Here is a 60,948-nt window from a genome sequence, read left to right as displayed (position 1 = left end):
TGTGTTGCTGTCATCATTTTCCTTGGCTGGGCTTCCCTTATTTCCATCGTACAGTGTTTCCAGGCTTATGGAGGCCATTTAGAGGGATAGTCTGGTTAGAGGAATGTAACTGACCCTCCAGGGCTTACTTCTCCAAGGTTTCTTGCTTTCGGTGAAATAAATCATATTTCAGGTGGCCTTTAATGCGCTTGGCTAGAGAATGAAATTTACAAGCTAAATTAGAGCAGGAACTGACGATTTTTGTGTATTTTTTTACTTTTGTTCATTCTTTCTAAGCTTCCTGCAGTGGGGGGACAGTCATTTTTCCAGTCTGACATACAGATGTTGGCAATGTTGAAACATGTGTTTCTTTTTGTTTGCCCTAAGCATTGTTGCACTCTGACTCATAGTCCACACCACTCTGGAGGATATTCAAGCTCAGGGAGGTGTTATAGTGCTCAGATTATACCATAGTCCAACACATGTAATCTTACATAACGCTGGCTGAAGTTAGAACAAGGATGATGAACAGTACAGAAAACCAGCTCATTTTTTGATGTTGTCTTGGCAATCCTAGGATGATCTGCAAAGTGCCTGTGGCCATTCCTCATCACATGTTCCTGTTTCGTCTTCTGGTTCCTGCCTTTCATGTGTTGACAATTCTAGTACAGAGAGGGTACCCTGCATTACACTGACGTTGGAAGAGATCGGAGACATGGTTTTGCACCATTCCCCAAATTTAAGAATAATGTATATTATTTCCCAATTAACTAATTCACTCTCCTTTTCCCTCTTCATTATAGAGTTTGGCTGAGGCACTGTCTGGGGAGGTGAAATAAATAAAACACGGTAAGTCACAGTAAAGTCACAATACTTTGATAATTTCCATCCACTTGGCCTATAGGAGGCAGTAGAGCACTGAGCTAAAAAATGACAGAGCCCCCCCCCCCTGCAAGATGAAAAATAGTGGACTGATGGTGTCTGCCTCTGTATTTTGCAGCTCCTGCAAGGTCTCCAAACAACCTTTACTTAAAAATGTTTAGGTAAGTATGAGAGGATGAGTTGTTTCTCTTCCAAAAATCAACAATATCTGCTGAATAAATTGTTTAATCAATGCCTTTAACACCACAACAGTGTTGGAAGAGCAGGTGCTGTAGGAAGATGTTAAATCATTAAGTAGTCAAGGTACTACATTTTTGCTTCATGTTTTACTGCTTTTCTTCCCAAGCCTTTCTGCAGGAGAATTGATTTATGGTCAGTGCTGTCTACCTATTAGTGGATTCAGCCAGGAGACTTCTCCTGAACACTCACTGCATCCAACCGGAGGCTGAGACCACTGTGTTTCTTGTGCCTGAGATGCTGTGTGGATTTTCTGTACCAAGAGGTCCAGGAGTTAATGGTGAAAATGTTCACTTCAGAGGAAGTGTAAATTTTTAGTTACTGTAGCTTTAATTAAGAGCTAACCAGGCAAGGGAGAAACACCTTCACAGCCCTTTCTATTCGTATTTGGACATTTGTACAATATGGCACATTGAATGTCAAATCTTGCCTCACCTCCTAGATGATCAATAGACAAGATAAGTACCAGGTGTGGCCAATAGCAGTACACACTGATAGAAGTCACTGACCTACCACCAGAAACCAGATAAAACTACTGACTCTGACTTGGGGGAGTTTGCTAAGCTAAATAGTGGTTTTCAACTGAGTGACTTTGAGTGAATTCAATGCACAAGTAACTTAAACCACCCCTCTCCAGCCCAGAGGTCAAAGGAATAAACATAATTGTCTGATTTTGAAAAGAAAGAAGGGGCTTACACATAACTTGATCCACAGTGTCACATACATAGGGTCAAAAATGTGAATGAGTATGTATGTTTGATCATACCACATAGGCTACAGAACCTGGCAGACCCAGATGAGAGCTTTGAAACACACACACGCACATATTTTCAGAACCACTCGTCCCATACAGGGTTGCAGGGAACTGGAGCCTACCCAGCAACACAGGGCAGAAGGCCAAAATGGACACACCCAGGATGGGATACCAGTCTGCCACAAGGCACCCCAAGCAGGACTCGAACCCCAGACCCACTACAGAGCAGGACCCGGTCCAACCCACTGTACCACCACACCTCCTAGCTTTGAAACACATGCCAGTAATAGATGATGTCTATTCATGTTTTCATTCGCTTCTTCGTTGCTCTGTCTTAACTGACCCATCTAGTAGTATTATTTTTACTGATGTGTCTTCTCTAGCATTTAAATACATAATTACATTATTCAAGAGGAAATTCTTGCAGTGTGAAACAATGTCAGAATAATACAAAAATTCAGTCTTTAAGACCGGAAGGAAAATCCTTTTTTCATATGGCATAGAAAGACTGGCATACATATATTGAAAGGCGTTGGATGCATTGTGGGCTCATACTTTATGTAATAACGATAACGGTGCCAGTGGTGGCACTTGGGGGTGGGGTGCTCAGAGAATGCAAGCTTTCAGTGTCATAAAGAAGAGGCTGGAGACTGAAGGTAAGGTGATAGACCCAAGTGCGGGTCGGCTTTATTTCAGGACGGGTTCTCTAGACCAAACGAAAACAGTGGTCAGGGACAGGCAAGGGTCGTTCAAGGCTCAGATGTCATTATACAGGCAAAGCAAGACTCAGAGTATTCAGGTGAACAGGTGAGGGTCAGAAGCCAGGAGATCAGAACACAAAGCTCATCTGTGGTGTAACTGTTCATGGATCGTAACTCCAGAAGCATCCCCAGGTACAACCTTTATTTAGCCATTACTCTGATATTGTCCTGCTCATTTGTGTATCTTAAAATATTTAAGAAAAAAAATAAATTTAAAAAAAAATTGTTGTGGGTATCGGGATTTGTCTATCCTGTGTCTTATGCACCTACTTGAACGATGAACCTCGATGCAGCAAGTGGTAGGGAACGAATTAGATTTGCTTGAGACTTTCATGTCTGCACCTATGTCTCCTTCTCTCAATGTAATGCATAAATTGTACTTTTGCTGAGATGTACGTCGCTTTGGACAAAAGCGTCTGCTAAATTAATAAATGTAAATGTAAATGTAAAGCATGCACAAGGCAAGGAGCAACGCTGATTCTGCACAATCCATACAAGGAGGCGTTTGCAAGAATCTGTGGTGTTGTGGGGTCACAGAGCTCCCTTTACACCAGGTTTCATCAATCAGCAGGTGTTGCCGCTCTGCTTGTTCCTGGGGGTGTGACAGTACCCCCCCAAAAGCCCCCCCACCTATGGGCGCCTTCTGCCACCTGCTGAGGCTGGGCTAGACGCTCCTGGGGTCAGGGCCCCGGACGATTCGGGTGGTCTCTGTGAAAAGAAGAGATTAGATCCTGATCCAGGATGTCCTTTGCTGGTACCCAGCTACACTCCTTTGGGCCATACCCCTCCCAGTCCACCAAATACTGCAAGCGACCGCAATGCCTTCGGGAGTCCAGGCACTCTTTAGCCTGGTATGCCAGAGTTCCATCAACCTGTATTAATGGACGTGGCGCTGCAGATCTTGGGGCCTGGAGGTGAGACACTGTATATAGTTTGAGGAGGGAGACATGGAAGAAAGGATGGACTTGGAGGGATGAAGGCAAATGCAGGTGATATGTGATGGGAGTGACCTAGCGGATGATCCAATAGGGACCTATGTACCGGGGACTGAGTTTCCGGGACGGGAGACACAGCTTCAGGTCCTTGATTGACAACCAGACCCACTGGCCGGGACAGAAGGTAATGGGGTGCCAATGGCGGTCGGCCTGTTGCTTGTACCAGCATTTGCTATGGCGGAGCTGTGCGGCCACTGACCTCCATGTTTCCTCACTGTCCCGGTACCAGGTGTCGATAGCAGGGACTTCAGGGCCGCCTGCAGCTCTTGCTGGAACTGCCATCTTACCAGAGCCCTCTCTGGTTCCTGGCCATGTACTCGGAACAGGGCATCTGCTTTGATGTTATTATTATTATTATTATTTTTTATACAGCGCTCTTCTCACACAATGACACAGAGCGCTTTAACACAGGGATACAGCAAGAAAAAATTGATACAAACAAAGAAGACAGTCAACTAATGGCTACCATAATGAAGAACTTATTATAGAGCTATAAGTATACCTACTGGCCACCAGGGAAAGGAACAAAAACTCCCAACTGAAGGTTGAAGGAGAAAAAACCTCTGGGGGTCCACGGGCCAGTGGTTGCCCACCCCTCCTGGGCATTCTAGAAAGTAACAATTTGTAAGCCAGTGTTTAACAAGTAATTATAATGTTGGTAAATGGCATCTTGGATCCCCAGCTTGGCATGGAATGTCTCGATCGTCATGGCAGATGGACATCATGGACCTCTTTCAGCACGGGATTTGTCTGTCACCACTGGCTGGCCTCCTCAGGTCTTATGTAGCGAGGTAGTGCTCAATGAGAAGATAGGATAGTTAGTAATTTGTTACTTAAATACATTGCTATAAATTTAAAATGCATTTTTGTAAAGGTGATAAAATAAACAACCAAGGCAGGTCGAATTACATTTCGAGGTGGAATGCCTGAGTGAACATGTAAGTCTTTAGTCAGGATTTGAAAACAGAAACAGACGGGACATTTCTGACAGTAACTGGTAGAGTATTCCACAGTTTAGGTGCTCTATAACTAAAGGCGAGACCTCCTACTGAGGTCTTATTGATCACAGGTACTTTAAGGTAACCTGCATCTAATGAACGGAGATATCGTCCTGGGATATAAAAATTAATCATCTCACAAAGATAAACCGGAGCAATGCCATGTATTGCCTTATAGGTCAAAAGTAGGATTTTATAATCAACTCTATAAGAGACTGGGAGCCAATGCAAGGATTTAAGTACTGGTGTTATATGGTCGTACTTCCTAGTTCTAGTAACAATTCTCGCAGCAGCATTTTGCACCAACTGTAGCCTGGATACAGTCTGGTAGGGACAAACCAACAATAAAGCATTACAGTAATCCAGCCTGCTGGAAACAAAAGCATGAACCAGTTTCTCAGAATCCTGTCTACAAAGGAATCTCCGCATTTTAGCTATGCTTCTTAATTGAAGGAAGCATGACTTAGTCAAAGCATTTACATGCGATACAAATGACAGCTTTTCATCCAGCAGGACACCCAAATCCTTGACACAATCCGGGCGCTTGAAGGTAATGTTCTTGGATCCCAGCCTGTAAGTCACTGTGAACCAAAATCAGGTAAAAAACAAGGCTCAGCGTGCCTGCCGGGGGTTCAGCCGCCATGCCTTTTGCAGGTACTTAAGATTCCTGTGGTCTGTCAGCACAAGGAACGGGTGTGCAGCGCCCTCCAGCTAATGTCGCCATTCCTCCAGTGCTAATTTAATAACAGTTCCCGGTCCCCAATGTCGTAGTTGTGCTCGGCTAAAGTCAGCTTCCTCGAAAAGTATGCACGGGGTTGAGTTTTGGGGGATTACCCTGTTGCTGTGAGAGGATAGCACCGACCCCTACCTCCGAGGCATCCACCTCCACCACGAATGGGAGAGATGGATCTGGGTGTTGCAGGATCAGTGCCATAGTGAACCTCTCCTTGAGGGTCTGGAATGCTGTCTGGGCCTTCTTGGTCCATGCCAGCTTCATTCCCTTTCTCCGCAGCAGTGCTGTCAGCGGAGCTGCCACCGAGCTGAAGCTCTTGATGAACCTACGGTAAAAGTTTGCGAAACCCAAGAAGCTTTGCAAGGCCTTTTACTGTCGTAGGTCAGGGCCAGTCCAGCACTGCCTGGACCTTGTTTGGGTCCATGGCCACGCCATCGGCCTTCAGCACAAACCCGAGGAAGGAGCCCTGTTTCTGATGGAACACACACTTCTCTCCCTTGACATACAACCGGTTGTCTAACAACCTCCGTAAAACCTGCCTCACTAGGTGGACATGCTGGTCCATCATCTGGGAGTAGATGAGGATGTCATCCAGGTACATAAGAACTCCCTTCTTTACTAGGTCCCCCAAAACATGATTAACAAAAGCCTGGAACATGGATGGCGCATTGGCTAGGCCGAACAGCATGACCAGGTATTCATAATGCCCTAAGGAGGTGCTAAACACAGTCTTATGAGGTTGTAGGCGCTGCGCAGATCTAGCTTGGTAAACAATCAAGCCCCGTGGACCTGTCCTGATGCAGCAGTGATGAGTGGCAAGAGGTGAGAGTATTTCACTGTGACCGCGTTCAGCCCTCGATAGTCAATACATGGCCACAGCCCTCTGTCCTTTTTTGTAATAAAAAAGAATCCGGCGGCTGCTGGGGAGGTGGACGGTCTAATGATTCCGGAGGCCAAGGTCTCTTTCACATACTCCTGAATGGCCTGTTGCTCAGGTAACAACAGAGTGTAGCTCCTGCTCCTAGGGGGAGTCGCGCCCGGCAGCAGATCAATTGCACAATCCCAGGGCTTGTGCAGGGGTAAGATAGCCGCCTTACTCTTACTGAACACCTCAGCTAAGTCCTGGTACTCTCTTGGCACGACAAAAGTCTAGGATGCTTCTGGGCTCTCCACTGAGGTGGCCCCACAGGGGTAGGGTCAAGCAAGTGGTGGTGCACTGTGGTCCCCAGGCCACTAACTCCCCTCTGCTCCAGGAGAAGGCCAGGTCCTGCTTCACCAACCATGTGAACCCCAAATCACAGGTGTCTCCGGGGAATGGATCACATAGAACGCAGGGTCCTCTGTGTGACACGCCCCGACCCAGACCCGCAATGGCACTGTCTGTTTCTCCACCACTCCCGTACCCAGCAGCTGCCTGTCCAGGACACTAATCCGGCATGCGATTTCGCACTTGCGCACTGAGATGTTGTGGTACTAGGCAAAGGTCATGTCCATAAAACAGCTGGCAGTCTTTGAATCTACCAGTGTGCGATTCGGTACCTGAGAGGCACCCTAGGATGCCTCTAAGGCTACTATAAGCTGTGTCTCGGTGCAGAGGGCGGCACTCATCTCTGCTCCGTAGCAGGGCTTGCAAGCAGGTTGTTTCTCGGGGCAGTCTGCTCGGAAGTGCCCCGACCGTCCACAAGACAGACGCAGCTGGCCCCAGAGCTGGCACTGTCTCTCTTCATGAGAAAGACGCCCCTGTCCCAGCGGCAACGGTTCCAGGGCTCAGGGGGCATTGGCGTCTCCAGTGAGGGTAACCTGGGATGGGACAAATGATCCTGTGCGAGAGTATCCACCATGATTACATTCTCAATAAAACAATCCAGGGTCCAGTTCTCCCCTTGGTACTCCAATTCAGCCTGGATCTGAGGGTGCAGCCCGCAGCGGAAGGACGCTAAAAGGGCAGCCTAGTTCTGGCCACTCTTCTCTGCCAGGGTCCGGAATTCTAGAGAGTAGGCTGCCACAGTCCTATTCCCCTGCTGGATCACCATCAGGCGGTCCCTGGGTGAGTGCGCCGATAGCGGGTGGTCAAACACAGACTGGAACTGCTGAAGGAAGTACTCATAAGTGGTGGGCTCCCGCTTGTGCCGGACCGCCATAGCTCAATCCAGCACAGGTCCGGTTAGGAGCGCAATAAAATACGTTATTTTACTAGCATCTGAACTATAAACGTGGGGCTACCCCGCGAACACCAATTCACACTGCAAGATAAATCCCAGGCATTTCTCAGGCAAGCCATCATATCTTTCAGGTGTGTCCAACCGGGCACATTGCTGGCAGACATGGGGTGATTTCTGATGATGCGGGGGATGCAGTGGAAGCGGCCGCTGGAGCTCTCACGGCGACTGATTTGAGTGTCATGGCGGGTCTGGAGACTGGCAGCTTATGCACCAGCTTTTGGAGCGTCTGCAGTATTCTGCCATAGGGTCAGATCATGGCCGCTCCAACTCCGCTGGGTCCATGGGGAAGGCGGATTCTTTTGTCATAAAGAAGGGGCTGGAGACTGAATGTAGGGTGATGGACCCAAGTGCAGGTTAGCTTTATTTCAGGATGGGTTCTCTAGGACAGACAAGGGTTGTTCAAGGCTCAGATATCGTTATACAGGTACAAGACTCAAAGTAATCAAGTGAACAGTTGAGGGTTAGAAGCCAGGAGATCGGAACACGAAGCATGCACAAGGGAAGGAGTAACGCTGATTCTGCACAATCCATACAAGGAGGCATTTGCAAGAATACGTGGTGTTGTGCAGTCATGGAGCTCCCTTTATACCAGGTCTCATCAATCAGCCGTAGGTGTTGCCGCTCTGCTTGTTCCTGGGGGCGTGACATTCAGAATGCAGCTGTAGGAGTGTTTCATTAGTTCCAGTCACATCATTAATACTTTTTGTTGCTTAGTCAATTTTGTCTAATATGAGTTACAATTTTACTGTTTATACATCTGGGTGTTTTACTGTAGCAGTTAAGGGTACTGGAGAGGAAATGATGCTGGAAATGAAATCATTTAGCTACATTCCTGACATGGACAGGAGGCTTTGCATAGTCTTGGGTCTGAGCTCACTTGCTGGTGACTGGTCACCCATCACCTCTGAATTCCTACAGGTGTCATCCTCTCTGGACAACTGACGGTAGGAGCAGGTAGGAGCTAATGACAGGTACACCCATAGGCCTTGAGGCAACGTGACAGATTGTGGCACAACAGAGGATGTGACAAGGACAGATGAGAGAGCGTGTCAAGTTTTCTGCTAAATAACTGTGGGGCCACCACAGCACTGCTGGCAAGGTTCCCCTTTCTCTTGCGTTAATTTACCTTGTTTTTCTCTTTTGCCCTGTCTCCCTTTCTCCCTTTCTAATCTGATTGTGTGGTTGCTTTTAACATGTTTATCAGTGGAAAGATTTTCAAGAGCTTTTATAGTGGCTGCTCTCAGTTGTTTCTGCACATGAAATGTACAAACACACACGGTCACACAGATCCACAGATATTCTTCCAGGTATCGTATTTATCTTCTCTTTTCCTCCAGGTGATATTGCATTACGTCAATGTGATGCTGAAAAACACTATTTTTTAAATGCCAGTAAACAGGTACAGTGGAGCAGCAAGTTGCACATATTGGAACATATAAACAGTGTATTATCCAACAGGAGCTTGATCCACCAATCACAGATGTCCAGCTGTGTTAAGATTACAAACTTCTCATAATTTTAATGGAAACATATGGTGTCTGCCTCTATATTTTGCAGCTCCTCTCTGAATTGTGCCAGTAGGTCCAGATGTGTGGCTGGAGTGCAGGACAGGATTTGCACCATCCAAAATGCGCATGACCTCTGCATGAGGATGTCTTATAAGAAGCTCATGTTACCTTGATGCCTTCATAAATTTACTTTAGGAATCTGTAAGATACAAACTTACTGAATGGTGTTCAATCAAATATTAATATCTATCTGAAAGTTTGACTTGTCTGCCATCTATAGGCTTGTAAAATCACAAATTTTGCTTTTGATTAAAGACAAGCAGCTTAGGTCACTTATTCATACATATTTGGCAAGAAAATGCATCTTATTGCTATGGTTCGCAACAGAAGCATGTCTAACTATCTTCTGCTAGACAAAGTCAGCATCTGATCTGCAACATTATTCAAAGAAATTTTTGAAAATTTGGTCACCTTTTTGGAACTTTTTAGATTATTCTATGTAACTCCTCTTGCTAAACATTGTAAATGTTTGCCTTTATCCAGTATTTAGCTGTTTCTGTATGTATGTCTGTGCACTGATTCTCTTTATACATCTGTGGCCAAGTTCTCCTCTCTTTAGTTTCTGAAAATCTTGCCCTTTATTTTCTCACATATTTTGGCTACGTCAAAATTATGTTGGATTAACTGAACTCAGAAATGTTTAAAAATTCAGAACTCCATTGTAAGTTGGGTGCCTTGTCTATACCATGCACAAACTGTCATTTCCAACAAGTAGCATTGCCACAGAATGCACTTCCTTCCAGGAACACATTTTTAAGGCCACCCTGCATGATGCTCTCTCTGTTCTTTATTCATGGTGTAATATTACTAACTCAAGTTTGTCAGCTGCAATCAGAAAAATGAGCCACACATTGTGGAGTAGACTTTTGCCAGTTAAATGTTTATGACATGCATGGAAACATTGGTCACATACAGGTCTTCTAGGTGTGTGTGTGTCTGGAGCAGGCGAAAATGGAATACACGTTCAAGGTCAAAAGTCAAACTGTATACAGACATGCACAGGAACACTCCTGTTAGTCCCTGTAAATCAGCACATGTAGTGGAAGCCTTAATGATATATCATGAGCTGCCACTGTGAAAATCACGTTTTATTTTCCAGAAATTATCATTTTATTTATTGCTGTAGGTTATATTAAGGTATATCTCAGACATCAAGATGTTTTGGGGCACTGTGGTATGAGCAACTGTACTGTCCTCTACTTTCAATTCCCAAAATCCAAAATAGTAATTTCAACTGTCAGGTGTGTGATCCGTGGGAGCCCAAGAAAACTGGCATTACAGCATATAGTGACTGTCTTCTGGGAGTAACTGAGGTCAAGCTAGTCTGTCTTCTAAGCAATGATGCCATCTATTCCCCAATGATGCAAATCATCAGCACATAAAGAAACAAGGGAGGGTTATGGGCTTCCTGGCTAACAAGTTACTTGAAAACCTTTAAGGGCCTCTGTTTGGAACTGGGGGGGGGTGCGGTGGCGCAGTGGGTTGGACCGCAGTCCTGCTCTCCGGTGGGTCTGGGGTTCGAGTCCCGCTTGGGGTGCCTTGCGACGGACTGGCGTCCCGTCCTGGGTGTGTCCCCTCCCCCTCTGGCCTTACGCCCTGTGTTGCCAGGTAGGCTCCGGTTCCCCGTGACCCTGTATGGGACAAGCGGTTCTGAAAATGTGTGTGTGTTTGGAACTGGCACTCCATTTTCAAATGCTTGTCTCAGTCAAATCAAGAGAAAGACTAGTGCAGGGCCAGGGTCTCTGTGCTGGTTTCCTCATTATCAAATCCTGGAAAACAGTGCATACTTACTGGTGCTATTTTATGAGACTAGAAAATTTTACGTGGCATCAGAATGCTGATAAATGTGCTCCCCTCTTCTTTTTGAGACCTTTCTCCAAGCCTGTTGTACTGTTCCACACCCATAAAGGCATTAGATTGAATTTTGATTGGGAGTACAGTCATGTTTTATGTTTGTTAAAGAATGTCCTCTAGGTTGACTCCATGTATGTGCATATACAGTACACATACAAAGTATGAGTAAAACAACAAACCTTATTAGAGTTTTACAACAATGAAAAATGATAATTAAGAAAAGTGCTCACTGCCACTGGAGAAATGTTTGGAGAGGAAAAGACCAAGGAGAATTTTTTTAACATCAGTCTAAAACATTAATTTTTTAACATGAATGTCAGCACTTTTCTCAGGAATTTTATGCCATGAACAGTAACAGGCATACAGCCCAAACATCCAGGCTGGGTAATACTTAAAGATTACTTAAGTGTGTTCATGCTAACTCTCTTGAAAAATAGACTGTCCTTTGGTAGCCATTTTGGATGTCTGCCACTGCTCAACACTATTAAACTGCACAGCTCTCTGGGCACAATAGATTTGATACACTGCAGTAATGCGAGCTGGGCTTTCTTTCCCACTCAAACTTCTTTTGCTATAATTCATTTATTCTATTTGAGAGAGAAAAATGTGTAAAAGAAAAGGAAAAACAATATGAAAAAAGATACGATAATCTGCAAAATGGTTGTCTGTAACAGATCAGAGGTGAAATACAGCAAATATGGGTTCTAATATAGCACTTAAGTGATCAAGGTTAGTTTATCTTACATCTTTAATTTTCAGTTTTTTTTTTTGGAAATTACTGTCATTTCAGAGTTCTGCCAGATCCACTCTACACTTAAATGTCTGCCACAGAAAACAAGAGTTACTCTCCCATGACAGGAACAATTCTAAACTGCCTTAAGAAAGCAATATTTTTAACAGTCTGTAACAATAAAAGGTGGGATCATCTTAATATGAAAGGCATTTATCTGTCTGTGGGGATGAACACTTATAAACTAACAAGTAGATGAACGTGTTTTGAGCAGGAAATGCTGCAAAGCTAGAGGGGTTACGACATTATTGTTGTGTCTGGATGTGGCTCACTGATCATACCTCTTTCCCCGACATTGCCTTCAGCCCTTGAGTGGAGACCCACTGATGAGTTCAGCCATTTCATTTTAAAGAGTTATGCTGAACACCGATACCTGCTGGGAAAGGTTCAATCATGATATATTTGTTGGTGACATCTTTTTGGAATATATAAATGTCTTTCCCCTCTTTTTCAATAGGATTATTACTCAGCTCAAGATTTCCATAACCTGGCAGAATCCCAAAGTAACAGAAGACAAAATTTTCTTCTAAACTTCTGTTATTCAATAGAGTCGTAGCAAAGAAGTTTTCATGTGATGTAACGGAGGGAAACTGGTAAGCTCATGCTGCTTGCCATTTTAAATTTGGATTACAAAGTATTGGCTTCGGGTGTGAGATATTTACCCATCAGCTAGCAAAATCAAAGCTGGGCCACATGGATTTCCTGCACCACAGCAGGCATGACAAAGTTTTCTAAGTGACAGTTGGTGGCCAGGTAACATCAAAGAGAGATGAGTTGGCGTCATTCATTTGTCAGTTAAGACAGAGACCTGATTCATTGCTAAATCTCAGTGAAGCAGATTTTCCCATAGATCCAAGACCAACGGTTGCATTTGTTGCCTGAAGTGGTTTCACTGTATTAATCGCAATTGATCCTGAAAGGGTCAGAGCAAAAGATGAAGGTATACTTTCACACCATCCTGTTTTGACCTCAGTTGGAGATTTGTAATTTGTGATCATTGACAAAGGTTTAGGAGGAAGTAACAGCGAATGATGACTCAACTCAGTAGATCTACGTTTATCCTGTTTTGCTCTAAAAACGGTGTCTGTCACATGAGGGACTGTGCTCAATATTGCTGCTCTGGTACTATTTTGCACCAGTGTGCTCTTTGGCAACTATCCTACAGCAGTTGTTGGAAAACACTGCAAATAGTTCTTGAGGCAAGTAAATTTATCTGCAAGTGGAGAAGGTGATTAGAAACAGAAATTTGGGACTGTGCAGTGTAACTGGGATTTTTTCTTTTTTTTTTTTTTTTGGTATATTTTGTATTGGTATATTATATCTATTGATTGCTGATACTTTTGATGCTTTTCTTTCAGTTGATAAACAGTTGCAAAAAGTACATTTGCATTACAGAAACAGTGAGGTGCAGGCAGTGAAACCTCAAACGGCTTTTTGGCAATGTGGTGAAACTGCTCCCTTGCTCCTCTCTGAATGACTCAGGGTGTTGTCCTCCTCTGCCTGCTCACTACCTGGCTCCGTTACACCATTTCATGACTCAGCATCTTTGGTACCTTGTGTGTCTTTCACACTGCACCACAAGAAGTTGATTGTCTCTGCCTGTGTAACTGCCAGTTTGGGGAAATAGCTGAGATGTAGAGTATGTCAGAGATGGTGTGAGAAAAACCAGGAAAGATCTGCTGAGACCTGGTAGACCAGTTGCTTTCCTGAGACCATTCACACCCGTTTAAGTAGGGAAATGATTCCAAAAGGACAAACATTACATCCCATTGAAACCACACGATAATCGAAAGACACAATGGTAGAAGTGTGGAGATTTATTAGATAAAAATTTAAAAATAACTTGATCCTCAAAATATTCTGGTTAACATATTCTTTACATGAAAATGCCAGTGTTTCAATGAAACTGGATTTATCTTTTTTTCCGGGTGATTTTAAGCAATTTAAAAGCAGTCACTAATGCATTGTGCCTGTGCAAGTTTATTTTGTACCAAGAGTTTAACTCTTAAGCAGTTTATTGAAAAAATCCCTATTGGTGAGTTAGTAACCACGGCAAAAAAAGGCAATAAGATTATTGCATAGCAGCAATGAGCCAGAGTCAAAGAGGTCAGAAAACAGGTAATGATGGGGGCAGACGCAGAGAAAGTGACCGGTCCGATACTCGAGGTGGGAAAAGATAACTGAAGAACAGGCAGAGGATGTCCTTCAGATGTAAAAAATGGCTAGTGATCTCAATGAGTGCAGCTCATTGGGAATTTTATAAATGCAAGAGTGGAATCTGTGAGTTCTTGATAATGAAGTAGTGCAGTGCTGGAAGTAGAAACAAACCAGTTAAAGCATTAGCTTTTCGTGGATTGCAGAAAGGGGCACAGAAACATCACTTAGGCCTACTTGTAATCCAAAAAGAAGATGAAATATATTCTCATTGCAAAGATAGTTATGATCTATGAACACACAGGAACTGGATATTAATTTGTTCGGCTTAAAATCAGTAGTAGGGGATACATTCTGGGTACAGTAGGAATAAATATAAAATTTGTTTAATACTTTAAATGTGGTTAGTAGATTAAAATATATAGAATGAATAATGTTTTGTACTGCAGCTAGAGTGACCAAACTGAATAGCAAATTAATTTGACTTCAGTCACTATCAGATAAGAATGATCCCTTTACTGCCATTGAAAATAAACATCAGCAGAAAGAGCTGGGTTTCATATAAAAAGGTCTGGAAGCTCCAGTCGGCTTAGGAAGCAAATGTACGTGTGAAATATCACTTGGGTGGCGCGTGCGAGAAGAGCTTGAGGTTGAAAGGGAGAAACTCTGAGCTTTGCTTTGTCAGTTGCATTCCAGCTGTCAACACTGAGAAGTAAGAAGCACAATGTGAGAACTTGTAGATGCAATAACAAAAATATGATGAAAACACACAAGCCCATGTATAGTCACTGATGAATATTACTGTTGAGCAACCACACGGAGAGCTGAGGAGTTCCTGTGAGGACCCTCGCAGATGGTGATGTTTTTTTTGAGAGGGGTGGTAATGCAAACCAGCACATCAGATGACTGTGGCCACCCCTTGGTGTCTGTATAGTCTACCTAGATGATACAATGACAGACAGACATACAGAGCTCACAACAGACACGCGCGCACACACATACACACACACACACACACACACGCACGCGCACACACACACACACACACAAACACACATTTAAAAACACTCAACTCATTTCTCCTGCTTAATGAGAAAATGGGTGGTTCAGTTCTTCTGCTCCTGGGCTTAGTGTGTGTAAATGTGCTGGGTAAGTCTTTTGTGTATAGTTTATGTTGACCTTTCATTTAAATGTATTGACTGCTGGGTGACCTATTGCATATGTAATACAGAGGTATTTTTATCCATAAATCCAATTGTCACTCTATTGCTATATCTTTATCTACATGCAGATTAATTGTTACAGATTTTAACAATATATAAATACAAATCAGTAAAGCTGATTGATTCAAGTTGCATAAATCAGGTATCGTGTACAGTTGTAAATATCTGTCCTTTAAGTATACACCAGCTGATATATATTTGACATTGATTTTGGAGTAAACTGATTTAAATGAACAGAAAATACATTGCAAATAGTATGTGACAATTCTTGTAACAAATGAAAAGTCTGAATTAAATTGATTAATTAATTAATTAACAAATTATCCATCAGCATGCATGTTCACTGACTTATATGATAATTGACTTGTATGTTTTGCATTTTCTTAAGGTAGAGACCAAAAATTTGAAAGAGTTACTTATTATTTTGCTATGTGTAATAATCTACCTACTTATTTATCTGCCTGACACAACACTGTCCTCTTCTAAGGGTCTGAGGCACTAGCTGAACAATGCAGGGTGTCTAGATACAGGATGGATGAAGTGGGGCATCTGTGGTAGGATGCTGACCAGATGTGAGTTGCAGGGGGAAATTAATGGGGAAGTTAAAGGGGACATGCACAGAGGTCTTGGTGTGTATAAAAAAATCTGTTTCAGAGCCCAGAGCATGTTATCTTTTGGCTGAATGCTAATCTTTCAGCCTCCATTTCCAGATATGTCTAAATTTCCTCCACTAATCACTATTAGTAGGATTATTATTAGTGATTTTCTTGATTAATGCTTCTCTCCACTTCCTTATAACCAGAAAGATAGACAAGTCCATATACTTGAACACACGCTTTCACACAGGAATACAAAGAGACATCGCTCGCAACCCCTGCACTTCAAAAGTACTGAAACTTCTAGTCATTTCTGTGTTTCACAAGGATACACCTTTGTCTGTCTATGGTTAGCAAAACATCCTAGAAAACCTACTGAATCTACCAGAAATGAGCTGTAGCTAGAGAAACAGGACTGCAGAGCAGTGTGTTACAGGCTGGAAATGACCAGACAACTAACAAATTAACACAGTCTCTGGGGAGCAAGGATGAGAAAAATGGCATTAAATCAGACTCTCTGTACTTTATTTCTCATTTTCTTTGAAGAAATAGGTTTGGTATATTTTAAATGTATAAGTAGAGTTGTCCTTGTATCCTTACAGTATGAAATTGGATCCTGTACTTTCACACCCGATCAATATTCCAGGTGTGTTCTCTGCCTATGAGACACTGTCTGAAACCACTCATCCTAAGCAGGGTTGCGGTGAACCAGAGCCTAACCTGGCAACACAGGGCACAGGGCTGGAGGGGACACACCCAGGACAGGACACCAGTCTGTCACAAAGCACCACAAGCAGGACTCGAACCCCAGACCTGCCAGAGAGCAGGACCCAGCCAAACCTGCTACACCACTGCACCCCCCTATTGACACTTAGATTGGTGAAAAACCAGTGATTTTTCACCATAACACTGCTGATCCTCTGATGCATTTGGCACTTTGTCTTTCGCAGCTGACAGCTCTGACATTGAAGTGGAGAAGAATGTGTGGGCAGTTCTGGGAGAGGATGTGGTTCTGCGGTGCCAGTACATAGGCCAGTCTGCCATCCTATATTCCTCGTGGTCCATGGAGCAAACAAATGGAAAATGGAAACAGCTTGTTGTGTACTTTATGCAGCAGGTCACAATCAATGACAATAGATTTGGGATCCCGATTTCCTCGAGCAACCTCACTGTGACCATGAATGTCTCCAGCAAGGAGGATGAACAGGAATACAAATGCAGCTTCTTCACAGGATCAGAAACAACAGAAGGAAAAGTGACCCTCAGGATCATGGGTAAGCTTGAAGAAGGCAGACTCAGGTACTGAGATTAAAACATTCATACATAGATCATTCAGGTAATAGTCTCTGGTTTCATCATAATATTAATTACATTTTTATTTAATCATTTTCCATTTATGTCTTTTAAAATTATATTTTAGATATGATTTGCAACTGCATATTTCAAAGAGACAAAAACAATATAATAAATTAAATGAAAAGCTAACAACACATTTTTTATTAACCACATGTCCTTAAAAGGAATAGGGCTCTGCACTCTCTTAAATATGAATTGCCTGAACTGTCCCTTTCTGGGAACCTCTTTATCTCTCTAGCATGCAGCATTAAGTCTAAGCTATCAAATCAAGTCAGTTGAAAAGAAATTTAAATTTAGTTTAGTGTGATTCTCTCTGCCTGCATCACCTATATATCAGATTTCAAGGTCTGCGTTTCATTCTTCATAAACTCTTTCTAGTAAGGTCAAAATGCGGTCAGGACTATAGACAGTTCTCTTGTTGAACTGTGTATGTACTTCACAGGCAAAGCATTAGACTGACTTTGCATTTAATGAATCAAGTAATCATCACAGTCACTCAAGTATGTTCTTATCACTTTTTTCAGTTCATGAAAAAATTCAAGTATAACTCCACACTGGTCTCACCTTGTGTCCCTCTGTGAAGCTCCACCCTCAGTTCACACTCAGGTGCAGGAGGCTGTGGAGAACGGGCTGCACTACCAGACTGTCATCTGCTCTGCCACTGGCGGAAGACCTAAAGCTGAGCTTTTCTGGCTGGTCCATGGCCAGCAGGCCAGTGGGCAGGCATTCTCTATTAACACCACATCACTCGAGGGCCCTAATGGGACCTTCACTCAGACCAGTGTGCTCCAGTTTGCCACCCATGTTATGAATGAGGGCTATGTCACCTGTGCTGTCAATCACAGAGCCCTAGCTACCCCTACTCATGTGAGAGTGGAAGTGAAGCATTTTGGTAAGTTGGGAAATGTAGTGCAATTCCCTGACAATGACAATAGAAAACATATAGTGTTTATATGGTGCATTACTTCTCATACAGAAACTTTCTGTAAGTGCTTGTACGTCACATGTAGGCATTTCATGATCATTGCTACTTTTGTGTGTTTAAATGCATGCAGGCACATGTTAATGTGTGCCCTTGTGTACTTTTTAGAGTTGCTATTCTTTGGTGATGAAAGGATATATATCCAAAAAATCAAATCTAATATATATTTTTCCCTTGTGGATGTTCTCAAAGGAAGCATTGAAAGACAGAACTTTAAAAAAATCTGCCAGTAAATTCAGAAATCTGATTTTTTATTCAGTTTAAAGTTAGTAAAAATTAAGTTTTAGTGGAAAAATATGACCAAATCTCTGTCTACACCATCCTGTTGATCACCCTAAACATACATACTGTAGATGTCCACCAACCATCATATTCTTGCATGCACTTTTGTCAACAACCACCTGCCACCCCAAATTCCCTTCTCTTTCTATCAAAGGTGTCTTCGAGGGAGGCTCATTCATCCTCACTTGACAGCAGCTATGAGTCCCTCTTTAGGGCTCCAAACCAAAAATTAAAAGTACACTTTCCTTTGTCTTTAAGTTTTGTTGGAGTAGGTTTAAGAATCATGAAAGTGAGCCCATGTGAAATGTTCTCAGTGAATTGTAAAGTATGTGAACTCCATCCTGCTTCCTGTCTGCTCACCTGTTCCCCAAGGACCGCAGGTGTTGCGCGTGTCTGTGCTGACTGTGCTTCCTGTGTCAAACCAGTAGTTGAATTCAGCTGTGTAACCACAGACAGATGCACACAAAACAAACGCTACCTTTTGCTCATGCACATGCGTCTTTATGCAGTCTTTCTCTCATATGAACCAATGATTTATGTTTATTTTTCAGGGGAGCATTTGACCAGGTTAGGTTAAGGCAAAGACTCATACTTTTCCAGTCTGTCTTGGGAACTGTTTGACCTGATTTTCAGATTTTTAGCCATTATTATTATTATTATTATTATTATTATTATTATTTAGCTGAAACCTTTATCCAAGACAGCTAACAGGGATAAGTTATACAAATCACAACAGTGCTTACAAGTTTGCAAGATAACTACCAGATGAGTGGAACAACCAAAGGCAGTTGTGAAAGAATTACACTGTTATAAGGCATCTGGCAACAGGAAAGAAAAACAAAAATTCTTAGGTCCAAGTAACAGTGGCTGCCCCACCTTCCTGGGCATTTTACTACATTACAACATGCTTGTGCCACTAACACCAAGAAGTACAGGTCACTTAGCTCAAGATGCACACTTCTTTGAATATCTTAATGCTTCATTTATACCTCTGTGAAGCCACACAGCCTGACACAGCCAACAACTGTCTGTCACAGCATGTAAAATGTGCACTGGAAAGCACAGAGCGATGATGTCACACAACCACTTGGTACTAGCTCTCTACCTACAACTCTGTTCTGTCCTGTCAGCTGAAGATGTGTTTATAACTAACCCTGCCCTGAAATCATATTCATTGTAGTTGCACCTATTCTGACAATGGAAACAAACTTGGTTCAAGAGAAAATGGAGGATTTTCATGAGGTCACCTGCAGGGCTGAAGGAGGACGACCTGCCCCAAGCCTCACCTGGTCTCTGCCTGAAAACACATTCAGGGAATGGAACATCTCGGACAAGATGCAACAGGACAGACGTGCATACAATGACACGGAGACACTCAGCAGCACCCTCCGCTTCCCTGTGCATTTGCATGAGGGCTGGAATGTCACCTGCATCATTAATCACCCTAAATTTCTATATGAGCAGAGGAGAACCTCTTCCCTGCCCACATACCGTGAGTTATGGGGCCAAGCCCCATCCCCAACCAGCTTCTTGCTCTTTCTATCCAGCTCAAAGCTCAGACCAGGTAGCTGCTAGACAGCTTGGGGAATCCCAGATCACTGAACCCTCCCTGCACCCTCTGTGTGCCCAGGATTTTTCTCAATGCAGGTGTTCAGCCCAGGGGGTTCATCTGCGGGGCAGATACTGTTGGAAGAGGGCAATAGCAATGTAAGCATCCAGCTTGAGGTGGCAGGAAATGTTCCACATTACCAGGTTACCTGCACCAAGTAAGAACTGCTATCCACTCCACAGATTTGATAATGGATATGAATGGAAATAAAACATCTATAAATAATAATTTTATTACAAGTATGATTAAATATGTTGGCATTATTACAGTCATGTCTAAAAATATCTTTTGTTTAGATTTTTCATGAATTTTAAGTGACATTTTGCTGTCCATGGACCAATTATTTTTTCATGACAAATAATGTAGAGGAGGTTGTATATACAGACTGGTGCTTTTACAATGGTGCTTTCTAGAGTTGTATAGAAACATCATAAAAACCAGCTTACACTAACAGAGAATATCATAACCATACACCATGTTCCTCAATATGAGGACTATATACAAATTTAAACAATGCTTGAGTATCTTGTGTTTTTCATATTGTCCTTGCTTCATAAAGTATAAAAGTACATTAATACCATGTCAGTTATTAGTGAGGTATACACGGCCTGTAAATCTTGAGTTAAGCGGATATGAGAAAAAAGTGAGAAAATCACATTTGCCTCAACAATCTTCTCATCAAAGTTCTCTTACCAAACTGCGTGTTTCCTGCCTTACACACCTCAGCACTGCTTGTCACATTCACGATCAGCTATTTCATGTCAATCCCGGAGGCCCAGCTCTCATGACCTCCACGTACCCTTTACAATGGCTTGTGTCAGACAGCTGTCTGTCTAGTGGTAAGCAGCAGCAAAGGGCTCTGCTTAAAGTAATCGTAAGCCTACTCAACCTAAATTTCTCTGGTAACTTAAGCAGCGAAACCAATGAATGACAGATGGATAAATGAATGGATGGATGAATAGATAGATTGATAGATAATGTATGGGTGAAACACACACCTTTTTTCCTATTGAGTCTTAGCAGTACCCAGAATCTGTTTTACCTTTGGCAACAATTTTGATTTCTCTTTTTCCTAGGGAAGACGGCTCCCTCCCCAAAGATATGACTGTGACTGGTAGCTCATTGTGGATTGGTGGCCCCGTGGAACTGGCCCATGCTGGACAATATGAGTGTCAGGCCTCATACTACCAACACAAGGTGTCAGTGCAGCTGGAGATACAGGTTATTCCTGAAGAGCTGCCACAAGGTACAGTAGCCCCACCCTGTAGCTTTTAGCATGGAGGCATAGTAGACGGCTTAGATACTATCACAAGCATTTCCTTTTCATTTCACACTGCTAGTTAACATTTTTTACTGTCGATTTACTCTTTACTGAAAGTATCTCACTCTCTCCCCCATCCCTTCAGTGGTTGTTCCTCCCATCATTATGACTCACACCTGGGTGAATTCAGACCTCAGGGCCTTCCAGTGCTCAGCCACTGGCGCCATTCCAGCAGCCAGTGTGTCCTGGCTTTTTCCTGAGGATCTGTCTAGAACAATCCTGTCCAACGACACATTCCAGAACGAAACACACTGTGTCAGCAGAATTCTGCTCCGACCCATCTGCTTGTCTAGGGAGCTCCTGGTGGAGTGTGTGATACAGCACCCTGCGCTGTCTAGTGCAGCGATCCAACAGATCACGCTTCCAGCATGCTGTGAGTGTGGGTCACAAGCTCAAACAGCGCTCTCTTTACACCACTCAGATATCACAAAGGGACATAAACTAGTGCAGTTAACATAGTAAATGAAAATCAAGTGGTTCACTGATGGTTCAGAACAAACCCTCCTGAAATATTGCAAACTTAGTCCCAATGCATACTTGACCTAGTATGTATATATGATGGGTAAGTGAATCAAGGAAAGTACTAATTAAGCTAAAAATATTCACTAAAACTTTTTTGGGTCACAACTACTAATATTAGGGAATGATATAAACCAGTTAATTTAACTTGAGTAATATACTTTTTGCTGACTCATTTTTAACTCATCTGTAACAGAGAGCAGTTTCTGCTGAAGTGTAGTGCACAACAGGACAAAGAGTGTAAAATGAAGTTGCGTTATTCATCCAGTAAGATTTTGCAATATTTTTAAATGCTAAGAATCGTGTCTTGTTGCAATGGACAATATTTACTTACACATACACGGCATCTGAAGCGTTTGTCCCATACGGGGTCGTAGGGAGCCGGAGCCTAACCCAGCAACACAGGGTGTAGGGGGGCTGGAGGGGGAGGGGACACACCCAGGACAGGACACCAGTCTGTCGCTAGGCACCCCAAGCAGGACTCAAACCCCAGACCCACCAGAGAGCAGAACCTGGTCCAACCCACTGCGTCACCGCACCCCCACACAATATTTGCCATTATGTAAAAATAATTACATTTAACTTATAGTTATATATCATAACATTGGAGAACAAATTTATGGAGAATAATTTCAGAACAAATTAAATGTATCTTTCCATTTTTCTTTCACTCTGCTAGTTTTCCATAACCAGTTTACCTAACTGGTTATTTTTTCCACTTCAGTGCATTTTCCAGAATGTCCTGTCTGTAATGTCCTGTCTTTCTTTGCATATAAGTAGAAATATCAGATTTTTCAGACATCATTTACACATTTAACTGAAATGTGTAATTTAATGACATTACATTTTTTTTTACAGCTTTAACACAGTGTGACACTCAGCAGCTAGAGTATATGTTTCTTCTACTGCCAGATTTTCATTTAGCAGTTTCAAGGTTATTATAGATTAAAATGGAAATTCAGTCTTTATTCCTTGGTGCTTGGGGTTCGTCTACTGCCACTAGCTGACAGAATGATTGACAGGGTCTGCTACAGCCTGACCTCCAGGATGTGTCTTCTGACAGTTGGCCCTGACGTCAGCCTGCATTCTACTACTGCGTGGGAGGATGGCATTCAGTACACTCTGGTGGAGTGCAGAGCAGAAAGCGCCAAACCTGCACCTGCCATTGAGTGGACCATCAAGAATGACCATGGGAGCAACAACACCATCCAGCTTTCTGAGGTCACAACCACCAACTGGACTTCTGAAAATGGGTCCATCACTGTACACAGTGTAGCACGACTGCCCTCTCACTCGTTCTATAGACGAATTGTGACCTGTGTTGTGACCCACGAAGCTCTGGAGAAGGAGATCATGAAAGAAATCTGTATACCTGCAGTGGGTACGTTTTACAACGCATTTCTTGGGCTTTATGTCACCAATGAAATTTCAAGGTCAATATCAACCCATAATGCTTTATGACAGTTAGAGTTAGGGCTAAGGTTAGACCTAGCGATCATCCTTTCAGTAGATTGAAATCTTATCTTCTTGCTTTCTCTCATTTTCTTCCACTTTCTCCTTCTGTCTTTGTCACTCTCTCTATATATATCTCTCTTACTATCCTTTTCTCAGAGCCCCCAGTTCCAGTGGTCTCCATTAGAAACCAGCAGGTCTCGTCCTGGTGGCTGGCTGTTTGTGAGATCACTTGGCACATGGAGTTTAATCTCTCCTGGGTCCTTCCTGAGAAAAACACAGGCCGGACACAGCCATGCTTGAGAACAGATGGAGTTCGCTATTGGGCTAACAGCACCTATGAGTTTCCTTTGGACCTGCATGAGGGACAGAATCTCACTTGCCGCATCCAAACTGAGCACATTAGCATTGACAAGACTGTGCACATTCCTCGATACAGTAAGTCCAGCAAAGTCTTTGGAGGAGCATATGTTGTCTAACACACATACATGATGTAATCAAACCCCTCTCACTGTACACTCATTCCGTGTACTTTCAGTATGCACTTTCTCTGCATACAGTGACCCCACGTTCGCTATGTGGTATAGCTGGAGTGATTTGAGACAAATTTCATTGCCGCAATTTTTTTTTGAGGGTTGTGACATTTTTCATTGTGGTTTTAAAATGTTTATTTATTTTTTTAACTATAGCAGTATTGTTTTTTGATCTGGTGAAATTTCAATAACGCAAAATTTTTGTTTACAAAATGTTCTGTGGAGGCTGAGAGTTTTGGTGACACTGATACAAATTCAGTGAGAACAACCAGTTAACACTAAAAGAGCACCATAGATAGATGTCTGAGTGTTTTCACTGAGATCTTCAAGCCACAATTTACCCTGCATTCATCATATGGTTTTATTTCTTCTGTGCATAATAAGAAAAAGCAAATTAGTCCTATTACACTGCCCATTAGTTAATGTTTACAAGCGCGTCTGTATGCTTACAGTGGGGCATGGTGGCACAGCAAATAGAGCTGCTATCTCACAGCACCTTGGTGGTGTAAGAGGACATGGGTTTGATCCCTGCTTAGTCTGTGTGGAGTTTGCATGTTCTCCCTTGTCTGTGGAGGTTTCCTCCCACAGTATAAAGATATTGTCAGGTTCACTCATAGTTTGTGAGTGACAGTGAGAGAGTGTTCCATTGATGTATGGATGAGTGACCCATTGTAAGTAGTGTATGTAGCAGTGTAAGTCACCTTAGTGAATAAGGTGTGTGAGCTGATAACACTACATAGAGCTCTTTGGAAGTAAGTTGCTTTGGAGAAAAGGTTCTGCTAAATAACTAAATGTTTGTTGTAAGCATGTGTACACTTATGTCTCTTGGATTTGTGCCCACCCAATCAGGACTTTGCAGCACTGCAGCCTACAAACCACAAGAATACAACAGCTTTTTTTCATTGACAGGTTTGCTATTTTTTCCTGTTGACTGACCCATGTTTTTCTGACAGACATCTCCCTTGCACTGGCGAATGCCACCTTGGTTTTAAGGAGGAACCTAGTGCAAAGGGTAACTCTACAGGCACATGTTCGAAACCAAAAGGTCCAGCTCAGAGTTCATGGCAAGATGCCAAGATTCAACTTTACCTGCTTCAGGTGTGTCTGCATGCTCAAGATTTTTGTCAGCTTTTGTCAGCACTGAATAATGCCCAGTATAATGTTACTGAGGTTGCTGACTATATTGATATATTGCTCTGATTAATGTGACACTGCTTTAATAAGTGTCTCAGTGGCTGTCGTTGACACTGAAGACCCTTAAATACTATTAGAAATTAATTTTTCCACACTCCTCTATACACCTTCACACTCCTTATTGTCATAGCACACTCATTAATGCCTGCAGTATATTCATTAGTACAAAGCTATGTTCATGAATACCAAACCTTTCCCGTTTAGACAAAAGCATCATGATAACATTAAAAAAATTAACAAAGCACTTATTTTTATTAACACCAGTCTACTAACACTAACTTTGTGCTGATGCTGTTCACATGTTGCATGTTTGCATTAACACAGTTTGCTTATCCTGTTCAGCACTGTCCTTTCACTAGTCCCATTGACACAGTTTTGATGTCTGGACAGATTAAAACGACTCTCTTTTAAATTAAAAAGCACTATCATTAACATTTCCTTTTTTTCTATTACCCTGCATCTCTCTCATAATGTCATGTATCTTTTAATAAGTTACATCCCCACATCAGTGTAATTTTTTTTAAATTTGAAAAACTCTGTCTCCTTACCCTGTCGTCATTTACATGCTTTATTTACCTTATTTACAGCAGAACCACTTGCTGGTCACATGTTGCTTCAACATCAGTGAATAAATAGATTGAAGGTTCTTTGGTGCCTCTGAATTGCAAGCAGATAAATCGACATAAATTATCAACAGACTACACAAATCACAGCAGAACTAAACTGCCTCTAGCAAAAATTGCATGTTGTGTATTCACTTAAAGAACAGAGTAATGATGTTTACCTCCTTGATCTTAGCATGGTAAACATATTTTGTCAGCTGAGGTCTATTGCTTCACTCACTGCTGGTGTCCACCAATGGTAGACGCCAAGTGCCCTCAAACCAGTGTTTTTAGCATCTGCATCTACAACTGAGGAATTGAACATGATCCATTCTGACTCCATGTCCATTTCTTGGGACAAAGGACTCGTTTGCTTGGAGGTGGAAGTTGACTTCATCTCACACTGAGCTGTCAGCCAGTCATTCCCAGAAAACTCTCAGAACATTTGGGCCTCCCAGGTCTTTCTGGCTAGCACTCAATCCATCGAATTGCACTCACCACCAAGTTGTGATCTGTTGACAGCTCTGATCCTCTTTTTACCCGAGTGTGCAAAATGTACGGCCTCAAGTCTGATGACGTGACCATAAAGTCTATTATTAACTTTTAGCCCAAGATGCTTTGGTACCAGTACACTCATGTTCCTCCTTGTGTTTGAAAATTTTGTTTGTGACGGACAGTCCGTTGCTAGCACACAAGTCCAGGAATAATTTACCACTTGGGCTCAGATGCAACAAGCCACCCCTAATCATGTCCCTCCAAGTATCTCTATCATTCCCAAAATAGGCATGGAGGTCCCCCAGCAGGACTACAGAGTCAGTAGACAACAACCTCTTGGGTGCATCACTCACTTTCTGTTAGAAGAGAATGGATGTGCACAAGTTTGGTGGATGTGCACAAGCAAAAGTGAAAATTTTCCTCTCTGTGACCCACACCCGCATTGAAGCAACCCTCTTGTCCACAGTGGCACCTTCCCCCACCAGAAAAGACCCACATCACCCAGTTTCCAACTCTAGTATGTTTGGGTTTGTGCCACTCATGCCTGCCACATTGCACCCAACCCCCTCCCCAAAACCTTGCAGGTTGTGAGCTCACAAGATGGCCCCATACCACCAAAGCAACTTTGTTATGTGGGTCACCTGGACAGCAGGCACTCACTGGCAAACACCAACCCAGCACCTGGCTATAGGGGAGGATCTCGGTAATGCTGTTCTGGGCAAGGTACACTCAGTTTTTGGACGTGTACTCATGGGGCCTTTGCGAGCCCCCCCACCTCAAACTTGTTTCAAAGGGAAAACCTTACCAAGAGTACCTGGCTCCAGATGACATAAATCACTAGGCCCACCACCATGTCAACATGATTGTAGGGAGCTTACATTCAGCTGGTCATAATATATATAACTTTTAGAATAAGGTGCTTTACAGATATATGGTATAAATAAGTTCTAATGAATCATGATTTGAATATAATTTGAATAATGCAAGCAAAATTATATAGTTTATGGGAAAGCAATATTGCTTTTTCTGAGGGTTGGGAGTGATCATTTACTCTTCAGTATTCTCATGGCTTGAGGAAAATTGTGTAACATGAAAGCAGTTGTCTTTGGGGCTGAGAGAGAGGACCACTCCTTGCTTTGCTGTGTTGAGGACCTGAGGAAGTCTGTTGGCCAGCTCCTTAATTGCAACTCTATTGTCCCTCCTCTCACTAAACAGGAGCGACGGTTCACCTGCCATTACTGAGGGAGTGGCATTGGTGTTCCCGTTCCTGGTGTCGGAGCAAGATGCTGGGCTGTATACCTGTCACGCATCCTTCTACCACCACCACACCACCCTTCTCCTTCAGGTGGAAGTGGCTGACAAGGATGAGGAGCTCTGTGAGTGCCCACTTAATGTACTAGACCCCAACCTCCTTGGAACTGCTGAATGAATTGTACTTAACATCTTGGCCAGAAACACGTAGGGAAACCACGGACTGATTTATTTCCTAAATACGAGTACTCAGTTGTACTTCTACAAATCAGAAGTCTCACTCTTAATTTTTCTGTGGCAATTTCTAAGCAAACACATTGCATTTCTTTGACTCTTAAACATGTTGCATTGCTTTTGCAGGGAACATTGTGTTGATCTGTTTTTCCATGGCAGTGGCGATCGTGCTGATACTCATCGTTTGTCTCTGCATATTCTGGTGAGCCATGTGGCCGAGCTGCATACAGTTACAGGTAGTAGGTCGGCACAGACCGCAGGAGAGAGCTGTTCTGACAAACAGGAAGCAATGATCTTTATCGCCCCCCACCCCTTGGCGCCCAATGTGGCGCTTCATTATTCATAAACAGGATGCTGTGGGGCTGACATCGGCACGTACTGTTGTCTCTTTGTCACAGCTGCTTGAAGATCTCAGTAAAGCAAATTACAGGATGAAATCTTTATAGGTGTTTCAAGGCAGCGTTTTTTTCAGTTGTCATCATATCCTTCTTCCTTATCACTTGACCAAGCACATTCAAAGTGTCCTTAATAGAAACATTACATTAGTTTTCTGTATGCTAGCATGATGTTTTGTTTGTTTGCCTGTGTGTCTCACTTTTTTTCTCTTTAAAAAACTTCTTAAATTATATTCATCTGAAACTGTTGCAGATTTTTTGCAATGCTGAGTGGGTAGTTTACCTATTCTTGCAGGCCGTGTGCTGTACATATGAACAACTGGATTCTTCAAAAAAAATTGAGTAATTTCCATACTTGCTTGGTGCCAAACTTGGCCCTTACAAGTATTTTAATATCTCTGAAGTATATTAATGATGAGTTGCACACTAAAAGTTAACATTCAGTATATGTAACAATATAGAACAAAACAAATAGAAAAAGTATTTGGACATCCTGAACTGGCCCACTTTATTACACCTGGAGAGGACTTGAATAGATTAGTTTTTCACCACCCTTAAATGTGAACATTACAGACAGTGTGATTTTTCCACCCATGTATTACTCTTAGTGGCTTCTTCTTCCCCACTCCTCATAGAATGAATACTAAGTAGTCTTCCTTTCTGTCTTTGACACGTAATGAAAGTAGGCTCTCAGGAATCACTGTTAAATCTCTCAGAGTTCTTGCAGACCAAGGAATAAATTAGTGCATGCTCTGCGAGACCAGCATAAAGCAGAGAGAGAGCGGTTTTGCCTTGTTACGCCAGAAGCCATCATTCATTCATAAGCATTCACTACATGTAACATTTCCCCTATTTCTAAACCAACCACAGCACATCAGTACTCATCAGCTGAGGTGATGTTGCCCCAGATATTTAATATGCTCTTCTATTTTATGTGTTCTAGCAAAAAGCATAGAAGGGAATCTTCAGCATCTGTGGTGAGTATTTTGTGAAGGATTTTTTTTGGTAGGGTGGAGCATTGTGTTTTTGAGTGCTGAAATTTGCTAGAACTTGTCACTAAATCTTTTGCCTACACACATTCTATGATTAATAAAAAATTTAATAAAAGTTTAAGAAATTTACAGAATGTATGATGCATTTTCCACTGTCACGTCTTCCTACAGTCCTCTCTATCTTTGTCTCCTGTATATTTGTAATCTTGTGTGGTCTTCTTGTCCCACAGGTGTCCTCTAACAAACGAGAGTCACTGGCAGCCCTCACATCCCTGATGGCAGACCACCGCTCTCCAGAGCTGAAGAAGTCGGCAGTGCCAACTCCCCTGATCCAGAAGGACCAGCAGTACCCAGAGCTGGTTCGTTACTCTATTGTCATCGACATCAAATCCACTGTGTGACTGCATGTTGAGTGTGAGGCCTCAGAGCTCCTTGAGGACTTGAACTCCTTTTCTTGTACACTGCCAGAAGACAGGTGCAACAGCACTGCCCAAAGAGTAGCTTCAATATACAATGTTAGAAGCAGTGAAGGGGACAAATCAGCTGTTAAAACAGAGGTCAAATCAGAGAGCTATGGGTAAATATGTTAGAGAAGCAGTTGCTTTATGGAAAATATCTTCACGCTGTGATATCTGTTTCTCTTCTGCTAAGGTTGGGTTAAGAGATGCCTTATAAGCATGATTAAATACTACGCACCTGGGAGCAATTGCAGCAGCTTGCACCATTCATGCAATTGGTTATTGGGCTTGCGGTCTGATGTTTGTATCTTTGATAATGATAATGATTAATTCCTAAAGGTCAATGGGCTAATATCAGTGTTAACATGTGGTAATGTCAATAAAACCAGTATCTTCAACTCATTTTTTGTCTTTACAACATTTATTCAGTTTCCTTTGCAGGTTTTAGCATTACATACAGTGTTATGAGTTTCTATTGCACAGCATTTGCTGTTACAAAACCAGTTTTACAAAGAGATATGAAAGGATGTTTTCAGAATAAATGAGACAAGGATTATTTTTAATCAGCACTGCTTTTTGAATGTACTGTATAAATTATGTATGCCTTTGATTTACATATGGGCTGCATGATCTATTAAACCTCAAGCATTATCAGTAAGGTATATTGAGAATACACAAGTTTATATATTTGTGCTTTTTTCAATAAAACTTAACAAATTAATTGTGTGGTGGTTTTTTGTTCCTGTGCTCCAGCTCTTTGCAGTATGTGTGCCAAGCTTATATATGCAAATAGATGTACATCACTTTGTATAGAGGCATCTGCTAAATGAATAAATGTAAATGTAATGTAAATACATACGCATTTGCAGAAGTTCACACCAAAATATAGACAGTGACACACATACACAAATATACATTCCCACTGTACAATTCACTACTGTGCAGAATATTCCTTCACTTGTTGTATATCTCTCCAAACTGTGGTGAGTGAGAAAATGTCTCTTGTTACAATGTTAGTGATAGTTTTGGAGCTGTCAGTGTTGTCTTAAGGGGGCTAATGAACTACATTTCCCATAGTGCTTCCAGAGTTAGCACAGGTATAATCAGTGCTACTCTGGAATGCTACACTGTATGTCAGTAATTACAAACATGCTCCCTGGCCTCATGTGCAGGTTCACCAGACGAATGAAGGCCCATTTCCATCCCTAAATATTCCATGATCAGTGGTGTTTCTTATTCAGGGTGAAAGCAATGTTGCTGGCAGAAGCCCAGAGACAGATCACTCACAGTAACATCACTCTTTCCAACACTCTCTCCAGTCTCTCCAACGCCACTCTTTCCAGTCCTCCCTCCAATTTCACAACCCTAATCTTATTGCTGGAAGAAGCCCTCTGGAATGTTAACATGGCAACAAATGATCCAAACACCTTTAGCAAGAGAATCAAACGCACACTGTGTCTCTCTTTTTGCCAATAAGGAACATGGATTTCAAGGAGACCCTCATCATCTTGTCTAAATTTGTGTATAATCTCTCTGCCTTTCTTGATCCACTGCCTCCTTTGGACAGCAAATCGTCATTTCAGCAACCTTTTTTCATGCAATTCATTTATAAGCACCCTGGATTAAGGGTCAGAGTGTTACAATCCAAATTCTCTTGTCAGGCTTATTAATTGACTGATGCGTCTCCAGCAGAGTTACATATGAACCCTGTACTGACCCCTTGTCCTTGTTTATCTACAAAGCAAGTTATTTAAGATTAATTGCATACTCATAAATGTAGCCCAGATATGGCAGCGATCCATGTAAGCAGCTGCAAGAGTAAATGACTTCATTGTGTTATCTCTTCAATAAAATAATCTAATTAAGGTAGTTTTTTGCAGAAGCAAGGGAATTGATGCATATGTATTATGGCCTACCACTGAGGCCATCCTTTGACACTGTGATAGTAAGGTCAGGAGATGTGAAGATGCAGGTTTATGGTGCACTTTGTAAGTGAGCAAAGCCAAAAGAAGGTGCAAGAATGAGGACTGGTTAGAAGCACAGACACCACATGTGGCTTGCTCTTTGCAACCAGACTTGAGACCAGAATGCTGCAGGTTGAAACCTCACTACTCTTGCACCCCCAAGCAGCAGACCGCACTTGAAGCCCTTTGAGTAAATATCTCTATAAATGTTATGCAGTACAAAAGAGTTAAGAACAAAACGAAGTGGCTTTGCTTCATGAGATATACTTAATTGCTTAATTTAATAGTGGCAACTACGCAAACTCTAAATGTACTTGAAATAAGGGTAAGATTGATTGTTAAAATGCCCTCTACTGCTGACTCTGGGTTTACTTCACTGCTAACTTAAAATATGTTCAGAGGCTTTTTAACTGAATGGCCATTCTGGGGTCCTGTAAATGATCCAAAATGGTTCTTCTTTGGTATTACTGCAAAGAATTCAATTGAGTTTTGTGTCCTTTTTAAGAAATTAAGGCTTTGCGATACCCCCCCGATCCACACACACACTATCATGTCCATGCCAGTGGTAATGTTTAAACAGACTGTGACACAGAAACACCTTAATTTAGAAAATATTTTATTACTTGGAATGTTCTAGGACACTGCAGGTTTCTGTTGTGTGTGTGTGTGTGTGTGTGTGTGTGTGTGTGTGTGTGTGTGTGTGTGTGTGTGTGTGTGTGTTAGATGTCAGAAAAGAAAAGCTGAATATTTTCTAGGAAGAATTTTTTTTTACATTCAGTAACATAATTCAGAGTGACACAGTAAAAAAATATCAGTTGAAACAATCTCAAAATGGGATTTGAGAACACGGATTACTGTGGTTACTTCCTGTTTTTGTGATCTGCCTTTTGTCAAGACACCTGTTCAGAGCAGTTTCCACCTCCTTGTGCTGGACCTGTTAAACACTACTTTCAATATGGGGGTTTACATTTTGCTCAGCTGCTGTTCTTCTAGGTTCTTTTTAATCAGGCATGTGGACATGGGCTTACAAAGGGAATTACACACGCTGGCTGAAACTGCTTGTCCTAAGTGGGGCCGCAGTGAACCGGAGAATAACCCAGCAATACAGAGCACAAGGCTGGAGAGGGAGGGGATACTCACCAGTCCATCGCAAGGCAACCCAAGTGGGATTCGAACCCCAAACCCGCTGCACCACCACGCCAACCACAAAGGGAGTTAGTGCAGTGTTTTTGCAGTATTAGTAGTATTATTATCTCCTCTGTCTCTCACAGTATAATCAGCCACAATTTTATCTGAAGTTGTTTTATCCAGTTGCACACATTCTAGCCTTAAGCACTACTGTATATTTTTATTGTCTAAAAGACAATGTGATATTATAGCGACTTCTGATTTCAGGAGCAGCTGGAATGGTTCTGAATGCTGTAAATCAAGGGTGCAAGTGAGCAGCAGGATGGCTGTGTCACCTCACCTGGCTTGAATCCAGTACCTTGTTTGGTGCTCCTTTTACATTTACTAGTTCAGCTGTTGCTTTAGTACCTCACCTTGTTAAGCGGCTTACACTTACACACGCAGGCTGAAGCCACTTGTGCCGAGCGGGGTCGTGGTGAGCCGAAGCCTAGCCTGGCAGTGCAGGGAGTAGGGCTGGAGGGGGAGGGGACACATGAAGGACAGGGCACCAGTCTGTCACAAGGCACCCCAAGCGGGACTTGAACCCAGACCCACCATAGTGCAGGACCTGGCCAAACCTGCCATGCCACCACACCCCCCACTGCTTATAATTATCTACCCATTTATACTACTGGGTAATCTTACTGGAGCAACTTTGGGTAAGTACCTTGCTCAAGGGTACTTCAGCTGGAGGTGGGAATTGAGTTGCAACCTTTGGTCCAAAGGTAAATCTTTCACTATACTACCAGCTGCCCCTCTTATTCTGATGAGATATGCACTAAAGGAAAACTCAAGAGAAACTGTTGGCACACACTGCCCTAGGAGAAAGTGTAAGTGCACATGATGTGAGAGACTAGTGTCCTTTCTGCAATGTCTCCTGTCTCCAACTGGCTTCAGTTCAAGCAATTTAAACAGGAGAAGAAGTTATTGAAGTGGGCACATTTAATTGTTATTCTTCTGTAGAGAAACATGAATTCTCTATCAGTAATCACTTACCACAAGGCAAGGTGGCACAGCAGGTTTGATCAGTGCCTGTTGTGTGACAGGTCTGGGGTTTGAGTCTTGCTTGGGGTATCTTGCAGTGGACTGTTGTTGTCTCCAGGGTGTTTCCCCTCCACTTCTGACCTTATACCTTGTGTTGCCAGGTAGGCTCCAGCTCACCACTTTGGACACACACACACATTTTCTGGACTGCTTGTCCCATACGGGGTCGTGGGGAACCAGAGCCAACCCGGTAACACAGGGTGTAAGGCCGGAGGGGGAGGGGACACACCCAGGACGGGACGCCAGTCCGTCGCAAGGCACCCCAAGCAGGACTTGAACCCCAGACCCACCGGAGAGCAGGACTGTTGTCCCACCCACTGCGCCACCGCACCCCCCCCCCACTTTGGACAAGTGGTTGTCAATGTTGGTTGGTTAACTACTTGTCCAGTGCATAGCACCATGATCTGGAGCCTTTCCAGGACACTGAGGCCACATGACACGGTAAATCCTAGACAGGACAGCTGTCTGTCAGAAGGTGACCACATTCACACAAAACAGACCACTTGGAGTCTCCAGTTTACCAGAAACAAATTTGAACACACAGCTCAGGAGCTGTGAGGAACTTGCACTATGATGAAGGCTGTACTGAAGTATACTGTAGCCTACCAAATTATATGGTAAAAACAATGGAAATCTGAAAAAAATACCCAACAGGCCTAAGTCTTTTATATATAGTTTTGATTGGTGAATTATGTCATGATCACCCAATGAATGGGGAGAGCACATGTTAATTGATTTATAATCTCACACATGTTGGTAAATTCAGAATTTAATAATGACACTGTTGCAAATGGGCAAGTGAAGGTCTGTGTTACATTACTTATGCCTGATTGGGTTTGATGCAGATTATTGATTGAGTGGTCTGGTGCGGAGGGGCATTCGTAGCGGTAAGAGGGGCAGTAAGTATGCGTATCATCTGCAAATGAGAGTTCAGTAAAGGTTAAGAAACATGCACCCAACTTTTTGAGACCCTTATTACTTCGCTGTGTGTATACCGCCATGAAAAAACTACGGCAACCTTCAAAATGAATCACAGAATATAATTAACTTCCCCCATTAGAGAAAGAAGTGTGCTTAAATGACTGATTCTAGAGTCCAGAGCGCCCCTTGCTGGGCACTTTGTGAAAGGCTTTACTTGTCCCATTCCTCCAGTTCATGTCCGTCCTGCGTTTGTGCCATCTGGCAGCAGCAGGGCAGCAGTTCACCACTTGCAATGCCTCTATCCCTAGCCGAGCTGCCATGGTGGCTGCAGTGGGTCCCGGGATGTCCAGAGGGGAGTAGGAGTTGACCGAGAGCCCAGGACTGTCAGCTTTTACCTCGGGAGTCGATGTCTGTGCAGGAGGGCCGCAGCCTGGGGGAGGGACTGTGGACTGGTGAATGGCCTGTCCCCTAGTAGATATTCATGTTAACATTTAGATATTGCTCATTGTTTCTTCCTCACCTTTACCTTTGTTCACCTGAAATTTTACCACCCTTTTTTTGAGAATTATCTGGTTGAATCTGATGGGAGCAGTATTTTCACTATTTTCTATACACCGTAAGCATATTTACATGCATAAGATTATTATCCATCCATCCATCTTCCTCCGTTATCCGGGGCCGGGTCGCGGGGGCAGCAGTCCGAGCAGAGTCCCCCAGACTTCCCTCTCCCCACACACCTCCTCCAGTTCCCCTGGGGAAACCCCAAGGCGTTCCCAGGCCAGCCGGGAGATGTAGTCTCTCTAACGTGTCCTGGGTCTGCCCCGAGGCCTCCTCCCAGTGAGACATGCCCGGAACACCTCCCCAGGGAGGCGTCCAGGAGGCATCCGGAACAGATGCCCGAGCCACCTCAACTGACTCCTCTCGATGCGGAGGAGCAGCGGCTCTACTCCGAGCTCCTCCCGGGTGACTGAGCTCCTCACCCTGTCCCTAAGGGTGCGCCCAGCCACTCTGCGGAGGAAACTCATTTCTGCCGCTTGAATCCGCGATCTCATTCTTTCGATCATGATCCAGAGCTCATGACCATAGGTAAGGGTAGGAACGTAGATTGACCGGTAAATTGAGAGCTTCGCCTTACGGCTCAGCTCCCTCTTCACCACAACAGACCGGTACAATGACCGCATGACTGCGGACGCCGCACCGATCCATCCGTCAACCTGCCGCTTCATTTTTCCCTCACTCGTGAACAAGACCCCGAGATACTTAAACTCCTCCACTTGAGGGAGCAACTCCCCCCTAACCCGGAGGGGGCAATCCACCTTTTTCCGACTGAGAACCATGGTCTCGGATTTGGAGGTGCTGATTTTCATCCCCGTTGCTTCGCACTTGGCTGCAAACCTCCCCAGTGCACACTGCAAGTCTTGATTCGATGAAGCCAACAGGACCACATCGTCCGCAAAAAGCAGAGACGAGATCCTGCAGCCACCAAAACAGACACCCTCCGTTCCCTGGCTGCGCCTAGAAATTCTGTCCATGAAAATAATGAACAGAATCGGTGACAAAGGGCAGCCCTGGAGGAGTCCAACATGCACCGGGAACAGGTCTGACTTACTGCCGGCAATGCGAACCAAGCTCCTGCTCCGGTCATACAGGGAACAAACAGCTTGTAGCAGCGAGCCCCGAACCCCATAATCCCGAAGTACCCCCCACAGGATCCCACGAGGGACACGGTCGAATGCCTTCTCCAGGTCCACAAAACACAAATGGACTGGTTGGGCAAACTCCCATGAACCCTCCAACACCCTAGTGAGGGTATAGAGCTGGTCCAGTGTTCCACGGCCAGGGCGAAAACCGCATTGCTCCTCCTGAATCCGAGGTTCGACTATCGGTCGGATTCTCCTTTCCAGTACCCTGGCATAGACTTTCCCAGGGAGGCTAAGGAGTGTGATCCCCCGGTAGTTGGAACACAATCTCCGGTCCCCCTTCTTAAAAAGAGGGACCACCACCCCAGTCTGCCAGTCCAGAGGCACCGTTCCCGAACTCCACGCGATGCTGCAGAGGCGTGTCAGCCAAGACAGCCCCACAACATCCAGAGACCTGAGAAACTCAGGACGGGTCTCATCCACCCCCGGAGCCTTGCCACCGAGGAGTTTTTTGACTACCTCAGCAACTTCAGCCAGGGTAATGGACGAGTCCCCCTCCAAGTCCCCAGCCTCAGCTTCCTCTACGGAAGGCGTGTTGGAGGGATTGAGGAGATCCTCAAAGTACTCCTTCCACCGCCCGAGGACATCCTCAGCTGAGGTCAGCAGCGCACCACTTCCACTGTAAACAGTGTTCGTGGAACACCGCTTCCCCCCTCTGAGTCGCCGGACAGTTTGCCAGAATCTCTTTGAGGCCGACCGAATGTCTTCCTCCATGGCCTCACCGAACTCCTCCCAAGCCCGAGTTTTTGCCGCGGCGACTGCCAGAGCCGCGCTCCGTTTGGCCCGTCGGTACCTGTCAGCTGCTTCAGGAGTCCCATGAGCCAGCCATGCCCGATAGAACTCCTTCTTTAGCTTGACGGCATCCCTTACCTCCGGTGTCCACCACCGTGTTCGGGGATTGCCGCCGCGACAGGCGCCAGAGACCTTATGGCCGCAGCTCTGAACCGCTGCCCCAACAATGGAGGTGTGGAACATAGTCCATTCAGACTCGATGTCCCCCACCTCCCTTGGGACCTGGTTGAAGCTCTGTCGGAGGTGGGAGTTGAAGACCTCTCTGACAGGGGCCTCAGCCAAACGTTCCCAACAGACCCTCACTATGCGTTTGGGCCTGCCAGGTCTGTCCAGCTTTTTCCCCCGCCATCGAATCCAACTCACCACCAAGTGGTGATCAGTTGACAGCTCAGCCCCTCTCTTCACCCGAGTGTCCAAGACATATGGCCGAAGGTCAGAAGAAACGACTACAAAGTCGATCATCGACCTCCGACCTAGGGTGTCCTGGTGCCAAGTGCACTGATGGACACCCTTATGCATGAACATGGTGTTCGTTATGGATAAACCGCGACTAGCACAGAAATCCAATAACAACTCACCGCTCAGGTTCAGATCAGGGAGGCCGTTCCTCCCAATCACGCCCCTCCAGGTATCACTGTCGCTGCCCACGTGGGCGTTAAAGTCCCCCAGTAGAACGACAGAGTCCCCAGTGGGAGCGCTTTCCAGCACGCCCCCCAAGGACTCTAAAAAGGCCGGGTACTCTGCACTGCCGCTAGGCGCATAAGCACAAACAACAGTGAGAGACCGTTCCCTGACCCGAAGGCGTAGGGAGACGACCCTCTCATTCACCGGGGTAGACTCCAACACATGGCGGCTGAACTGGGGGGCTATTAATAAGCCCACAGCCGCCCGCCGCCTCTCACCCTGGGCAACGCCAGAATAGTGGAGAGTCCACCCTTGATCGAGAAGAGTGGTTCCAGAACCCAAGCTGTGAGTGGAAGTGAGCCCGACTATATCTAGACGGTATCTCTCAACTTCCCGCACCAGTTCAGGCTCATTCCCTGCCAGTGAGGTGACATTCCAAGTCCCAAAAACCAGAGTTGGCGCCCGAGGTTTGGGTCGGCCGGGCACTCGGCCCCGACCACCGCCCAAATTGCAATGCACCGGCCCCTTACGGTCTCTCCGGCAGGTGGTGAGCCCACCGAAGAGCGGCTCCACGTCATGGCTTCGGGCTGAGCCCGGCCAGGCCCCGTGGGCATAGACCTGGCCACCAGGTGCTCGCATGCGAGCCCCCCCCCCAGGCCTGGCTCCAGGGTGGGGCCCCGGTGACCCCATGCCGGGCGGGGTAAACGAAAGTCTTGGTTTAATTGTCATCATAAGGGGCTTTTGAAGTGCACTTTGTCTCATCTGTCATCCAGGACCTGTTTGCCATGGGAGACCCTACCAGGGGCATATAGCCCCAGACAACATAGCTCCTGGACTCATTCAGGCACTCAAACCCCTCCACCACGGTAAGGTGGCGGTTCACGGAGGGGTCTGCAGAAACAATGTACATTAATTCTTTTACATAATTTCAACTATAAATCACACTTTTTTACACAAGCAGAAATAAACACAAGCAATTGCACACAAATAACAGTATAGTACTGCAATTTTTTCTTTTGGGGGGGACGGAATTGGTTTGAATTATCATCAGTACTGCTGCTTCATTTTGATGTTTGGATGCATGTGTCATTTGAAGGCTATACGACCAACATGTGGTACCCAGCATCCTGGCTGGATCAGAGCATTACGTGTTCTCAACAACCTCAGGGCTGCATGCGCGCCACAGCTACAGCATTGACCTGCTGACGCTGGCTGAATGACATTGCGTGGCAGTGATGTGGAAGACACTGCACATCCCATTTTTCAGGGACTGTCTACTGCCCAAGGCTTTCAACCAGTGACCGCACTTCCCACAACTGTGGTTGTCATATGTACATTTAATGTGTGTCTCACATTTACCATTGCATCACTGGTATCTATTCTCACACACTGTGATGCTGCACATCTGTGTTGGTCCTACTGCTTTTTTCAGGTGGCACAAGAATATGTGCCAGGTCATTCTTCCCTGCACGTGTGCGATGTTGCACGGAGAGTCCTTGATGGCAGTGCCCCAGTTCAGGAGTGCTCTTGTCCATATCTGCAGGTGCTGGGTTTACCCTTAAATTTTCATGTCCTTAACTAACTGACTTTATAATCGCTCTCATGAAGGTTCGCATAACTTTTTCCTGAGCTAGTATTTTTAGATTTGGTAGAGCTGGGCATGTTTTCCTCTGTAGTTTTCCTCAAGCAACAAACCCAGTTCTTGAAGAGAATATGGATTACAGTGGGATGGCACATGGATTTTTCCTTTTTTGATCGCCAGGTTATTGAAGAACTGAATTGCCTCGAGGCGACTTATGCACCTACACGTTTTTAGAGTTGCAGAATGAGCCACTAAGGAAAAATCACAAATTTCAAGATGTTTTGGAGAAGTTCCTGCAATACTGAGCTTTTATCCTAAACAAGGTAAGTCCTATTCTTAAGGAGGTGATATGGTTCTGTGTGTGTTTTAGGACCATTTATGTGCCATGCCTGTTGGAATCTGTCACATGACAATAACAGAAGACATACCATTGCATTGTTTTAGGGAAAAAACCTCTGGGGGTCCAAGGGCTAGTGGCTGCCCACCCCTCCTGGGCATTCTAGATGAAGTAACAGTTCTAAGCAAGTTTACAAGTAATAATGATATTGTTGCTTTATGGCAACTTGAATCCCCAGCTCACCAAGAAATAGTTAGTAATATGTAACTTAAACAAGTAAATTTAATTTGCATTGGTGTAGAGGTGGGAAAAACAAACACAGCCAAGTGGAATTAGATTTAGAGGTGGAATGCCTAAGTAAACATGTAAGTCTTTAGACTGGATTTGATGACAGAGACAGATGGGGCATTTCTGACAGTAACTGGTAGAGTATTCCATAGTTTAGGTGCTCCAACGGTGCGACCTCCTACTGAGGTCTTATTGATCACAAGTACTTTAAGGTAACCTGCATCCAACGAACAAAGATATTGTCCTGGGATATAAGTATCAATAACCTCACAAAGGTAAGCTGGAGCAATGCCATGTATTGCCTTATAGGTCAAAAGACGGATTTTATAATTAACTCTAAATGTGACTGGGCCAATGCAACAATATAAGTACTGGTGTTATATGGTCATGCTTCCTAGTTCTAGTGACAATTCTTGCAGCAGCATTTTTTACTAACTTTAGCCTGCATACAGTCTAATATAACTCCAAAGCGGGTGCGGTGGTGCAGCAGGTTTGGCTGGAGCCTGTTCTGTGGTAGGTCTGGCATTCGAGTCCTACTTGGGGTGCCTTGCGGTGGACTGGTGTCCAGTCTGGGGTGTGTCCCCCCTACCTCAGCCTTGTGCCCTGTGTTCCTGGGTTAGGACAAGCAGTTGTGGACATTGTGTGTGATTGATTGATTGATTGATTGATTGATTATAACTCTGGAGTAGGATGTTGTAAACTGTAAAACTCAGGCTGTTGTAAAATCAACACATGTAACTGCATACAAGACAAAGGTCAGAAGAGTGGTGGCTTAGCAGAGCAGGGAAAGGGCCTCAGGCTTAAGAGATGAAAACAGTCCTTAGGAGATAAGAGCATTCTTAAGGAAATGAGAACCTGCCATTGCCAGCACTGCCTCTGTAAATTCAGTGTAGCAGAAAGGAAACTGTAAACAACCTTCTAGCCAATAGAATGCATACTATGAGCTACAGTAAATATGCACAAAGTTTGCTATAAATAGTAAGAGATATTGTTGTTCAGGATGAGTCCCTTATTTCTATCCAGAGACTGGGGCTCTCCCTTTGGCCAAAGTAAAGCAAAAATTTAGCAAGACAATGCCATTAGCAAAAAACTTTGTCTTGTCTTTTGTTCAATCTTTTGTTAAGTTGGTTTATGCAAATTTCTTCCACACTTTCCTTCAGTTTACATTTTTGTCCAAAGATGTATGATGTACAGTTATGCAATCCCTCTGAATCCTCAGAAAGGCCCCTTGACATGAACCCTGTGGAGGCAGCAAAGCTGAAGGTGGAGGTGTGGAAAGAGCTTTGGGAACTGCTGAGCATCTCTAGGGCCCAAATTCAGAAATGGAAGCAATTGCCTTTCATAAAGGTGGGAATGGAGTCAGGACTGCAGGATTATGGAGGATATTAAGGAGGGTACTTTTTTGTGCCATTTTATAAAATTTTTTAACATAATTTTGAATATAAAAGTGCAACTAATTCCTTGATGGCTGGAGGAAAGGTCCACATACTCTGTTAAAGTGCCATGCATGTGAGGGACCAGTGGTTTAATAATATTCAAAATTATGTGTATTGAGACAGTGTATTATGTGTGATGCAATAGATGAGGGACTGTCTCTAATAAGTCTGTGTTCTGTGGCAGTTTGCAGTGCAGCATGCCCGGGAAAGATTTGGGAAGTGGCTACACTGGGTGCATGACTTACAGAAAGTGTTTCAAAGGACGTGCCTATGGAAGTGACAGAACTAAAATCAGCAATTACCTGTGGGAAAAGTCAGTAGCTGCTTCCCAGCCACAAAGTCCTTGACTGCCTTTATCCTGTTCACTGAAGCCACCCAGGGGGGTGCGGTGGCGCAGTGGGTTGGACCGCAGTCCTGCTCTTCGGTGGGTCTGGGGTTCGAGTCCCGCTTGGGGTGCCTTGCGGCGGACTGGCGTCCCGTCCTGGGTGTGTCCCTTTCCCCCTCTGGCCTTACGCCCTGTGTTGCCGGGTAGGCTCCGGTTCCCCGTGACCCCGTAAGGGACAAGCGGTTCTGAAAATGTGTGTGTGTGTGAAGCCACCCATGGTCCTGTGGCTAGCGTGCTCAATGTTGTCCATTTATGGATGCATGAGCGCTTGTGTACATTTGGAAATCATCTCTGCTCTGAGGAAGAGAAACAATTGCTAATGTCAATGCTGGCAAAAATTTCTCAAAAAATTCAGCAGGTGGGTGCCCTCTCAGCCTTCTATAAAGACAGCAATGACACAGATCAATGCTACATGTCCTACCAAAGCCTCTGATCAGTTTCAAAAGTGCACGGACAGAAGTGAAGAAGGCAGCATTGCATCCAAAGAAATGAAAATGGGGTCTACAGTGGAAATGGGAGTGAGAACACAGGGTCAGTAAGTCTGGAGGAATCTTTTGTCAATAGATACAGCTTGAGCTCCAATGTCAGCTCCAGCGCATTTACATTTACATTTATATATTTTCATTTAGCAGATGCTTTTCTCCAAAGCAACATACATATCAGAGAAATTCAATTTGTGCATTACATTACAACAAAGAGAAACATAGTTGCAGACATGTGATTCTTAAATAAACTTAATTTCTTTCTTTCCACTTTATACACCTGCCACGCCCACACCTCCGAGCCGACACGGAACACCTGGGATGTAACACAGACTGGGGCATAAAAGGCTGCGTCAGACCAGCAGCTGATGCGGAACCTTGTTCAGCCTTCTTGTTTGCGACCTCCTAGCCAATTCCTGTTCCCGAACACCTTCCCCGATCCCGTTCCTTGTTTCCACAATCCTGTGCCTCTTTACGATCATCGACCTCTTGCCTGTGTATTGACCTTGCCTTTTGGATTCTCCCTGTTACGACGTTCGCACCTCGAAGACCAATCGCCTATTCTCTGACCTCCTCTCTTGGATTTCCCCAAAGACACCACGTATACCGCTCTGCACTTGGGTTCGCCGCTTCCTTCCAGAACTGGACATGACAACACCGATGTTCATTGCATGAGTAAATGCATAAAACTCAGAACAGACGATTCCTGAACACACACACACAGTGCCTGAAACTGCTTGTCCCAAGTGGGGTTGCAGCAAACCAGAGCCTAACCCGACAACACAGAGAGCAAGACTGCAGGGGGAGGGGACACACCCAGGATGGGATTCCTGATCACACACACATCATCTGAAACCACTTGTCCCATATGGGGTCGCAGGGAGCCAGAGCCTAACCTGGCAACACAGGCGTAAGGCCGCAGGGGGAGGGGACACACCCAGGATGGGATTCCTGATCACCTTCCTACAATTTTTTTTTTAAAGGTACACAAACATTTACATACAATGCAGGAGTAGTGGCTGTGTAAAGGCTTATCTGCACATGATCATAAAGTTATGGTGCATTAACATTTACACCATACATGTTCTTGCCAGATCATTGGTGAAGTGAGTCCAGAAGAGGTGAGTTTTCAGACCCTTCTTAAATGCGGACAGAGTTTCAGAAGTTCTGAGTGAGAAGAGGAGGTCATTCCATCACATTGGAGCCAGAACTGAGAACCTCCGTGTTTTACCTTTCCTGCATGAGACCACCAAGCGGGCAGAAGTAGATGAGCGAAGCGGTCTGGTTGGGGTGTAGCGGTTGATCAAGTCTTGTAAATAGGTAGGAGCAGTTCTATTGATGCACTCATAGACAGTAACCAGGGTCTTAAATTTGATCTGTGCAGCTATTAAAAGCCAGTTCAGAGAAACAAGTAGAGGAGATACATGGGAATGCTTTGGCAAGTCAAACACAACTTGTGCAGCAGCATTCTGTATCAGCTGCAGAGATTTGATGGCAGTAGTGGGAAGGGACAAGAAAAAGTTGCAGTAGTCGAGACAGGATGTCACCATGGCCTGGATGTAGTAACTGGGCAGAGTCGGTTGTGAGGTAAGGATGGTTCCTGCAGATATTATGCAGAATGTATATGCAGGTCCAGGTTGTGGCTTTGATGTGCTGAGAAAAAGATAGACTTGAGTCACTCATTACTCCCAGACTCTTAGCTGAGGAGGTAGACAAAATGATTGAATTGTCACTGTGTGACAAGAGCGCTCTGTAAAAATAAATTGAACTGAATTGTCTAGTTTGAATAAGGGGGTGCAGTGGCGCAGTGGCGCAGTGGGTTGGGCTACGGTCCTGCTCTCCGGTGGGTCTGGGGTTCGAGTCCTGCTTGGGGTGCCTTGTGACGGACCGGCGTCCCGTCCTGGGTATGTCCCCTCCCCCTCCGGCCTTACGCCCTGTGTTGCCGGGTAGGCTCCGGTTCCCCGCGACCCCGTATGGGACAAGCAGTTCTGAGAATGTGTGTGTGTCTAGTTTGATTGATAGATTGTGACAGGAAGACAGGCCAGCTGGGAGGTGAAGAATCTCTGTTTTGGGGAGGTTGAGTTGGAGGTGGTGATTAGATATCTATGCATAGATGTCTGACAGGCAGGCAGCAATGCATACAGAAATGTCTGATACTCCAAGTGGAAAGGAGAGGAAGAGCTGGGTATCATCAGTATAGCAGTAGTATTTGAATCCATAGGAGGCTATGACCGGGCCAAGGGAGGAGGTGTAGATCGAGTAGAGAAGAGGACCCAGTACCGAGCTCTGCAGGAGAGCAGTTGAGAGAGGCAGGGGAGAACAGGAGCTCCGCCAGATCACTTGATGGGATCTGTCAGATAGGTAGGACTCAAACCATCTTAGTGCTGTTCCTTTGATCCCAAGCTGACTAGGAGAGAAGAGTAGGATCCGGTGGTTGACAATGTCAAATGCCACAGACAGATCGAGAAGGATAAGAACCAAGGAGAGGAAGGTGGCTCTAGTCAACTGGAGAGCATCAGACACCGGCAGAAGGGCCGCATCCGTGGAGTGACCAAATTTAAAACCAGACTGATATCCATCAAGGAGATGGTTCTGGGTGAGAATAGTTGCTCACAGGCTGCCCACTCTAGAGTTTTAGACAGGAAGGAGAAGAGGGAGCAAAGACAAAAAGTAGAAATATAGAGGAGTATGACTGTCTTTCAACAGATGTGATGAACGCAATGTTTGCCAAAGGTGGGCAAAAAATAGATGGAATGGAGTCAAAGTCAACTGTATTGTCACTTCCACAATATGTTTAGAACATACATCGGAGTGAAATAGTGTTTCTCCTGGACCACGGTATGACATAGAGGACAACATACACAACATATACTATTACTACTACAGTACAATTCACAATTACTATTAAACTAAAAACACTATGGAATAAAGTGCAATGGTGTGGTCGGTACAATAAATAGAAATGCAAACAGATTCAAAAGTGGTAGAGCAAAAAAGTAAGTTTTTTGTGCAATAATTGTTTGGAAAAGAAGGTTAGTGTGACCTAATGTAGGTCGATGTGGAATGCACTAAAGAAATACAGCAGCTATTCCTGGGATGGACCCCAATTTAAGTCAGGTTTCAGCAGAGACTGTCAGTGACCTGAGTGGACACTGACACAAGCCATCCGTATGAAAGTGGCTGGTGTCCCTCTGGATGGTGGGGGGCTGGTTCCGGTGGTTAGAGTTCAGGATTCTGGCATGTAATGGGTGGTTATGGGTGGTACAAAGAGTTCAGGATCCTGACAGTTTGAGGGAAAAAGCTGTTGCACATTCAGGTGATGCCAGCTCGTATGCTCCTGTATCTCTTCCCAGATGGCAGGAAGTTGAAGAGATTGTGGGAGGGGTGTGTGGGGTCGTCTACAGTTTTGGAAGCTTTACAGGCACAGCGGGTATGGTAGATGTCTTGTAGGGAGGCGAGTGAGGTATCAATGATCTTCCCACCTGTAGTCGCTAGGCACTGTATAGTTTTGCAGTCGGAGACATTACAGTTCCATACCATGCAAAGATACAGCTGGTCAGGATGCTTTTAATGGTCCACCTGTAAAAGGTGTGCATGTTGCATGGTGGCACACTCACCCTCCTCAGCCTCCGCAGGAAGTATAGGGCTTTGTTGACCAGTGATGCAGTGTTGGTGGTCCAGGAGAAGTCATTGGTGATGTGCACCCGCGGGAATTTGGTGCTCCTAACTCTCTCTACAGCAGAATCGTCGATGGTCAGTGGGAGTCGGTGGTTATGTCCTGAAGTTGATGACAATCTCCTTCATTTTCCCCACATTTAGGAAATTGTTGTTCCTGCACCACACAGCACACAGTTGGTCTTCCTCTCTGTATGATGTTTCATCATTGCTGTTGATGAGACCCACCACAGTTGTGTTGTCAGCAAACTTAATGGTGCGAAGAGCAGGGGACTGAGTATGCACCCCTGGGGGCTCCTGTGCTCAGTGTGGTGGCGCTTGAAGTCCTGCTGCCAATCCCACCTGACTGAGGTCTTCCAGTGAGGAAATCCAAGATCCAGTTACAAAGGGAGGTCTTCAGGCCCAGCAGGTCTAGTTTGCCCATGAGTTGCTGAGGGATGATGGTATTGAATGCTGAACTGAAATCAATGAACAACATTCTGACGTAGGTATTCTTGTCCAGGTGTGCCAGGGCCAGGGCCAGATGGAGGGCAGAGGATACAGCATTGACCAGGGAGAGGCCGCTGCATCTGTGTGTGCCACCATCTTTACATGTGGAGGCAGACCCTGCGGATGAATCCATGCAACGATCAAATGTGATGCCTGATATCATGCCGTTCATTCAATGTTTTGGCCTACTCCACCCAAGCAAACCAAGTTCCTGGACAAAATTCTGTGCCTATCAAATCAGTTAACTCGTAAATATATTTGTAATTCAAAATTCTGAAACATTTAAAGGACCTTAACATATTTATTTTAGAGCTCAGTCCTGTGTTATTTGTAATTCCCTTTAACTCCAGTGTCAGAGATGACTGTTTGAGTGGGTAATGTTACCATCATTAGTAGACAGGGTGGATTTGATAGCCAGAACTTTGTTTTGCCTCCTTTGTTTCCTCTCGAGCCATGCCACAGTAAAACTATTCCGATATCGACCTTTGCCTGTACATTCCTGATGTCGTTCTTTGTCTAGCCCTCTGTACTACATTTGCTGATCGCCTGACCCACGCCTGTCCCTCGACTTTGCTTTTGGATTCCGATTTGGCTTTATTAAACGTCTGTTTACGAAACTCTGCACTTGAGTCCATCCTCGCGAAGCGCAACCATGACAGAAGCTTCCGCCTGCTACCAGGACTCAGCGGAGTATGCACAAATGCGTACGGCACTCGCCACGCAAGGCAACATTTTGGGAGCGCAAGACCAGTCACTGCTGCGCCTGCAAAAGACGGTAGACGGATTGATCCAGGCTCTCCTAGCAGGAGGTATTATCCAACCCACCACCCAGACGGCACCCGTGACTCCTGCTGAGCCTGCCCCGCCCACACCACCAGAGGCATCCGGTACGGTCGCACAGATCGCTGCCCCAGAGAGGTATAACGGTTCACCCGATCAATGTCAAGATTTTCTGATGCAGTGTGAGTTGGTCTTTGAGTGTTCTCCTCGCATGTATCAGACTGACGCGTCCAAGATCACTTTTGTTCTGTCCCTGCTGACCGGTCTGGCCCGGGTGTGGGCGGCCGCTTGGTGGCGCACCCGCCAAAGAACCACCTACGCCACTTTTCACGAAAAGTTTGAAGCTATTTTTGACTACCCTCACGCGGGGCGCGCGGCGGGTAATCGTCTCATACATCTCACCCAGGGAGATAGAAGCGTGGCTGATTACACTCTTGAGTTCAGACCCCTTGCGGCCAAGAGTGGATGGAACTCCACTGCCCTCCTCACCTGTTTCTGCAAAGGGCTGAACCCCCAGATCCAGGAAGAGCTCACGTACAGGGGTGAGGATTGGGACTTTGACCGGTTTGTAGAGACCGCCATCGCCATTGACAACCTTGGCAGGAGTCGACAGCCCCGGGGAGACCAGACCATCCACCCGGGGTCTGGCCCAGAGGAGGAACCCGAGCCCACGCAGATAGGGCCGGGCCAACTCAGGATAGAAGAAAGAAGACAGCGCTTGGTGGAGAAACTGTGTCTCTATTGCGGGTCCCAGGAGCATCTCCGTGCTGCATGCCCGGTGCGACCAACCCAAGGGACCTCCAAAGACATGAAGGTGAATCCGGGGGAGCAGCGGGGACAGTTGCGGTTGCCAGTGAGTATTGCCTGGGGGGGGTGGGGGGTTGAGCCAGGTGCAGGCAAGTGCCCTAATTGATTCAGGAGCAGTGGGCTGTTTTATGGACTGGGGCTTTGCCAGAGCACACCATGTCCCTCTTAAGAGCTGTGAAGTCACCCTGAGAGTGAAAGCCCTCGATGGTCAGCCCTTGGGGACAGGGGTAGTTGATACCAGAACCGTACCTCTCCTGCTTGAGACAGGAGCTTGTCACCACGAGAGACTTACCTTCTTTCTGCTCCAAGCTCCAGACACCCCGATTATTCTAGGTTACCCCTGGTTGACGCGCCATGACCCAGTCTTCAAATGGAGCACCAATGAGCTGGTTTCATGGGAAGAGTCCTGTCGCTCGTCTTGCCTCACCCTTCCTTGTCGAGCCACGTCGGTGGAAGGGGTAGAGGGCCTTCCCCAGCCAGTCATACTCCCGGACTACGAGGATCTACGAGAAATCTTCAGTAAGGCCCGCGCCGCCAAACTGCCTCCTCACCGGTCCTGGGACTGTGCCATTGACCTCTTACCAGGTACCACGCCACCTCGGGGTCGGGTGTATCCCCTGTCGTTGCCGGAACAATGGGCCATGCAGGAGTACATCAGGGAGGCCCTCGAGGCCGGCCTGATCCGATCTTCGACGTCACCGGCGGCGGCAGGGTTCTTCTTTATCAGTAAGAAGGACAGGGGACTAAGGCCGTGCATAGATTACCGGGGGTTGAACGCCATAACAGTCAAATACCCATACCCTTTGCTGTTGATTACGTCAGCCTTGGCAAGTATTCATGGTGCGACCTGGTTTACTAAATTAGACCTCCGCAGCGCGTATAACCTTATTCGGATCCGTGAGGGGGATGAATGGAAGACGGCCTTCTCCACTACACTAGGTCATTATGAGTACAGGGTCATGCCTTTTGGCCTAGTTAACGCCCCCTCGGTTTTCCAGGCCTTTCTGAACCACGTGTTGGGGGACTTCATTAATCACTGTGTCATCGTCTACCTTGATGATATACTGATCTACTCAAGGACCCGAGAGCAGCATATCCAGCAGGTCCGGTCAGTCCTCAGGCGGCTCTTACAGCACCGTCTGTATGTCAAGGCAGAGAAATGCGAGTTCCACCAACGCCAGATCTCGTTCCTGGGCTACATCCTGAGCCAGGAGGGAGTCTCCATGGACCCCAGGAAAGTGGATACGGTGACATCCTGGCCTCGAACCACCACGGTAAGGGTGCTCCAACGCTTCCTTGGTTTCACCAATTTTTATCGTCGGTTCATATGAATTTTAGCACAGTAGCTGCTCCCCTTACCGCACTAACGGCTAGCAAGGACTGAAGACTCCCTTGGGGGGTGGAGGCAGAGAAGGCTTTCCAGGATCTAAAGAAACGGTTCACCTCCGCCCCAGTGCTGAAACAGCCGGACCCTTCCTTGCCGTTTGTGGTGGAGGTCGATGCCCCTCGGTAGGGGTGGGAGCAGTCCTGTCCCAGAGGGAAGGGGACCCGTCGAAGCTGTACCCCTGTGCCTTCTTCTCCAGGAAGATGACCCCAGCTGAACGTAATTACGATATTGGGAACCGGGAACTCCTTGCTATTAAACTCGCGCTTGAGGAGTGGCATCACTGGTTGGAGGGTGCTGTCCATTCCTTTGTGGTACTTACAGATCACCGAAACCTTGAGTACCCTGAGATCGCAAAAAGGCTGAATTCCTGACAGGCCCGATGGGCCCTGTTCTTTACCCGTTTTCACTTTACTGTTTCCTATCGACCAGGTACCAAGAATAGGAAAGCCGATGCCTTATCGCGGATTCATGACCCAGAACCAACGCCCACCAACCCAGAGAGGATCCTGCCTAAGGGATGTGTGGTGGGTCCGGTCCACTGAAAACTCCTCCAGGACATCCAAGAAGCCCAGGATGGTGAGCCAGAACCACCTGGGAAACCTGCAGGTCGTGTTTATGTGCCCATTTCCTTCCGCGCAGCAGTGATGAAATGGGCCTATGATACCCCGGAGGCAGGGCATCCCGGAATCCGGCGTACCCTCTCCCAGGTACAAGGACAGTTCTGGTGGCCTTCTGTGTCCGATGACGTCAGGGACTTCGTCCAGGCCTGCACCACTTGCACTCAAACCAGGACCTTACCCGAAAAGGCAGCTTGTCTCTTAGAACCCCTGCCTACACCAACCCGACCCTGGACCCATGTGGCACTGGACTTCCTAGTGGACCTGCCGGTTTCTGAGGGTAAGACAGTGATCCTCTCTGTCATAGATCGTTTCTCCAAGGCTTGCAGACTGGTGCCCCTTCCGAAGTTGCCTACAGGTCTTGAGGTATCGGAGATCCTGTTTGAACAAGTCTTTAAACTGTACAGACTTCCCGAAGACATTGTTTCAGATCGGGGGCCCCAGTTTACCTCTCGGGTGTGGAAGGCCTTTTGGGGATGGCTCGGAGTAACGGTCAGCCTTACATCTGGATACCACCCGCAGGCCAACGGCCAAGCAGAACGCCTACAGCAGGATGTAGCAGGTATCTCCGAGCCTACTGTTCCCAAAGACCGCACCAATGGGCTCGCTACCTGGCCTGGGGAGAGTATGCCCACAACTCTGCACCACATACATCCACAGGTACGTCGCCCTTCCAATGTGTTTTAGGCTACCAGTCTGTCCTTTTCCCTAGAGAGACCTTCCCTTGTCCTGTTCAGGCCGTGGAAACGTAGCACAACGAGAGCGCCCACGTATGGAGGACAGTCCGGTCCCACCTGCTCCGCAGTGCGGAACGCCACAAACGTCAGGCAGACCGGCACCGGCATACCCTTTCGTTCGTACCTGGGCAAAGAGTCTGGCTCTCCACCCGAGACCTTAACCTGAAGGTCCCCTCAAAGAAACTCGGGGCCTGTTACATCGGCCCCTTCAAGATCGTGTGACAAGTCACACCGGTTACTTACCGCCTTCAGTTGCCTCCTGACCTCCAAGTACACCCAAGGTTCCATGTCTCCTTCCTGAAACCGGTAGGAGTGTCCCTGCATCAGCCACCAGTCGACACCACACAAACACCTCTGCTACCCCTTGATGGGGACAGTGTCTACGAGGTCTGGGCCCTACTGGACTCTTGCCGATGGAGAGGTTGGTTGCAATATCTGGTAGATTGGGTGGGGTACGGCCCAGAGGAACGTTCATGGGTAGCCGCTTCGGATATCTTGGACCCCAACCTGATTGCTGCCTTTCACAGGGACAATCCAGAGTGCCCAGCCCCTCGCCCCCGGGGGCATCCTCCTTCTCAGCCCAGGGCATCCGGGGCGCCCGTGGAGGGGGGGTACTGTCACGTCCCCCGCAGCCAGCACATCGGCGACACCTGATGTTTCCTAATAGGAACGGCAATAAAGAGGGATGCCAAAGAAGCCCAGATGCGGAACTTTGTTTTGCCTCCTTTGTTTCCTCTCGTGCCGTGCCACAGTGAAACTATTCCGATATCGACCTTTGCCTGTAAATTCCTGACGTCGTTCTTTGTCTAGCCCTCTGTACTACGTTTGCTGATTGCCTGACACATACCTGTCCCTCGACTTTGCTTTTGGATTCCGATTTGGCTTTATTAAACATCTGTTTACGAAACTCTGCCCTTGAGTCCGTCTTCGCGAAGCGCAACCATGACAGTTTTGGCTGACCAACTTGATTGTATTTTGTAAATATAGACAAATTTAGAATTTGATGCCTGCAACACCCTCAAAAAAGGTTGGGACAGAGGCAAAATATGAATGAAAAGTTTACAGAATATTCAAGTAACACCGTTTGGGAAGATTCCACAATAAACAGGTGAACTGGTGATTGGGTATAAAAGAAGAATCTACCAAAGGCACAGTCTTTGCAAGCAAAGATGGGTTGTGGCTCACCACTTTGTGTTAAACTTCATGGAAGAATTGTCATTCAGTTCAAAAAGAACATTTCTCAAAGCAAAATTGCAAAGAATTTAAGTCTTTCACCATCTACAGTACATTATGTTGTGAAAAGATTCTGGGAATTCCGAGAAATCTCAGTGCGTAAAAAGCAAGGCCGGAAACCACTAATAAATGTGTGTGACCTTTGAGCCCTCAGATGGCACCGCATGAGAAACCGTCATGCTACTGTAATAAATATAGCTACATGGGCTCTATTTCAGAAAACAATTGTCACTTAACACAGAAATGCAACCTGAAAATCTGTTATGGAAGGAGGAAGCCATACATCAGTTCTATGCAGAAAAGTTGCAGATTTCATCTCAGATGGCTCAAAGGGCAATGAAAATGTATGCTTTGGTCAGATGAGTCCATGTTTCAGCTTGTTTTCAGGAAAAAGGATGAAAGCCCATCCAGACTGCTATCAGCGAAAGGTGCAAAAGCCAGCTTCTGTGATGCTATGGGGGTTCATCACTGCCCACAGCATGAGCAACTTGCATATGTGTGAAAGTACCATTAACATGTAAGTAAATGCTGCCATCAAGGCAATGTTTTTTACCGGGAAGTTCATGGTTATTTCAGCAAGACAATGTCAGGCCTCATTCTGCACGTGCTACAACAGCGTGGCTTCATAGACACAGGCTGCGTGTGCTTGACTGGCTTGCCAGCAGTCCACATCTATCTCCTATTGAAAAACCATGGTGCATCATGAAGAGGAGAATCGGACAACGGAGACCATGGACTGTTGAGCAGCTGAAGTCTTGTATGAAGCAAGAATGGGCAAAAATTCCACTTGCAAAACTGCAACAATTAGTATCCTCAGTTTCCAAACAATGAAAAAGTATAATTAAAAGGAAAGGTAATGTAACACAGTTTAAACATGCCTCTGTCTCAAATTTTTTTGTGTGTTGCAGACATCAAATTCAATCAAACTAAAAAATACAATTAAGCTGGTCAGTGAAAATATTGATAATCTTTTCTTTGTACTTTGTCAATTAAATAAAGATTCGAGAGAATTAACAAACTGCAGATTTTTGTTTCTATTGCATTTTATAAAATGTCACAAATTTTCTGGAAATGGAGTTTGTACATACAACTCTGCCCTACTTCCAGAACACTACTTTTTCAGGCCACAGATGTACACAGAACTTGTGGCACATTTCTTCTCTGTTTTGGGGTGCCTGTGCACTCAGCACAGTTGTGAAGCTAACAAGTATGCAGTGCAGTTACCACCAGAGTTTCCTACAATATCTGAGGAAAACCCAGCCCTATAATAATGGGACATAATAATGACTATGTCATTTATGTTTAGTCAGTGGTACTTGGTATTTAGGTGTTGTGGATCTGTATATGTAGGACAGACCATACTGAGTCACATAATGACTAACAAGGCTGGTCAGTACAGTGAGAAGGTTCTGACACTCCGGAAGAAACTGAGTGAACTGAGACAGATCAGCAACTGAACATAAGTGGACACTGCTTTGACAGTGGTGCCATGAAGACACAATTAGCTCCTCTTCTTTTCTCTCAAATATCATAGTAAGCTGTGCTACCCTGTGGGCCCTTTTGTTAGGGTTCAGTTTGTGTTGGCAGTGCTTTTTAAATAACTATGACTTGTGGAACATTGCAGCAGCATAGAGGCAGAATGAGCTCTCTGTGACAAAGCACAACAGAACTGCCCGCAGGACGAGAACCGGCTGGCCTGCCTGGAGAAGCAGATGCTCCAGGAACTCCAGGGTGCCCCAAGCACCTTCCAGCAGGTGTGGCTGTCCAGGGTTACTGTGTCCCCAACCTAAACCTCAGTTCTACAAGTGCCTTTCCAAAGAGGGGAGTTCAGTATTTTTTTCAGTCACTTTTCAAAAATTCATCTTTATTTCCTGTTCATGGAACTTTAGCTCTTTAACCAGATGTTGAAGTTTTCGTTTGTAATGTATTTTAATGTCTTGATTGTGTTAAGGGGGGTGCGGTGGCGCAGTGGCGCAGTGGGTTGGACCGGGTCCTGCTCTTCAGTGGGTGTGCGGTTCGAGTCCCGCTTGGGATGCCTTGTGACGGACTGGTGTCCCGTCCTGGGTGTGTCCCCTCCCCCTCCGGCCTTACGCCCTGTGTTACTGGGTAGGCTCCGGTTCCCCGTGACCCCGTATGGGACGAGCGGTTCTGAAAATGTGTGTGTGTGTGTGATTGTGTTAATTTTAAAACTATGTTTTACTTTGTTTTTTCAATGAAAGTTTTTTACCCAGAGGTGGGTGTGGTGGGCTTGGTTAGGTCCTGCTCTCTGGCAGATCTGGGGTTCGAATCCTGCTTGGGGTGCCTTGTGATGGACTGGCGTCCCATCCTGGGTGTCACCCCTCCCCCCCCAGCCTTACGCCCTGTGTTGCCGGGTTAGGCTCCAGTTCGCCGCAACCACGCTTGGGATGAGCAGCTTCAGCCAATGTGATGTGTGTGAGTTTTTTACCCAACAATAAATATAGATAAATGTTATTAATGAAAGGTAATAGAAAGTTATTGAAAGGTAATAAATAGAGAGTTCAAAATAGTGCACCATCACTTACCAGTAATGAATTGTCGCTGCATTGCCAGCTTTAAAGTGCTCTCTTCTTTTTCACATGAACCCCTTAAACCAGGCTGCCCTGGAAGCAGTACAGTTCTTAAGCCAGTCAGACCTGAACGAAGTACAGCGCTACAGACACCCCCCTGATGGGATGGTCACCATTATGGATGCCATATGCCAGATGCCTCTTCCCACCATCAACTCCTCATACAAAAACTGCTGCATCTGCAAAGCCACCAGCATTGTGGAAGACCCCTTTTACCGCTCTCATGGACTCTTTGCCCTGTTGCCATCTGGCAGGAGGTACAGGAGCATCCTTTCCTCCACCAGCAGACTCCGCAACAGTTTCTTCCCTGAGGCAGTCAGATTACTCAACACCCTGCTGCCTCCCAGCACTCACCTGGCACAGTCAAACAGCTAACCCAGCACTGCACTACACTACAACTGCCTACAGCTCACAACCATACGCAAGTCCACATCCTGTTCTGTGTATTTATTTACTGTCTTGTGCTCTGTTCTGTGTTGCACCATGGTCTCCAGAGAAACAACATTTCGTTCCACTGTATACAAGCTGTATAGAGGAATGACAGTTAAAACAACTTGAACTTGATATGCCTACTTTTCAATTGCCCACAGAACTGGGAGTCCAGCAAGCAGCTACTGGAACACCCCAACTTTTTTCAGGTCTGATAGCATTTATTGTTATTTTTTTGTTATGGCAAAATTTTTTTGAACCATTGCAAGTTTCCATTTCTCCTGTTTTTTGGTGTGCACAAAAAAGAGCAGTGTTGCTACACAAAGTAGCTGTTGTGAAAAACACATTTTTGTTACTCACCTTGAATTCTGCTAAATGAATAAATGTAAATAGTGTTATTTTAACTCAGAGTTCAAAAAGGTGTAAAACACACACACACACACATCTTCAGAACCACTTGTCCCATACGGGGTCACGGGGAACCGGAGCCTAACCCGGCAACTCAGGGCGTAAGGCTGAAGGGGGAGGGGACACACCCAGGACGGGACGCCAGTCCATCGCAAGGCACCCCAAGCAGGACGCAAACCCCAGACCCACCGAAGAGCAGGACTGTGGTCCAACCCACTGCGCCACCGCACCCCCAACAGGTGTAAAACATAGACACCAAAAACAGAGAGATCAAACTTGTTAGGAAAGTAAGGGCAGGGTGTTCCTACTCTTTCAGGGGTAGAAATGTTCTGAGATAACAATATGTTCTGTTCCTGGACTCCGTTACCCCAGGAAATGGGGTTCTATGACTGCCCACAGGTCCTTGGCAGCTGTTGAAGAACCTACAATGCTTGGTGCAGAGACCTGGATTCTAGCCAGCAGCAGTGCGTGGAGTGAGTCGAGCCTAGAAGTCTGTGTGCTGCTGGGTCCATGCCGTACACCATTTCACCTCTTTTCACCTCTTTGTGGCTCCAGAGAGGGTACAGCAGGGCCAGCTGGAATCACACATGGCCGACAGCCACAACCTGCTACATGTGGCATGCCTGCAGGATGATGCAGCAAGGCAGCGTCTGGAGGCCGCAGAAAGCCAGCTAGAAGATGTCCTACAGGAGGAGGAGCTCCTTGCAGTCTGGCTGGAGCAGTCAGAGATGCAGGACAGTGCCGCAACCTCGACTGTCCGCCACATCGCTGATTCGAAGACTGTGGCTCAGGTGGGAATGCTCAAGGTGATCACACATTTCCAACACAGTTTCCAGTATAAGTATATTCCATGACCTGCCTAGGCCTGCTTGGGCCAGGTGTTTCACTGTCAGTTAGGGCAGATTGACACCACCTTCGTGAACCAGAGCAAAATGCTTATTGGTTGTCTGGGCCCCTGCGCTGTAGATCCAGCTCCCTATGCCCCTGTATCTTTAGCTGGAGAGCTCTGGACCCTCCTTTCTCAGATAAGAGAAAAACCTCAGAGCCTTGAGTCCCACTTGCTGTTCAAGCTGATACTGTGGACTTCCTGTGTGTAACATTGGCCACAGGTGGCAGGCATGCAACAGCACAGGATGATAATCTCTCAGGAAAAGCAATAGACAGGTGACTTTACACCTTGTAACACTCAAGACCTTAAACCATTTTTCACAAGACAAGAGATACTCCTAGTCATGTATCTATACAGTTGTCATTATTTTTAAAATACTGCACATTTCATCTGTAGGCAACACAGTGAGCTAATAATGCTGTCCTAAAAAGAATATAAAAAAGAAAATATGTCTGCCTATCCCGAAGTTTGCATGTTCCTCTTATATCCCAAAGACGCTGTGTCCTGGTGAACTGGTGACACTAAACAGCCTTTATTGCAAGACTTTGTAAGTCTCCCGTTTGTGAGACATGTCAGTGAAATGCTGTAAAATCATGACATCAAAAAATTGTCAATAGAAGAACAATGAAACAGTGCTGAATTTACAGTAATACTATAATATTGAACCAAACACTACTGTTAATTTTACACTAAGAAAATGTTAAAATAATCATATTTCCTTGTGGAATTTACAGATTACTGTATCTTAAACACAGAAAAACTAATACAAAAAGCAATACAATACAGTTAAAATTACTGTCACAGTGTTTCCCTGGAGCGGGTGTGCCGGGCCCAAGTGCGGAGCACAGGAAGGTTGTTCAAGGGGCAATCCAGAAAACATGGTCAAGGAGACAGGCAAGAGAAACCGATGTGCGAACGTAGTCCAAAGGGAGAAGCCGAGAAACATAATCCAGAAGGGAGGCTGAACAAGGTTCCGCAGCTTCCTATGGTCCAGGTTGCCCTTTTACGTGCCCGGACCCTGATCAGCTGCCGGTGTTGCTTGTTACCAAGTTGGCGGGCGTGACAATTACAACACGACAATGTCAAAATAACATTTTTGTCAGGCTGATTTTTTTTTTTATACTGAGAAAAGCCATATTACATTTCACAAAATAATATGGTATACTTTACAGATAAGAATATGTACAAAAACTGTAAAATTATGTTAATAAGAAGGGTTTAAAAAACAGGTGATGTGTCTGTTTAGAATTGAGTACGCCTATATTTAACAATATGTCAGTAGGCTAGTATTAAAAGTGTATTACATATGAGCTATTATATAGCCTCTCTGATAAAAGAACTCGAGTAAGTGTAACTAATAGCCAATGGATTTTAAGACATTTGAGTGTTACATTGAAATGTTCCTTAAAAGCTGCACTTTCCTATATATGTTGACTGTAGAAAATAAAAGGTGCTTGGCATAAGTGCTGGTGATTGCAGTGAACATGGAGTATGCTGGTGATATTGTGAACAGATGATGAGTGACAGATTCTGTTAATCGGCTCTTTATTTTTGCATCATATTAATTGTTAATGATAAAATGAAAAGTCTGTATTTTCATTAGAGAATAATGTAATTTGGTAATATTTTTACTGCCTTAAGGCAATTTTACATGTAACAGTAACTATTTTCAACGTAAACGTCACAGTCATTCCCACAAGAATAAACGCCTGTGTTTGTATTTCAAACTAGATGAGTGCTGCCTTGTCAAATCACTGGCAGTACAGTTCATCGCTCTTTGTTCATTGCACAACTTCATTTTGGCGGGAACAGCCAGCCTAGTCCAAACTCACGGAGCAGAGGTTTTGCAGCGTTGTCCAAGGAGGGTAACCTGCGGTTTTGTTAGTTTGCTAAAAATGATTACGTTACATCTTTGCAGCAAACGTTGGTTGGAGACGTTGAGGGTTATAACTGATGGACAAAACTAAATCCAACCGGTTCTTCATTGAAAATCCAGGATGCCTGAAGCCAGAGCGAGGCACATACCTGAGACAGCGTCTGTGGAAAGAATGGAGTGCCTGTTCGACGTAAGTTCTGTCCTGAATCAATGAATGTCTCGTCTGACGGCACACCTGTGTGTTGTGTAACATGTTTTGTTTGGTTGCACCTGCTGACATTGTAGAACATTTCATTTGCTCGAAATGCGTAACAAATGTGGTGTGGAAGGTCCGCGATTTAGAAGAGCGCATTAAGAATTTGATTTCTATATGAGAGAGAGTTGGGTTGGACTCGGTGTGTCCCGATGCCTCCGTAGTGTCGAACTCGGCGTCGACACACAGGCTCCAGTACAGCTAAGCCGGGTACCTCGGAGCGCTCTCACGGCGACTGGGTTACGGTTCGGAGTAAGAAGTTGAATAGTGAAGCCTAAGCGGGTTCCTGGTTCGGGTTCTCCCGTCCAAACCCAAAACAGATTTTCGGCTCTAACTCTAAGTAGTTCACCTAATACTAATATTAATAATAATAATCTGTGCTCATTTTGGGGAATTCGGCTGTCCGAAATGTTAAGGTTCGGGGGCCTGGGAATCGAAATGTAAATGTAGGTAAAGTGTTTCCCACGCGCACGTGTGTCCGACATGGAGGCTTGTGTCAGTACTCTGGCCGATAATGACGTGTCGACTACGATGGTGCATGTTGGTGGTAATGATATTCGTTATCAGCAGTCTGAGGTGTTAAAGAGCCGATTTATTTCTATGTGTAACAAGGCCATATGTCTTGGACACTCGGGTGAAGAGAGGGGCTGAGCTGTCAACTGATCACCACCTGGTGGTGAGTTGGATTCGATGGCGGGGGAAAAAGCTGGATAGACCTGGCAGGCCCAAATGCATAGTGAGGGTTTGTTGGGAACGTCTGGCATGAATGACAGAGAGGTTTTCAACTCCCACCTCCGACAGAGCTTCAACCAGGTCCCGAGGGAGACTGGGGACATTGAGTCCGAATGGACTATGTTCCACACCTCCATTGTCGGGGCGGCGGTCCGGAGCTGCTGCCGTAAAGTCTCCGGTGCCTGTCGCGGCGGCAATCCCCAAACACGGTAGTGGACACCGGAGGTAAGGGATGCCGTCAAGCTGAAGAAGGAGTTCTATCGGGCCTGGCTGGCTCATGGGACTCCTGAAGCAACTGACGGGTACCGACGGGCCAAACGGAACGCGGCTCTGGCAGTCTCCGCGGCAAAAACACGGGCCTGGGAGGAGTTTGGCGAGACCATGGAGGAAGACTTCCAGTCAGCCTCAAAGAGATTCTGGCAAACCGTCCAGTGGCTCGGAACGGGAAAGCAGTGTTCCGCCAACACTGTCTACAGTGGAAGTGGTGCGCTGCTGACCTCAACTGAGGATGTTGTCGGGCGGTGAAAGTAGTACTTTGAGGACCTCCTCAATCCCTCCGACACGCCTTCTGTAGAGGAAGCTGAGACTGGGGACTTGGAGGGGGACTCGTCCATTACCCTGGCTGAAGTTGCTGAGGTAGTCAAAAAACTCCTTGGTGGCAAGGCTCCAGGGGTGGATGAGACCCGTCCCGAGTTTCTCAAGTCTCTGGATGTTGTGGGGCTGTCTTGGCTGACACGCCTCTGCAGCATCGCATGGAGTTCGGGAACGGTGCCTCTGGACTGGCAGACCGGGGTGGTGGTCCCTCTTTTTAAGAAGGGGGACCGGAGAGTGTGTTCCAACTATTGGGGGATCACACTCCTCAGCCTCCCTGGGAAAGTCTATGCCGGGGTACTGGAGAGGAGAATCCGACCGATAATTGAACCTCGGATTCAGGAGGAGCAATGCGGTTTTCGCCCTGGCCGTGGAACACTGGACCAGCTCTATACCCTCACTAGGGTGTTGGAGGGTTCATGGGAATTTGCCCAACCAGTCCATATGTGTTTTGTAGACCTGGAGAAGGCATTTGACCGTGTCCCTCGTGGGATCCTGTGGGGGGTGCTTCGGGATTATGGGGTTCGGGGCTCTCTGCTACGGGTTGTTCGTTTCCTGTATGACCAGAGCAGGAGCTTGGTTCGCATTGCCGGCAGTAAGTCAGACCTGTTCCTGGTGCATGTTGGACTCCGCCAGGGCTGCTGTTTGTCACCGATTCTGTTCATTATTTTCATGGACAGAATTTCTAGGCGCAGCCAGGGAACGGGGGGTGTCTGTTTTGGTGGCCGCGGGATCTCGTCTCTGCTTTTTTGCGGACGATGTGGTCCTGTTGGCTTCATCGAATCAAGACTTACAGCGTGCACTGGAGAGTTTTGCAGCCAAATGAGAAGCGGCAGGGATGAGAATCAGCACCTCCAAATCCGAGGCCATGGTTCTCAGTCGGAAAAAGGTGGATTGCCCCCTCCGGGTCAGGGGAAAGTTGCTCCCTCAAGTGGAGGAGTTTAAGTATCTCGGGGTTTTGTTCACAATTGAGGGAAAAATGGAGCGGCAGGTTGACGGACAGATCGGTGCGGTGTCCGCAGTAATGCGGTCATTGTACCGGTCTGTTGTGGTGAAGAAGGAACTGAGTCGTAAGGCAAAGCTCTCAATTTACCAGTCGATCTACGTTCCTACCCTCAATTATGGTCATGAACTCTGGATCATGACCGAAAGAACGAGATCGCGGATACAAGCGGCAGAAATGAGTTTCCTCCGCAGAGTGGCTGGGCGCACCCTTAGGGACAGGGTGAGGAGCTCAGTCACCCGGGAGGAGCTTGGAGTAGAGCCGCTGCTCCTCCGCATCGAGAGGAGCCAGTTGAGGTGGCTCGGGCATCT

General features: G+C 45.5%; 1 protein-coding gene across 5 annotated transcripts; it reads left to right on the top strand.

Annotated features, from left to right (window-relative positions):
* Nucleotides 1-811: 811 nt before the first annotated feature.
* Nucleotides 812-29,823, top strand: LOC108938328 (uncharacterized). Of its 5 annotated transcripts, none has more exons than XM_018758827.2 (15): nucleotides 812-828; nucleotides 980-1,022; nucleotides 16,697-17,020; nucleotides 17,686-17,994; nucleotides 19,547-19,858; nucleotides 19,997-20,132; nucleotides 21,052-21,221; nucleotides 21,382-21,669; nucleotides 22,879-23,196; nucleotides 23,427-23,705; nucleotides 24,754-24,898; nucleotides 27,307-27,467; nucleotides 27,703-27,778; nucleotides 28,915-28,948; nucleotides 29,194-29,823. In XM_018758827.2, the coding sequence occupies exons 3-15, from the start codon at nucleotides 16,810-16,812 to the stop codon at nucleotides 29,362-29,364; spliced, it is 2,610 nt and encodes an 869-aa protein (XP_018614343.2). In that variant the 5' UTR covers nucleotides 812-828; nucleotides 980-1,022; nucleotides 16,697-16,809; the 3' UTR covers nucleotides 29,365-29,823. The 5 variants fall into 5 exon arrangements, with proteins under 5 accessions (XP_018614343.2, XP_018614342.2, XP_018614344.2 ...); XM_018758826.2 differs by lacking the exon at nucleotides 812-828 and adding an exon at nucleotides 15,638-15,722; XM_018758825.2 differs by lacking the exons at nucleotides 812-828; nucleotides 980-1,022 and adding exons at nucleotides 15,012-15,076; nucleotides 15,638-15,722.
* Nucleotides 29,824-60,948: the final 31,125 nt, after the last annotated feature.

The sequence above is a fragment of the Scleropages formosus genome, chromosome 10 (genome assembly GCF_900964775.1).
Source record: "Scleropages formosus chromosome 10, fSclFor1.1, whole genome shotgun sequence".
NCBI classification, from domain to species: Eukaryota; Metazoa; Chordata; class Actinopteri; order Osteoglossiformes; family Osteoglossidae; genus Scleropages; species Scleropages formosus.
This window is presented reverse-complemented; position numbering and strand designations above follow the sequence as displayed.

Bases quoted from the DNA above. Each gene is read 5' to 3' on its own strand.
- LOC108938328 (XM_018758823.2), top strand. From the start codon at position 15,025: ATGGGTGGTTCAGTTCTTCTGCTCCTGGGCTTAGTGTGTGTAAATGTG. The intron at 23,197-23,426 runs GTACGTTTTACA...TCCTTTTCTCAG, and splicing joins AATCTGTATACCTGCAGTGG to AGCCCCCAGTTCCAGTGGTC. The intron at 27,468-27,702 runs GTGAGTGCCCAC...TTGCTTTTGCAG, and splicing joins TGACAAGGATGAGGAGCTCT to GGAACATTGTGTTGATCTGT.